Genomic DNA, 72,089 nt, shown 5'->3' on the forward strand with positions numbered 1-72,089 from the left:
TCCCCCCGCCCCCTTTTTCTTCCTTATCAGAGCTTATTTCTGGTTAAATTGCAGCAGGGTTTGTGTTCACTAGCTTTCCAGGACTGTATTGCCTACAATGTCTCCATTTAAATGTAGATTTTGACTTTACACTGGAAAGGAAAGTGAGAGCCTTTCTGCCTTAGAATTAACACCAAGGTGAAAATATGAGCTTGAAGTTAGATGCCTTGTTTCCCAAAGCAGGGCTGTGTGAGCCCTGTTTGAATATTCTGAGCCATTTATTTACAAGTCACCTTGTTCCTCATGGAGGGATAATGTTGCCCAATTTAGAGCTATACTCGTATTGAGACCACGACACCAAACTTTAGGTCAAGGAAACCAAAATACTGAAAGGTAGCATAGAGACTGGTACACATACTGACTGGATGCCATGGGGGCTCTTCCTGAGACTCTTTGAAATTAATGATAAATAGGATTAAAAGGGCGTGTTTAAAAAGTAGTGACATCTCTTTTCATTGTTCAGGAGCTATGTCTACTATGAAGAAGTGGAATAAAAATATATACGCTATAAATAAAGCTTAATCATGTATAGAATGTAAAGCACTTTGAATCAGATCCCCCACTTCACATACACTTTGTTTCAACTGGACTGTGGTAGGTATCTATGAAGTGCATTTTTTAAAAAGATGTATTTATTCATTTTGGAGAGAGAGAGAGAGAGAGAGAGAGAGCAGGGGGAATGGGAAAGAATCCCAAGCAGACTCCCCACTGAGCACAGAGCCTCCATCTTATGATCCTGAGATCGTGACCAGAGCCAAAATCAAGAGCTGGACACTCAACCAACTAAGCCACCCAGGCACCCCGCTATGAAGTGCACTTTGGAGGAAATTAATGAAATTCATGATTTGCCTTCTCTTTCTCTCTCTGCCTCATTTTGTTGATATGCTGTTAGAAAGGGGGCAAAATTAAGTTGCTATACTCACATCTAAGTAACTGAACACAGGCTTTTTTTCTCAGTTATTCATGAGACAATTCTACTCCCAACTGATACTGACCTGGACACTCCAGCACCTTTCAAATGATTCAGCGAAGAAAATACATAATTTTGTCAAGAGCTCTTCAAATACCTTATCCCAGTGGGCTCATAAAAATATTTGTTCTCGTAAAATCATGTATCTTGTTTGGCTTACCAAAAACATGATACTGCACTTCTCCTAATGCCCCAAATAGAACCCAGATCCTAGCAGAGGGAAATGGTTCTAAGCTTTCATTATATATGGTTCTTCATCTGCCACCACATCCAAACTGCATGATTTTGTTCAAGCTACTTAACCTCTCTGTGCCCAAGTTTGCCCCTCTGTAGGTTGGGAATAATAATAGCATTTGCACCATGAGTTAATTTGGAGGACTAATTCATCATATGCATGGTGCAAAGCAAATGTTCAGAATTCACACTCACACCTTCCCCCTCCACCACATGTTGATATAGAATTCTTTTCTGGAGATTTGAGCCAGAGAGGAGAGAGAAAGGAATAGCTGTTGGCTAAAGTCAAGTATCATCTACTTTTTCTGGAGACCTTGATATAGGGAGAAAAAAGAAAGTACTTCCAGTGATACGAAAACAGTAAAGGAGTCAAGTGAAAACCAGCAGATCCTGACAGAAATGAGAGAGGAGGAAAAATACAAAGGTGGGTATTTCAATGAAGACCCCCAGATGTCCAACTCAGTTCAAAAGCCCAGGGTCTCTCAGGGCTAAAAAAAATTAAAATTCCCTTCCCACTTTGACAGTCAGATCCAGAAAACCATCATTTGCACCTCATCTGGTCTAAATATTCCGTTTACAAATGGATGTTGTTCAGCATCGTGTGTTATGGATGCTTTATGTTTATTTAAGAACTCAGTTTCAAGGAATGTTTTCCAGACGTGTGGTTCACCGCAATAGACAGCTGTTGATACTCAGATCCCATGAGCATTATAATATGTTCAAAAATTGCGACACTTTTAAAACCAGATGTTTTACATAAACTGCACACAGGGGAGAAAAGAGAGAGAGAGAGAGAGAGAGAGAGAGAAAGGAAGAAAGAAGGAGAAAGAAAGGGAAGGAAAGGAGGAAGGAAAGAAGGAAGGACACAGGAGAAGAGGATTGCCATTTGGTATAACAATAGAGCCCTTCGTGCTCATGGAAAATTCACAACAGATTGAAATGAACCCCATAAAGCTTGTTCTGGGTTTTCTTCTACAGGAAAGGTGAAAGGAAAATCATTTTAACAGAAAGGAAAGTTCTGTCCTCAGTAAAGACAAGCAAGAGAGCTGTAGCTAAAGTCTGAAGGTCAACCACTGGCACTACTGTGGTTCAAGGTTTTTTACCACAGCTATTTTCTGGGATACACTGAGCATGCGTGTACTTAACTGGCTTCCAGCTCTTCTGAGGTTCTGTGTGTATCGATCAATTTTACAAACAACCTCCACTTCCCTCCTAACAGTTCCTTTGGGTGGAAGTGGGCCTTGTGTGATGTGTTAAAGTATGTATGTATATGTGCAATAGAGTCTCATGGTTACAGGTGGAGCTTCTGGGGTCAGACTTCCAGGGTCCAAATCCTACCTCCACCATTACTGAGCACACATGGGCAAAATACTTTATCTAAGGATACTTTGCTCCCTCAATAGAAAGGAGACCATAATGGCATCCACCTAATAAGGGAGCTAAAGCATTTAGCCCACTGCTTGGCACATAATAGATACCCAATACACTTTAGGTAATTTATGTGTAAGACTTTCTTCCTTCCAGTTCAAACCATTTAAGACTAACTTGCTTTGAAAGAAAGTTTGGCAACTATACATCATTCCCTGGTATAATTGGATAATTTAGGGTGTCCTCACGTCAGTCTTGAAAATCACTGGTCCACACAATTGGAAATGATCAGTTTGGGGAGAAATGGAGCAGTAGCATGGTGTAATGGAAAGGTGGCATAATCATACACCCCTGGGTCAATGCCTGGGTTCTGCACCTCACAAGCTGTATGGCTGTGCAGACAGCCTCTTCCCCTGGGGCCTCAGTTGCATCCTTGACAATACCCCCTCTTCTCAGAGGGGGCATGATATTAAAAGGAGCCAATTTAGGTGAAGTGCCTTGCATACAGTAGGCACTCAGTGTGTATTTATTTTATTCTATTGTTTATATGGTTCCTGAAAAACATGTTTTTATGTATTTATCAAATGACCTCTGCCCAAGTGCAGAATTTATTAAACTATATTCTTCATATCTATCTCTGCTAAAAAAAAAACAACCAACCAACAAAACAAACAAATGAAACAAAAATAATAAACAAAAATATCGGAGCAAAATAAAGCAAAATGTTTAATGGCTACCCATTGACCCTTATATAAATAAGTCTATGACCTGACCCCTACTTACCTCTCTGATCCCATCTCTCACCATTTCACCCCATCCCATCCTCTCACACAGCCACTTGAAGTGAGTCTCTTCTTACACATCTCCATCTCCTTCACTTCTGGCCTTTGTACTTCATGACACATTTCTGTCCCATGCTGTCTTCAGGCTTCATGTCTTGGCTCAGACCACTTCTAGGAAGCCTTCTTCAAGGTGTGCCCCACTCCTTTGTGCTCTCTTAATATTTACTGCTAACTCCTATGCCAACCCAGAGTTTCTTGTATTATCCTTTCCTATTTGCTTCTCTTATTTGACTGTAAGCTTTTCCAAGGCACAAGTGGTGCCCTATTCACCATATTCCCTCAAAAATTGGCACCTGCTGTCGCTGGTGAACTGAATGAATACTTGGTGAATGCATGAATAAATCACTGCATGGTTGGATGGATGGATGGATGGATGGATGGATGGATAAGTATGTGGATAGATGGATGGGTAGAGATGGATGGATGAATCATCTGAGACTGGAAGGGTGAATCTCTGACCTCAGCTACCTAAAACATTTTTCATAGGTTGGTTGTGAGATCCAGCAGTTGAATGTGTCTCATAAAAACAACAGTGATAATGAATTAATTATGAACCCAGACCTTCTCTAGTTGCTAACTGACTTTGCCTCTGGTAAGTTCTATATACTCCTCAGTGTTGCCCTCTCGGCTGTGCCAGATTGGCTCTGCCTATTTCTCCAGTCTCATCTCTCACCACTGGCTGTCTTTTTATCTTGCTTTAGACTCACCAGCATTAATCCTTGCTCCTCTCCATCTTCAAAGTCTCCTTGCCTACAGTGTCTTGGGCATATTATTCTTCCATGTTCTCCTGCATGTTTCATCCTTTTGGGATGAGCTTCACTGTGGCTTTTTTAAACTGAGTTTTTCATAATGTGCTGCATCTTTACCCACCCAAGCTGGGTAAGGCCCCTCTGCTATATGTGTTTATGGCCTTTTCTTCTGCCCAACATAGCACTTACCACAATTCTAATTAGTTAGGAATTGATGTGATTATGGGCTTAACATCTCTTCCTCAGCCATGGTGTAAGCTTGAGGGACCAAGCATGGTGTATTCACTGCTGTAACTCCAGGGCACTGCTGTGGCTCAACACAGAGTATGTACATAAGACATAATGTACATCATTGAAATTAATACATGGGGAGGAGAGTTCCATGGACACCATTACATTGTTTGCAAAGCACAGGATTGTTATTCAGTTGGCATGAACTAATATCATTGTTCCGATTGCTTATAGCACATGTCCATTCTGTTTAGTCGGATCTGATTGGTTAGTTATACACCTGGTCAGGATCTTGGGTTTTATATCACATTTTTAAGTGGGGTTTATCATAGACCCCTATCCCCCCAAATGAAGTCAAGTTTCCCTCCTCCAGCATCTGAAAAAAAGCTCATATCATGGAAAGTTCTGAAAAGCCATCAGGGCTTCTGCCCACAGTCCTGGGCAATGAGTCAGTCTGTGTTTTCCATCTGTGCCTGCCTTGTATGTGTTCCTGACACATGGTCCTTACCAGCTGTATGTTACACATGAAGGATATTCTGGGGCACTTGAAGTCATCGATGATTCATCTCTAGAGAATGAGTGGCTCACCAAGAAAGACATACATGGAACAGAACAACATACACAGCAGTTTCTCTCCTTTGAGGAAAAAAATATTCAAAAATGTCTGGGGAGAAACAGACCTCAGTGGTGCAAATGGCATGTGTGAGCATCTACCTCTGTTGTTACCAGGGTTGAGGAGGAAGAAGAGGAAGAAAAGGACAAGTCAAACAGCTATCTCTACCTAAAATGAGAATGCACAGCCCTGCCCAGATGCTCCATCACAAATGGCAAATGGGTCAATAATAAGAAGGCAACACATACTGTTTACTGTGATCCAGGTACCGTACTGAGGGCCTGCTAGCATTCTTTATTAATTTATGAGCTTGGTACTGTTGTTATCTCATTTGTGTATGATCAAAACCAGTCTTGAGAAGGTTAAGTAACTTTCCTAAGGTCATTTATCTCACAAGGGGAAGTGGGATTCACCCTGGGATCTGAGTCCAGGTTGGTCCCTAACCTACTACATACTGTGTCAAGGAATCAAGTGCTCTTCTTTTGGACAACGGAGACAGCAATGCTGGCATACCTAGGTAATCACTGAACAAGTATTTATTGTACACATTCTATTTACCTAGTGCTGTTCAAGGTTCTGGGCATAGAGTGGTGGTCAGGTCACATTAGTTCCTTGACACCTGGAACGTGGTCTGGGGGAAATTAACTTTAAGCAATTAATTACATTGGGAGAGTCTTTATAAAGGAACATAGAAGTGGTGGAAACCCAGAAGCTAGCCAAGGGTATTGGATGTTCAGTCAGTAAAAATGTACACCCTAGTATTATTGATCTTTACAACAGAAAAAAAAAAAAGAAAAAGGCAGCCCATGAAATCATGATCAATGAAGGTTGGAGAAGGGTCTTCCACTAACTGAGCTGGCTGTGTAAGCTCCATAAGAGCAAGAATGGTATTGGATCCATTTATTTCTTCATCTCTGATACATAGCACAGGGCCTGGCATATAAAAGATCCTCTCTCAATATTTGTGGATGAATGGATGGAAGAATTAATAAAGGTCATTGATGCCCAGCAGAAGTACGGTATGAACCTAGAAAGTTCCTATCACAAGAAAAAATGATTAAGTTGGAGAAAGAGTGGAGGAAAAAAACGAGTAGCCATGGCACCAGGGCAATGTGCCACCAAATCAGAGGTCTTCTAAGATGTTGGTACCAGTGCTTTTTCAATCAAGAGCCCAAAGGAGAGGAAGGGCTTGAGTGAGAGACCATTAGTTACAACATAGATGGGAGAGGACATTGTGGAAACTCATCATGGCTTACCAGCGTCCTCAAAGTCAAGATCCACATGGAAAATTAAGTGAGAAGGCCCGGTTGAAAATCCTTACCTTGCTCATAATTAAATAAAAAGCTTCCATGGCCTGATGGGTGGATGAGTCCATTTACCATTTGGTGTTGAGCATCGGGTAGTAGATTAGAATTGCTATCACATTTACAATGTCCTGTTAAAAACAAGAGTTGCTACATTCTTACACAGGATATGGAACTAACTGTGTAAATGAGATTATGTAACTGATGTTAAGTAGGTAATTCAAAGGACAACACCTTTAAAAGGAGGAATTTCTTGTGAAGTTTCATGACCCGAAAAGTTTAACAGAAACAACAGGACTAGAAAGTATCAGTAGTAGTAGCTGTAGTTGTTGCAGAAGTAGTAGCAGTGATAACAACAGCAGTAGAAATAAAATAGTCACTGCTATTATTTCAACCTCCAGTAAGGAACAGGCCTAAGATATATGATACATGATATATATATATATATGCGGATGTGCGTGTGTGTGCGTTTCTAGAGAGACAGAAGGGGGGATCTTAATTTTAACAAAATCTATGATATACTTTTTTAAATTTTTATTTATTTATGATAGCCACACACACAGAGAGAGAGAGAGGCAGAGACATAGGCAGAGGGAGAAGCAGGCTCCATGCACCGGGAGCCTGATGTGGGATTCAATCCCGGGTCTCCAGGATCGCGCCCTGGGCCAAAGGCAGGCGCCAAACCGCTGCGCCACCCAGGGATCCCAAATCTATGATATTATATGTAGTTTCAGCAACTATTATTTCCCACCGTTTTTTATAATGGGGAAATGGAAGCATGAGTTGAGATTAAGAGTCTTGACAAAGGTGATATAGCTAGTAAGCAGCAAGACAGAGTCTGAACCACTGTCTGTGCAATACCAACAATCATCTTTCCACTGGATGCTATTGTTTGGACACATGTTGGAGGTTTTGAAACTCAGAGAAAAGGGAAAGCTTGCTGGCAACTCAGTAAAGGCAATCATGAACAAACCAACACCATACTTGGTAAATACATATGTTTGGTTAGAGGGGACTGTGAAGGTTGGGGACAAAAGTACAGCTGGGTAGGAAAGGTTGACTGGGTTGTGGATGATCTGTTACCAGAGGATGGGGTCTAGACCCTATCTTCTTGGCAGCATAGAGCCTCTGACCCATTCTGAGTAGCAGCATAATTTTTTAAGAACTATTTGTTGGATTGAAGTGTTGGGAAAGGATGGAGGCAGGGAGGCCAGCCAGAAGGCTGTTGCAATAACTTACTGAACAGTCCTAGACTCATCTTGTCATCCCATTATGAAGAAACGTCTGTATTTGCCCGGGTCACTGACGTCAACTTCTCAACAAGACATTAAAGACCAGGTATGGTCTGATTCCATTTCTCTCTTTAGCATCCTCTAGTGCCTTCCACACATCCTTGCTCATGACAGTTTCAACCTCTGATCTTTTAGTTATTCAAGTTTTCTAAACTCCCGCCCAACTCACATATGCTACCTTTGTTCCTGAAAAATACTCTTCTGTGTTCTTCAGAAGATGAACTCCTATCCATCTCACACAACCTTCCGGTCTCAACATCAGCCCACTTCCTCCTGGGGAATTTTCCTAACCCTTCTGAATGCTTGGATAGAGTCCTCACGCATTCACATAACCCCATGGCTTTTGCATTCACCTCACTTATCATCACAGCTTTCCTGAGTTTGGTCATATCATTTCTCATTTGCTTTTGTTGTTTTGTCATTTATTCCTTGAGCACTTACAGATCTGCTTTGAGTCCTCACTTCACAGAGGTCATGCTTTAATCTCTTGGAACAGTTGTCCAAGTGTATGTAATGCCATTGCCAGTTTCCCAAAGATAATCTCACTGGATCACACTGTTTAAGCACATTTTAGCACAGGACACAATTGTCCCAATTTAACACTCAGGGGATGAAGAGTTTGTAGGATTTGGAGGGAAGCAATTTGCTCAATGGCAGAGTCAGCCTGTTAGTTGGTCTGTTCAAAACATCATATGTGCTAGAACCTTACTCAGGGCATGGACCAGCAGTATCAAAGACACCTGAGAGTTGCTAGAAATGCATAGTATCAGCTCCCCCCTCCCAGACTTACTGAATCCAAATATGCACTTTGACAAAATCCCAGGTGACTGACATGCAGATAATTTATTATAGACAGTCTTCTACTGTCATAGAAGACCACAGGGCAATGCCTATTGCCGTGAAGTTTATCCACTCCTATACTGGTGTCTTCAAATGTTGGGTTTTACTTATACTCTATGAAGAATGTCTTAGGGAAGATAGCCCACAGCTCGAGAGAGAAAGCCTTTGACTATATTTGAAGCTTCAGAGTTTGTTAATATTTTTCAAAATGTGAGTCTATGTCAGCTGAGATTTACTGCCTATTTGATGGGGAGAATGGCTGCCTGAGCAAACATACTGATCAATAATTCAAATTAAGAAATCCCATTTTTAACACTTACCCCAGACCAAAACGATGGCAGGGCCCAAGTTGTAATTATTACAAACTTCAGCTATTAGAGATTCCACTCTGATTCCTGTAGCCAGGAAAAGAGAAAGATGAGAAAAACCACTCTGCTTCTCTTAAGAGATTGTGCTTCTTGAAGACATGACCAATGGTTTGCATTATCCCTGTGGGAATCTTTCATTGTGGGCTGTATCATATTCTGAAAGAGTATGCACTGGGTCTCCGTTAATGAAGATGGAGACACTGGGTTGAGTGGAGAATATGAAGCTTGCAAGCACAACAGATTGTTTCCCAAAGATCCAGATATATCTAACGTCCTAAATGTGATTTTGAGGCACTCAACACTCTTGGGCTGCAATTTGTTTTCTGAGAGGACAGTTTAAGAGAACATGGTCTTCCCGGGCACCATGAGAAATGTGAGTTACATAGAAGGAAGAGTTTCCTCACAGCACAAGGCAGAAATCAATGAAGAGATTGTCTACGAGTGTCTCAGTTTTGGGAATGGCTTTATACACATAATGGATGGCTGCATGCTACAGAAGGATATTCTCTCTGGAGGCTGAGGGATGAAGCTGATGACCTTCAGCGGCATTTACCAATTTTTCTGGGTTGTAGCTACGTGACCAAGCCAAACTGTTTTTGGAAATAAAAATAAAAAGTATAAATCTGGGGTTTGATGTTTGTGGCACAAAATAGAGTGCCAATTCTACTAACTTCAGTACTCTTTTCACTGGAAACGGAGAAGTCCCGCATGAACGTAGAGTGCCCAGAGGAAACGTATACATTCACTACTTCCAGAGCTTCCGTGCAGCTTCACTCTCTTGATTTATACTCTACGAGGGGACAACTACACTATTTTCCCATCTTTGTAGAAAATGTATGTGCTACTTGGATCAATGTATTTAATCCTTTGAACAAACTCGGAAGCAGATGATCTCTGTTTTACAGATGAGAGTCATAGGGCTCCGAGAAGCTATGTTCTTCAGGTCACCTGCCTCAGCTTCTGTGAGTCTGAATGGGAACCCAAGAAGTTTTACTCCAGGTTCAGTATTCTTAGCCACTAACTAGAGGAAACAGCATTGAGAGCCAGGCGCTGTCCTAAGTTTTCAGGTTGATAAGAATAGAATACACAGAACACCTAAGCGCTAAGGAGATATGGAGGAGCTGGGTGGTCTTGGAGGTAACCTTTGAAGAGAGGTCCTGTCCCAGATAGGCCATGGGTAGAATGCCCCATTATGTAATACTCTGTCACGGAAATAGTTAAATAGTGCATATTACCATCTAGATGTATATAAAATGAGGAACGCTTTTGTTTGAAAGTAACAGAAAACCTGACTCCAGAGGCTTAAATAAGTGAGGACTTACTTAGTTTTCTCTTATTGCATGAAATCTGGTGGTAGGAAGTTTCTGGAATTAGTTTAATATAGTGGTTCTCAACTAGGGATGATTTTTCACATCCCCCCCCCCCAACACATGCGCACACACACTCCCCACAGGAACATTTGGCAATGTCTGGATATATTCTGGGTTGTAACAACTGGGAAACCTGTTTTTCATTGTCACTAAGTGCTGCTGGCATCTAGTGGGTAAAGGTCAGTGATGCTGCTTAGCATTCCATAGTGAACAGGTCAGCTTCCACAACAAAGAATTATCTGGCCCCAAACGTCAATAGTTCCGAGAATGAAAACTCTGGATGTAGTAGTAAATAATAGCAAGGCCCATCTCTGCATTTCTCTGGACCTTCACTTCATGGTCTCAAATTAGCTGCTGAGCCGTACCTTCGTTTGAACCAGGGTGATGAGGCATGGGAGAAAAGGTAGCTGCCGTAGATGTGTCCTTTCTGTTTGTTGGGAAAAGAAATGCCTTCCCAGAACCCTGAGAAGACTGCCACTTCCATATGACTGGCCAGAACTGTGACCCCATAAGGGATCTGGGATAGATAACCTCTTGCACGGGACTGGGCTCACTGCTGCCCCAAATAATCTCAGGGTTGGTTGGCAAGGAAGGAAAGGATGGGGTGGGTCACAGCTAGCGTGTGCCGTGTCAGGCTGATGCATTGAACTGATATTCCTCACAAATGCAGTAGTTCTTTCCAATCAGTCCTATAGAAGCCATAAAAAGTATAGTGACCACACCCTTTTTAATGGTGTTAAACTGAGTGGCCTCTTTAGTCTTCCAGTATCTCTATTTAAAGGGCTAGCCCCATCTCCCAAAAGCAAGTGTTTTTAAAGCCTCTTTTCCCATTGATAAATTGTCTCAGCAGAGACAGATTGAATTATTTATCTAGACTCTAAAAATCAGTATGGGCTATTCTCAACACGGTTGTGGTCCAATTTTAGAAAATGTATTTGTGGTGCAATAAATAACAATATTAATCCCAGACTCCTTTTATTGCTGTTTGATTCATTCATTCAACAGATATATAGAGGGCTCCGATTCTGACTGCTTGGCTTAAGTATCAAATCACGAACATGGTAAAATTTCCAGAGTGTAAACTCCTTGAAGGAAGGGATCACGTATTCTTGACCGTCTGGATATCCAGGGAGCCTGGCTCACTGAATGGCTCATGAAAGCATCCAGTCTTGCTTCATGGGGACTGTGTTCCAATTGGGGATGCCAGTGAATATGGAAGGTATCATGATACTTCTCGGAAGCGTCAGGTCCCCATCCAGCTTTGAGGGAATCGGGGAAGATTTCCAGAAGGAAAGACTACCTAATGTGAAACCTGAAAGAAAAGGAGTCAAGATGAGTGTATCTGTGTTGTACCCCCTTCTCACCCACTCACCCAGAGCACCTCTACCCTTATGCATATTATATTTAATATATATTTATCATAAAATTGTATCTATAATTTTATTTAGGGAGGTAGACAACTCAATATAAGACTTTAAAATGTCCTCTAAGTTCCAACAATTTGTGGGTCTATGATTTCGGTTCAATATTTCTGGCTGGAATAGCATCAAGAGAGCCTTCTTTCTTGAAGACAGAGACAGAGGAGAAGAGAAAGGAAAAGCTAGACACTCAGATTCCCTCTGAGTTTTTGCATAGGCTGTCTCTGTAGGTAGATCAGAGGGGTTGCTGACTGCCAGCAAATGTGTTTCCACTTTGTTCACCCCCTTTGCCCCCTCACCCTTCTCAGCCCCTACATTCTGGCATCCGATTGTCCAAGAAACAGCAACCTTTTCCTTGCTGACAGCCCAGCCTTCCAATACAGAGCCCCCTCTTGGGGACACTTTCATGACATTTTTGGTTGGAGCAGCTTCTGATGCTTCCATGTAGGAGGGAGTGAAAATTCTCTCCAGATTATTCCATTTGCCATGTGTGAGGAAGACTCCATTGCCAGAAACGGATTCACCAAGCAAATGACCCATGACTCAGTTCTAGAGTGGTCTCAGTCACAAAGTCTTTGTTGACCTTTTGGCCTAAAGAAGATTTGATTGCACCCACCATGTCCGTTGTATATCTATCAGTGTGCTTACTAATAGTGTTTACTCTATCACACTTACTTTTAACCTATCCAATCTATGGCATTCGGGTATTTGATGAGCTCTATTATTCCTGCAGTCATTGAACTAATATTTATTGAACACCTACTGTGTGCTCAATGAGCACAATGGTCAATGGAACGGACACAGTAGTCTCTGTCCTAATGAATATTACATGCAGGAAGGGAAGACATTCAATTAGATACTTGATTGTAAAAAAGTGCCATGAGAAACAGAGAAGGGTGCTTGGATGATCATGTGCCATGGGGACCGCTAGCAAGGGCCCTGGCATATGTAGCAAGTCAGGGCGGGCCCCACAAGTAGTGCTATGTAAGCTGAGGGCAATAAAATAAGGACAATAAAATAAGACATCTGTCTTGTGTCTCTAGGGCCTGGTATGCCTGGCACACAAAAGTTTGTGTGAACCAGAATAAATGAAGAAGTCTGCTACTGAAGTATCTTCCTGCTCCTCTACCTCTCCCCATTGGTTCACTGGTTGCCTACAAGTCCTCACCATCCCTCTCTATTCTACGGCAGCCTCCCAGCTGGCTCTGTCACCTCTGCTGCTGGACCCTCCCTCCAGCCTCCGCCACAATGAGAGCCTTAAATCACAAAATGGATTATGTCATTCTTTTGCACAAATCCTCTCATGGCTCTCAGGGTAGACCCTACATTCTCTATCCTGCCTCATTGAGGCCTCTGTTTCCATAGTATAGATCTTCACGCAGATTCCTCAATTTGTCACACTCTTTCTCTCTGTTGTACCTTTGCACCTGCTGTTCTCTTTGCCCCAGTGACATTTCTGTTTTCCCTCATGTGGTGAACACACTAGCTTGCTTGCAGAGCCCACATGTGGAATGCTATGTTGGTTATGTTTTCTCCACTTCACCCTGTCATAGGTAGGCTCTCGTCATGATTGTGTCATGATTGTTGATGAGCCTTGCATCCCCCAGTAGTCTGTGGGAGCCTTCTTCAAGATGGGAATGTTTTTATTAACCTTTTTTTCCCTGGCATTTTTATCTCAAGTGCAATAGGGAGCCTATAGTGTTTCTGAAAGGAAAGGGCATTTTCACTGCCTTCTAGAATATTCACTAGATGACACAAATTAATAGCCTTTTGTTTTCTAAAAGTGATAGCTAGTGCTATAGGCAAATCTTATAGTTGTTTATTAAGTACTGAAAAAAAAATTATGAGCAGCAGCAGAATGACTACATTTGGCTTTAGTTTATACTGTACATACTTACTTCAAAATGAAGTGAATATCTTAGCAATATCTGTGCCAGGGTCTCTTGCCTAGAGAAGATCTTCCAAGGAACTCTGAGGAACACCAAGACAAATGGACACATTTCAAGAGCATCTTACAGGCCTTCTTTTCCAGAAAAGCATCTGAAATAGATGGCTCTTGCCAAAGGCTTTATTTTCCAATAATTTGCTGGAAAACTGAAATAGGAACAAATCAGATTTTCTCCTTGAGAAGAGGACTCTGAGTCAATGGAAATAAGCAAGGCTTGCTGGGTGAGTATGACACAGCCCAAGAGTGAAGATCACCTGCAAACCCTCCAATTAATTGGGGTATTTTCTTAATTGGTCATCAAGAAATGAAAGTATATATAGTACTCTCTCCTTAGTATCACTGTGATCACTTTACAAGGTCGATTTATCATTGCCACTTGTACCTTCTGTGGAAGAATGCTTTACTGCTGAGCCTAGAGCTCTAATGAACTTGAACTTCACAATAGCTACAGGAAATTAAGCAGTGTCATCTCAGAAGACACCAGCCCATTCATCAAGTTAATACTAGGCTTCCATGAACAGGATGTTCTGGGGTTAGTGAATCTTTTGAAGCATGTGGTGACTCAACAAAAATATCTGATAATTTATATAATTGACCATGCATGATACCTGTTTTCCCAAAGATCCCAACAAGACAGCTAAGAAGTTGTTGTTTTGTTTCTGATTTCAAATCCCATCTGGCTGCATCAAAGTGTTATTTGTAAAGAGAATTGCTGCCTATTTCAAACGGTGATTCAAAAGGGTTTTCAAAATAAAATTGGAAAGGAATAAGGCTTATTTGATGTTAAAGAGCCAAATTTTACCTTATCATATTGTCTCTCCTTATAGAGATTCAAACACTTAAACACTTAGAATCTTGAATACTGGAGTGATCATTTCCATCAAATTCCAAGAATTTTACCCAGTCCAATTCTGCTAGTGATAATGTTAATAATATATTTTTTAAAAGTTCCAAGCATGAATTATTTGCAGCACAAGTTTGATGGTAATAGCATGCATCATACATTAGTTCTTGAATCTGAATAATGCACGGCTTGTGCAATATGGGTCGATAGAATTTGGATTTCTCCAAATCATTTCCCTCTGCTCTCTCATAGGGAAGACACTCCTTCTGTGAGGTTAGTCCTGCTGTGATAGCAGGCAAGCTCAGTTACCTTGCTTGATGTCAAAGGAAGAGCAATGCCTCATTTCAGGATTATGCACTCTGTGTCCAAGATACCACCTCAGTGCTCCAGAAAACAGTTATTAATTAATTGATGAGGATTTGTTTTCAAGACACATTGCTAGAACATGTGCTCCAATTGCTGCATGAGCAGGGCAAGTTCAAGTGGAAAGAGGACATAAGATAGCAGCATATTCTTTGACCAAACAAAAGCAAATCAAAAGTGCACCAGGATAGTAAAGCTGAGAAGGTTGCCCTTGTAAAACACATCTGTAGTTCCCCCAGATGGTCAGGTCTTTTCTGCCCCTTACTTTCCACCTCTTCTGTGTCCACTTCCTGATTCATCTCTGCATCATCTTTCTCTTGATCTACATTCAAAAACTGTTCTCCCAGGTTCTCATCAGATTTTTCCATTGCTAAATGCCCAGTGCCTACAATATTGCCTGATACATATTAGATATTCAGTAATTGTTGAATGACCTGAATGTATACTTAGGATTGGATAAAAGGCCCTACAGAATGATAATATGTATCTCCCTTCTGCATGTGTTGATTCTGATGACATGCATTTTCCCAAAGAGGGTTGGGCTGGTTCAGTTAGGCACTGCTGCCTTATCTGCACAGATCTCTCACATCAGGCTACTCCACAGATCCCCTAGTGTCATCCATCGCTTGTCCATCTTTGGATGTGAGACTCTTGTCTAATCATCTATGGCTTGATGAGTGAGGCACAAGGCATCAAATGACAGCCTCTGCCTTAGGACCAATCTTGTGTCTTGTGTGGTTATTTTTTTTTTAATTTATTCATTAGAGACACACAGAGAAATTGAGAGAGAGAGAGAGAGAGAGAGAGAGGCAGAAACATAGGCAGAGGGAGAAGCAGGCTCCATGCAGGGAGCCTGACGTGGGACTCGATCTTGGGTCTCCAGGATCACACCCTGGGCCGAAGGCAGGTGCTAAACCGCTGAGCCACCCAGGGATCCCCTTGTGTGGTTCTTTATAGGCATAGCAAACATTCAGGCGTTCTGGACACCTCTTTGGTACATCAAAAAATATGTATAATCATCTGTTTTGTGCTCAACTTTGTGCTAGTTTCTATAGACATCAACAGAATAGAATGAATGGTTAAAGATGTCTCCTAGGCAAGAAGGAAGGATTAGAGTGGGGCCCATGGAAACCTCTAGGAGTGATGGGTATGCTCATTATCTTGATTGTGGTCATGACTTGATAGGTGTATACAAATGTCAAGGCATTAAACTATATTATTTAAATGTATACAGTTTATTGCATATCAATTATATCTCAATAAAGCTGTTAAAAATGAAGTAAAATCCTCCAGAATGGTGAGACAATTGTTTCTAAGGTGTGGCCATTCCGCAGAATCCCTGGTGGTGGTGGGGATATTCTTACAACCTCCCAATCCACAGTGTTTGTCTGAAAGTTAGATGAAAAAGATACTGATCTGAAGTAATTATAACTGAGTCATAAGGACAGGCCAAATTAAACACATGCTATTTAATGTGAAACTTCTTCTTTGTGACTGGAAAGCTCATGGCACATGTATGCGATTATAGACAAATGACTTCACAGGACAGTACATAGCCAAGAAGGAGGACATTTCACTGACAGTAAATTCAACAGTGCACTGTGATTGTCAAAAAGGAACGATCAAAAAGTATGATTTTAGGGTGTGTTATCTAGAAGTAGGAAGGAGATAGTTTTGTTCTCCTTCTGTGTTCTCTACACTGCTGGAATATTTTTGTTTTTGGTGGACCACATATTGATAGGGATATTTGGGTGGGATTTTTAGAGGACACAAGTCAGGATGATGAAAAGAGTAAAGGTAGTATAGCACAATGAAGAGTAGAAGGAGCTAAAATGTCTAGCCTAGAGAGCACCTTCAGTTATTTGCCAACTACTGGGGGAATGAAATTTGGTAGTTGCTGGGCATTATCCAAACATGGAGCAAAAGCCTTGAATCTGTGAGTCTGCAGAGCAAGCCGGTGAGGAGACATGGGCTCACTACATTCACCAATTTTTTTCTGGCTCTCCACCTTGGAGAGACATGGAAGGATTGCACTTCAAAATCAGGCATAGCCATGTAACTTTCTCTGGCCACTGATGTGTGAATGCATATGATTTCTGGGTGGAAGCATATACCAGCTGGGTCAGACCCATCAGATCCATGAGCTGGGTTGCTGAATGAAGACAGGATAGGTCAAACCCTATCCCTAGCTAGACAGCAGGCCATATTTCACACATGCCCACACAGCCACAGGAAAAATGAAACCTTAGTTATCTAAAGTTACTGAGATTTGGGAGCTGTTTGTTACTGTAGCAAGACAAAGCTCACCCTGACTAATTACAGATAGTAATTTGTATCTTGGTATTTCCAATGAGGAATAATCCTATCTTCAGTCAGTGGTGGATCTGTGATGAGAATTCTAATAAGGCTGGCTCCAATTCACACGCACTTCATGGCACACAGAGGGGTTAAATCTAAAGTGCAACCTTTGGGCAGAAGAAGGAACAAAACTAGGAGGTAAAATTTTAGCTCAACATAAAGACATCACAGCCCCAGTCAGTTGACAATAGAAGAGACTGCAGGGAGGTTTCTGCTCCCCATCTCCAAAAGTGTGGAGGCAGAAGCTTATCAACTGCTTTTCTAGGATGTGGCAGGAGCCCTGGAAAGATGTTTGGGCTGGAAGACTTGTTAGTTTCCTTCTAGTCCAGGTGTCCTAGGAGTCTGCACCTTTTAAGCAGTAGATATGCCTGGAGGGTGCTTCATAAACACTAGCTGACTGCATAAAGCATTCTCCACCAGGGAGGGGACAGACACAGCTCCTTCTCAGCAGCTAGGTAACTGGTAAATTAAATCAATCAACCCCACCTAAGTTTGGCAGAGCCTCTTCGAGTCCTCACATATTAATTGCAGAAAATGATTTGTCTGCTCCAGGTAGTAATACTGCCTACAGCTGCAGGTCAATCTTTATTCTCTAAGATCTCCCGAAAGCAAAATACACTTTTATATTTCTATTTCATCCATGACTCCCCCACCCCCATCCACCATCTCCACCCCAGCCCAGGTTAATAAACACCAGTGTTTTGTTGTGACCAGCAATTCTTTCTGCATTTTCAATTCCATTTTCCTTTGGTGGGATACTGAGACCCGCGCTCCCCGAGCCTGAAACTCGAAGCCACATAAATCATAGAGCAAGGAGATTTTTATGCAAAATAAAGCACTTTCCATGCTTTTTCCCTTGCAATGATTACATGATTTTCCCCTGAAACTGAACAATATATGTTTCATAAATAGATCCCTCTCTCTGTAAGCAAACCTTGGAAATGGATTATTTGTTTGGTTTGCATTTTGCCTTTCGGGGTTGCAGCTACGAGAAGCCAGTTCTCATAGGCTCACCACAAAGAGGAGGGATTGAGAGGGCTGAGAGTCATCATGGAGACTGTCCTATGCACTGGGGCTTGCTCACTCCAAGCGGCACATTGCCTGTTAGAACCCAGATCATGAGATACTCAGAAAGCCTTAAAAAGAGTCCATTTCTAATCTCAGAGGGGGTGGTTCTCAAATTATCAGTGAGGGGGAGAAAAAAAAAAAGAACGGTAAAAAAAAAAAAAAAGATGTATTTTAACATCTGAAAGTTTGTAGTCTTTCCAAGCAGATGTTTATTTTTAGTAACCCCATGTCACTTCTGAAAAAGAAAGTTCAGTATTTGAGAGAAGTTATCATTCCCTGCTAAAGGTACCAAACTGTAGAAGTCCACAGCATTCTTTACAGGGTGACACATGTTAGGTACACAGTCAGCTGAAAAAAAAAAAAAAAAAGACGACAGTGATCACTTTGAGAGAAAGGGCACATTTAATACCAGGATTGTGAGTGCTCAGTTTTGAGATACCCTGAAAAGAGTTACCCCTCATTTCACAGAGAACGCCCCTAGGACAGGATGCCAGCTGCCGTAGAAGTGGGGATGGTGTTGGGGTCTCCTGGATCTCTGATTTAACATGTCCAGAGGCCACGTGAGAACCAGGGCTCCCTGCCCAGCTTGTCTAAAGAGACCAAGTCATTTGATTCCCAGGACAAAGGGGCCTCATCAGAGTGGACACGGCCCAGCAGGGAAATCCTGACATCACACAAAATAGAGACAACCTCATTATTCTGGAATGTGAGGGGTTTAAGGGAGAGCAGAGTTGAAAAGTGCCTTTGTACCTTACCTAAATCTGAACGAAGCCCATGAGTTTTCAAGTATCATTGAGGATACGGTAAATAATTTCATCACCTACAGCGCACGAAACATTTGATGCGGATTGTGGATTTGTCCGGCTCAAATTAGCCTTCTGTCTCTTAAGGCCACAATACAGCCTAGTGGCTTCGGAACAGGCCCCTGGTGTCAGACTGCCTGTTCAGATATTACTACTAGTCACCCAGAGATGGCTTTGCACAAGAACTTTTCTGAACGCCCTTCACTCATCTGCAAAATGGGATGCAAATGAATTATTGTCAGGGTTTGTGCAATTCCTGGCATAGACTAAGCGATGTTATAATCATTATGATCACACCACCGTCATCATTATGAGGAAAGATTTCCTAAATATCTTGACTGGCTACCCTGTTGCTGCTATACTGATCCTGATATGAAAATCCATACGCATTTAAAAATACAAAGATCCTAGACATTGTGATAAAAAATGCCAGGGTGTTGAAAGTCTAAGTTCTTTACATTCAAATGCATCAGTGCATGTGCTAAAACTGAACTGAATCTCGGTTTCTACATTAATAAATAATTAGAATGCCTGGTATCAGGTAAGCTGTAAAATAAGCGGGGCCATATATGTAAACGGCCAATCCAATCGCTGGCACACAGCATGGCCAGCATGGTCCTGCTTCCCTGCCCAGTCTTTTCATGAACTCATATTCAGGATCTGTCACTTGACAGCATTTGATAGTGTGGGGAGGGGGTCCAGGAGCAACACACCCTACCCAGCTGTTCCTGAGAAGGGCGCCCCTGGAGTCGGGGCCTAACGCTGATATCTCTACTCTCAAAAGCTTCACACCATGCTGCGGCTGCCTCTGAACACAGCACTGAGGCCTCTTTCCCTTCATCTTTTGGAGTAAAGGCTTTTAGGAGCAGCTAAAGGGCTTACGCCTTTCTCTCACCCCCATCATACAAAACCAAGCAATGTGTACACATGCACGGGAAACTTTCATTAGGTGCTTATTGGAGGAGTGAATAATAGAACACTGCCTTCCCCTGTTGTTGAACATAGCAAGCTATATTATACTTACTGATTTAATGTCATGTCTTTCCAGGCAGCACCTATATGCTGATTTTACTTGGTGTCATATCCCCAGGCTAACCACAGGGTCTGGCACTCCCCGGGTGCTTAAGAAATGTTTGTTTTGTGAATGAATGAAGGAATGAATAAATGAGTAAACCATGGAGTGGCTCAATGAATATTTAATATTTAGGCTAAATAAAACATTTGCCATCTGATGACTTGGGTAAGTTGGGATATATTTATCAGCTCATTAAGTATATGGCAAAGAATCAGTCATTGAACTTGTCTCTTTGTAAAATATGATTTGGGGGCTGTAATAAACCCAGAATTATGCATGCATGAAATAAAACTTTGGTTGTAGGCTTTCCATAACGAATCTGTTCATCTATGTTCCATCCTGATTTGAAGATCTTTTTCTTTAAAGTCTGTTGTCTTTCCTATCTTCTCATCTCACCCCTCTTCAGGAACAGGCCTGTAAATACCAGCAGACTTTGTTGTCGATGTGTTCTGGGGTTTAAAAAAAAAAAAAGGTATTAAATGCATGTGATTTATTTCATAGACAATTCAGGCTTTCTTTTATAGCGTGGAAAAAAGCATAAGAGACACATCAGAAATAAATGTCTGAACACTACTAAGTACTGGCAAGGATGTGAAAGGAGCTCTCACACACTGATGGTGAGGATATGTGATAGCAAAGCTACTTTGGAAATCTGTTTGCAGTTTCTACTAAAACTAAAAGCATATACCTACCCTGTAATCCAGGAACTATATTCCTAGGACTATTACCCACTAAAAATGGAAGCATATGTCCAAAACAGACATACACAGGATGTTTCTAGTTGTACTTCCCTTAGTGAGAAGATAAATAGATGTGTTTTCTCCATTTGACGGAATACTATATAGCAGTTAAAAAGAACATATTGTTGTACAACAGTACCATCCATTTCAAATTAGTCTGAAAGATTCTCATCGATAATTTTGTGCATGAGACGAAGCAGACACACAAGAGTACATACTGTATAATTCCAGTTACAGAAAGATGAAAAATAGGCAAAACTAATCAATGATGGTACAAGTGTGAAGAATGGATGGAGGAAGACTATACTGAGGAGAGACATGGGGGAGCCTTCTGGAGATGTGGAGATGCTTCCTGCCTGGTTCCCAGTGGTGATTGCATGAGGAGTACATGTCTTCAAGCTGTGGACATAAGATTAGTGCCCTTTACATACTTTGCTGTATGTATATTATTCTTCATTTAAAAAATTTAAGTGGCAACAAATGTCAGGATTCTCTAACTATATACTTATTTACTCTTTTTTAAAAAAATTTATCCCTCTTTATTCATTGGCACCATCTTCTTATTTCTTTAAAATATCATAAATATCTTTGGGTGGGTTTTCAAGGTATTATATTAGTAAAGTCAACTACTCTGATGTTTGTCACGTGGACCTCTCAGCTATTAGAACAGTTGCTACAGAGCAGTATGAGCTTGAACTCAGGAGCCGTGAGAACTGGCTTTGCTGTGTACTAGCTGTGTGACATTGTTGGACACATATCTTAACCTCTTTGAGTTTTAATCTATTTACCCAGGAAGCAGGAATAATATTGGGGTGACCTCATAGGGATCGAATGAGAAAATATACGTGGGTAGCTCAGTGCTTGGCACAGCATAAAGGGTGACTAGTCATCACATTAGTAGTATTAGAAATAGTGGTTGTAACAGTATGAAGAGCAATCACAAAGGTAGTAATAGTATAACTAGAGTCACATTGGCCTTTCCAAACCAGAGCTTAGATTGCTGGGTTTTGAGGGGAAGGCATCAAGGAGGGGGAGGGAGGGGGGAAATCTGAGTGCTGTGAGTAGTAATGATACTGTGGCCATATCCACATCAGAATGGAAACCTCTGAGCTTGGCTTGGAAAATGGAGAACACAGCCTGCAAGACATTTGTTCCTGGATCTGGAATACCCCATACTTAAGGCAGGACATTTATCCATGTTCCTGGTGTCACCAGAGCCCAAAGTAAAGCCAGATGTGCCATGCCCCAGTCTGAACCCCAGTCTGTGGTTCAGTGGGCAGATGGATCACATAATTCTCTGTAATGATTCTCCCTCAGCGGGCTGCCACAGGACAGTGCGTGATTACTGTGTAAAAAAGGAAACCAGGGGTTAAACCTTGGTGGAATCCGTGTCTGGTTAGATCATTTACATTCATAATTGCTTTCCGTCACCACAGTGGAGTGTGTCTGGTTGTTCATAATGGGAAAAGTGATTTGCTGTGGTGTGCACATGGAGAAGGCCGTGTGACTCAGAGGTCCAGGCCCGGCTCCGGGAACCAGTGTGGCTGAGCCCCTGCTTGGACTGATTTAGTCTGAGATGTTACCACTCTTCCTGGCAAAGCCTTTAACATTCAGAGACGAGAAGGGCCGTGAATTCAATCAGAACATAAAAGATAGGTTGATAATTCTCACAGCAAGTCTTGCCATTGTCAACAGTAATGGAAGCTGTCAAATGTTTAGCCTCCACTATGAGCTAAGCACTTTATGACCTCACACCTAGTCTGACTGTCTAGACATGATCATCCCCATTTTAGAGAGGAAGAAAAGAAGGCTTATAGGATTGAAGTCAACCTTCTAAGTGACAGAGCCCCAAATCCCATTCTTTCATGCCTGACTCCCAAGTCAGGGCTTCCCCAGTGGAACCTGGTAGAGTATTTTAGAGTCTGACTTTTGGTTGGCTAGGACTGGGCTCTACACTCAGGCTCTCCTCAAGAATGATCTGATTGCTCTCCTCAGAGGGCTGTGTCTGGATCAAACCAGGGATTCTCCTTGCCAGTTCCCAATCCCCAGCCCAAATATTATATCCATTTGAGAAGGGTTTTAAGTCCATAGTGGCCCTTCTTTGTCCAAGGAAGCTGACTGCATGAGGAGTAATCTGCAGGAAAACTTGGAGTCAGAATAATTCCATTTTCTCAAGTTGAGTCTCACATATACTTTCAGATTCCTGGAAGACCCTACGATGAAAAGAAAAGATGTGAAATCTCATGTTGTCTCCACCAAAATGTGGATACACATTCCAGTTCACTGGGGTGCCATATTGGTTGTAGCTTGATGACAAAGGCCAATAAATGAGAGTAGCTACTATTGGCTCTCATGCTTAACATACAGGGCATATTCAATGAACTACAGTAGTTGTTTTTATTCTCATTCTGTAAAAGATGAGCATTAGTGTTCATGTCTGATAGATGAACTGAGAGACTTCTTATAAGGATTCAGCTTCCAAACAATACTATAACCCCCAAAGGAGTCTCACATGCCGTTGCTTTGCACGAAGAGGCAATTAGTACCATTGCCTCTTCAATGTTGTCTTAGACCAAGTAGAAGCCCAATTTTCCCATGGAGTCTTGGCGGGGTGGGGGTGGGGGGCAATGTGTCTTCTGCCCAGAGGATGGAATGAAGCTCTTAATAATAGAATAGAAAACTGGAAAAAAAAAAAAAAAGAGATCAGGGCATATGCTTTTTCTTATGAGAAGCTAACACCTCTCCTGCAGTGGAATTGATTTTTGCCTGCCCGCTCTGAGGCTGCCAGGAGCCATTGTGCCTGCCTGATGCCAGGGTGTTCTCCGCCAAACCATCTCCAGGTGAATCAGAAGTGCACTTACACAATAGATTGTTTGTATGGGGTGCTGTGGTTGCCTGGAGTTGTGGCAACCGTGCATTGGGAGACACTTGAGGCAGAACGAATGGCAAGCATGGGTGTGTTGCAGTCACATCTCCCCGATTTACATCTGCTTAGAATATTTTTAACTCAACACATTTCTCGTTACTGAAACTGAGCCGGAGCTGTCACTTACAATTCCAGATAGAGCCAGGCCTGACTCTGTTTCCTATTTTCCAGCAGCCAAAGGCCCACACTTCAGGACTCATTTGAGTGATTATGGAAAAGATGAAGTCGTTGTAGATTTCATCACCGGCAAGGCCTGCCATGTCTTGTAAGTGACTTGATATTTACACAGATCAGGCTTTGAAAATAATGAACTCCCAGGAAATATATAGTGGACACACTTCACTAAGTCACAAAGAAGGAAATGCTTGATATAAGGGATGAGGCTAAGGTAGTCTTTCCCAAACTGTGCTGTGAAACCTTCCATGAATATTATCTGTTACCAAATAGTGGATGCATATTATTGCCCCATCTTAGAGGCTCCTAAAGTACATCAGCAAACAAAAGCTTCTAAAGTTGCAAAGCCTTCATCTCAGGGTTTTCTGGAAGTCTTTGCTCATGGAAACTTTTTTTTTTTTTTCCCACAAGGGGCACCTATTACCTAGAATGCCTTCTAGGAAATAACCAGCCAACAAAACAGCATCCACTGTTGCAGAGGCCCGGGAGCACTTTTCCTCTTGATCTGCAAGTCCTCAGAGATGTCTCCCAAACAGAAGTCCTGCTAAGTCGATTTAGCTGGCCATAATTATTTCACGCTACTCAGATTTTCAGAGAAGGAGCTGAGAGGCTGGAGTAAAATCACCCTCAAAAATACAAAAGAAGTTTTGGACGTTTTTGTCATGGTTCTCTGTCTTGGTCTATTTGAGCTGCTAAAACAGAATACCATGGACCAGGTGGCTTAACCAACAAACATTTATTTCTACAGTTCTGGAGTCTGGGAAGTCCAAGATCAAAGTCCCAGCAGATTTGGTGTCTGGTGTGAGGGGTGCCCACTTGTTGGTTCATATGGCCATCTGCTTGCTGTGTCGTCACATGGCAAATGGGCTGCGGGAGCTCTCCGAGGTGTCGTCTTCCAGGGCACTGATCCTATTCCTGAGGTCTGCTCCCTCATGCCTGATTGCCTCCCAGAGGCCCCACCACCGAATACCATCTCCTGGGGGATTAGGTTTCACATATGAATTTTAGGGGAACACACACATTCAGTCCATAACACTATCTAAGTTAATATCTCAGAAACTAAGTCAAAAGTCCAGGAGGAAGACCAATCATGACCTTGATACAGTTGTAGGCAGGACCTTGGTCCCTGACCTGAGTCATTAGAATAAAGTCTAAATCCCTCTTTCTTATTAGCAATGGTGTGATGCTAGGCAACTCTCTTTGCTTCCTACAGCCTCACAATCTTGATCTTCTTTAAAGTGAGGACAACATAATAATAACAATAGTATCAGCCTGTGTGATAAATGAGATAAAGGATAAATTTATCATGAGGATAAATGAGACTAGAAGTGTAAACCTGTTAGAAGTGTAAACCTGGACCTGTTAGAAGCCTTCGATAAATGTTGGCCATTAGAACTATTTGCTATTTTTCTGATTCTCTTGCTTTCTCATGGCAATGAACACCGAAGCCCTTAGACAGTGAAATTATTTTATTCCAAGGCAATGAATATAGAGGCCTCCTGACTGAGGGGAATAGGGACCCTGAGATGTGGAGTCTGTGGTGGCTGCCCTGGAGAGGAGAGAAAGTAGGCCAAGGGGCTGGGACTTGTGCCAGACAGAGAAAGAAGAGCATAGAAGCAGCCCTGAGGCCTAACAGTCACATACAAAAGGAAGGGACCTGATGGCCGCCAAAACAAACTTGTAAAACATTGCGGCAAAATGCCACTGAGCTACCTACAAAATGCTGGCCATACCTTCAGGGAAAAGTAGAAACAGCTATGCAATTTGGTTGCTTCATTTTTCTCTTGCATGTCTAGTTTAGTTGTGTGAGTTTTTTTTTTTCTTTTAACAGAACTTTGCTATTATCTGGGCCTTCAAGTTTTTCAAGGATAGGCAGGCCTCTCTACATTACTTAATGTTACACAAGGCATGGCATACAGGTCTGAAAAAAATGGGTACTCGCCACCTATCAGGAGCCTGCAAGAGTGTCTATGGGGCAGTGGGTGACAAAGTCAGGGCTGGACTCATACATTAGCTTCCCATGGCTGCCATGACAAATTACCACCAAGAGGGGGCCTTCCTACAAGAGCTGGAATTAAAGTGTCAGCTGGCAGTGCTGCCTTGGAAGGCTCTAGGGGAGGGTCCTTCCTTGCTCCTTCCAGCTTCTGGTGCTGCTGGCATCTTTTGGCTTGTGGCCTCATATAACTTCAATCTCCACCCCCATCGTTACATGACCTCCTCCCCGTGTGTGTCCTCTGTGTCCTCTCTTCTAAGGACACTTCCGTTGGATATACTGCCCATTCGTAGAGAGTAGGATTTCATCTCAAGACCCTAAATGAGTTACATCTGCAAAGACCCCGTTTTCAAATAAGGCCATAGTCTGGGGTTCCAAGTGGACATGAATTTGGGGGGCGGGGAATCCATATTCAGCACACTCCCACTTAGGAGCATGAGGCAGAAGTAATGAGGGGTGTGGTAACGGGCCAAGGGAGGACTGGTCACTCAGTAGGAAAAGGACTATTGAATTAGTAAGTGGAGTACTTTATGCTCACAGTGTCCATGTGTCCTCTCACTGGATGCTCATGATAATCACGTTGGGTGAGTGCCACTGCTACACCTGCTCTGTGGGGGAGAGGGAATGAGGGCTCGGCCATGCTGTGGGACTTCCCCGGGCTCACACATCTAATTAGTGGCAGTCAGCTCTTGAGCACAGGTCCGCGTGCCTTTGACACCCATGCTCTGAGACTTTGTGGAAGATAAAAGCCATACACCACAGTTCTTTGGGGCCTGTTACACCTCGCACAGAAGACCGATGCTAAATATTTGACCAACTTTTGGTTGACTGTAAGACTGTGTAATGCTTACCTACAAAGCATTTTCTTTACACTGCTCAAGAGCTCATGCTCCCCCTTCCCCTTTCACCCTGCACTATCTCCAGCAAACATTTCCTCTACATTCCCCGTAGGCCTGACATTAGATTTATCATTTCCAGATCATTCTCTAATTGGAGATGAGCCCCTGAAAGTCTATGTGAGTAGCACCAAGGCCAAAAAACAAAAAGGCAAGCAAACAAACAAAGAAGTGAATATGCTGTTTGGGGACAGGCCATCTGGGTGCCAGGCTTGGGGCTGTCACTGAAGTGTCATGTAAATTCTTTCAGGTTTCCGGGCCTCCATGTCCTCAGGTGAAAAACAGGGGCTTAGAGGAGAGTTTTCCTGAGGTCTGGCCCAGCTTCAACCTGCTTCTGCTCCCCACTCTCCCACAGCTGTGGTATCTGACAGGAAGCAGTCTGGTGTCTCAGAATGAAAACTGGCTCCCATTTCTGTCTGGCCCTTCTGGCCACAGGCCTTTCTTCTTTGCTTTTTCTCATCCCTGAAGACATCTCAGTATCCAAAGAAATTCATGATCACTTTGATGGGGAACTTTGCTTTTCAGTAGGATATTGACTTTCTCTATATTCTAGGTGATTCTGTATTATGATGTAAGCATCCCCACTGTTCCACCCTTCACCTGCCTGGCCTTACCCAGACCTCAACCAGAGGCAGGAGCCAGAGATGGAATAGACTACCAGGAACAGTCTCAGCCTTGGTCAGGATAATTTAGTGCACAATTAATTCTATTCCAGATATCATACTAAGACTTTAATCTACTTGCGGCTCCCAAACCTGAGCTCATGTGCAGGTCTCTGAGCTGCTGTGAAGGAACAATATCACGTGTGTTCTTGGACCAACCTCAGTGTCCCCTGATGGCTGACAAGTGATTCTTCTGGCAACCACCACACGCTGCCTCATCTCTGCGTTGGACTTTCTGTTTTATTTTTAGTTGAAAAATGAATTGTTACACTCATCCTCTCACCATCTCCCGAGGATTTGCTGCTCCTCGATCATTAGGAGTTGGTAGATTGTCCACTCTGTACACAGAATTGTCCTGGGCACTCTAGAGTAAGCAGAGTGAGTTAGTGGAAAAGAGAGAGGGACTCTGTGAAGGCAAAGGTAAAGGTGAAAGGCAGTCACTATAGTTGCTCTTGCCGTGCACTTCACCACCCTCCTAGTGAGTCTTAGTGGGAAGGTAGGGGCTGGGTGAGTAAGCCTGGGAAAAGTTTCTTGGATGCCTAATCCCAATCATCTCTTGATATTTGCTTAAAAACAAAATGGGGGAAAGGAAGCAGGTAAAAGTAGCTTAGCCTTTTTGATGACCCTTTGGCCTGAGTATTCTCTGCCATTTTGTGAACCGAAGCATGAGGGGCCAGGTGTGACTAGAACTCTCCTTGACCTAAAGAAGAATGCATTGAAAGAAGACAGTTTGTCCTGCCAATGACAGAGTCATAACTATCCACTGATGTACTGATCCGTCTATCCAAAATACCTATTGAGCCTCTACTATATGGTATGTCATATACTAGACTCTGAGGCCATTATATGGGTCAATAATCCACAAATATTTTCTGTAAAAGCCTGGAAAATGAGTATTTTAGATTGTGGGCCACAAGATCTCTGTCACAACTACTCAACTTTGTCATTGTAGTGCAAAAGATGCCACAGATGAAGGTGACTGTGCCAGTAAAACTTTATAAATACATATAGCAAACTGCGTTTGTCCATGGACTATAATTTGTAACCCCTGATGTACTTGAGTAAAGTAGAGCCCATATTAATTGGGGGAAGACATCATATTTTCTTGTCATCATTTGTTTTATGCCTAGCTAGATAGAAAACATAGGGAGTTGAGCAGCAGGAAGAGCTGAGATAATTTCTCAAAAGAGGAGATACTTTAGCTGGGTTTTGAAGAATGAATAATAAATCACCGGGCTAGGGAAATGATACATTTCAGATACAAACAATGAACGGCATTATGTGAGGTTCTAGATGTGGGAAAGAGCATGACCTCTTCTAGAAGCCAGAAGAAGCTCTTGGTGCACTTGGGAAAATGGCAGAAAGGAAAGAGGTATTTCTGTAGCAAGTGCGTTTCTGTAATGAGGCTGATGAAGTCTTGTTTTAGTCTGTTGTGTCAAAAAGGATAGAACCATCCTAAGACCAGGGGCAGGAAGCCCATGACTCCAGCTACCACGGCAACAGTCTCAGCCTTGATCGTGATAATTTGATGCACAGTTAATTCTACTGCTGATATCATTTAAGACTTTAATCCATTTTTAACATTCAGTCCCTTTAAGAACACTATAAAGATAGCATTATCAGACCCATTTTACAAGTAAGGAAACCTAAGCCCATATTGATTATATAATTCATGAAAATTCACATAGGTCTTCAGTGGTAGGAGTTTGGATTGAAGTCTGAGTGACTTCAAAGTCTATGCCCTTATGCACTAGTTCAGCTATTTTCAAACTTAAATATGCATAATAAAAACTTGGGGGGGGGGTCTATTAAATGCAAATTCTTAGACCTGCTCCCAGAAGGTTTGGAATCACTGGTGTGGAGCAGGGCCTGGGACTTTGCTAAAATGCACACTAAAAGCAAACACTTCAGGTGACCTCCGTGTAAGTGGTTCTTGGGAACTGCACTCCATACAACAAGTTACTCTATACCCTAAGCTCATATGCAAAATAGGGTGGCCAACTGTCTAGGTTTGCACATAGAGAGTCCCTCACCCCAGGAACTAGGGTCAGCTGATGAGCCTACAGGCCTCACTCAATCCACACCTATCATTCTGAGCTCGATGCCTGGCACGTGGCTGATCCTTGAAAAATATTTGTGGAGTGAATGAATGAATACAGCTTACAGAGGAAGCCCAGGGTTGATTGGCAAGGCTTTCCTGCAGCAGGGAATGTGAGGGAATCGTCAAGAGCTAACTCAGAGGGACAGCTTCTTCTGCTCCCCTGAGGAGTTAGTCACAGCCCCGGAAAAAGTGATGCCTCATCATGTTCCCATTTGTGCTTACGTGTTCAGGCGACGCTTGTCCTTAATGCAAGAAGAAAGGAGAAGGCAGGAATAAATCTTTTCTGTCATGGCTACTCTTTCTGCCTTTCTATTGCCCTCCCCCAGACTCACAACCGTCCCCTTCCCCTTCTGCAGCAAGACCTATCCACTGGGCAGCAGGGACTGTAGGAGGGACCCTGATGGTGAAAGACCACATCCTGTTATCTTGTCCAAGGCCTGCCTCCCTTCTGTTGATGATACTCCTTGGCAAGTCAATGACACTCTTAGGACTTGAGAAATAGCATGTAAAGTAGGGGGCCAATGACTCCCTTTCCTGGTTATCTCACCGGGTTGGCATGAGGTGCTTGCATGTGGACAGGGCTATGTGGACAGCAGAGCCAGCAAGGCTCAGATAATAAAATATATTTTTATCGTAAATATCTGTTTATTCATCACCTACCTACTCAATGGGTGTATTTTTTTTTAAAGATTTTATTTATTTATTCATGAGAGACACAGAGAAAGAGAAGCAGAGACACAGGCAGAGGGAAAAGCAGGCTCCCTGTAGGGAGCCTGATGCAGAACTCGATTCCAGGACCCCTGGGATCATGACCTGAGTCAAAGGCAGGCAGTCAACCACTGAGCCACCCGGGGCCCTCAGTGGGTGTTTTGATGCTCCTGTTCAGAGGTAAGGATGGCCACAGGCTTTGGGGATCTCACTAGTTTAGAACTTCAGGTGTGTAGGGGAGTCAGGCATGTAATGAATAATCACATTCACAAGATATATGTACAATCATCATAGTCATATGAGACCTTACAAAGAAAAGAAGAGGGCTTTGTCAGACCCCATAACATGGGGACCTGGCCCAGTCTTGGGGTTCATGAAAGGTTCTCCTGAAGAAATAGCACTTAGGGTGAGGTCCAAGGGTTGAGTCGGGGTTAGCCAGATGAAAAAAGGGAAGAATGGCATTCTAAAAGAAAGGGACAGCGTGTGCAAATACATGTTTATGAAGGGCAGCAAAACTTTCTACCATAACCTTTCTTTGCTTCCTTTTCTTACTTTCCTCCCTTCTTCCCCCTCTTTCTGTCCTTTTCCCCTTCTCCTTCGAATACTGTTCTTGTTTTCCTTCTGATGTGGTTACTGTGTATCAATCTATGCCCTGTCCTTATTAACTAGATATCATTCCCCAGGCTACAAATGGGCTCCCAAATCATTAAATGCTGTATGCTTTCCTTCCAAACCTCCATCTCTGTATGCCCGGACATGAATGTGGGGGTTCATTGGTGCAAAAAGAAAATATAAAGCCCTGAGGAGCTCCTCACTATGTTGCAGATGTCTCTCTCAAGAACAGGATTTCTGGCCCTGCCCTTGCACCAGGTCCCAAGCCCTCTCTGGGCTCCTGGTGGGCCCTGGGGTCTTGAGGAGGGCAATGCAGCCACCATGCAACTGGCTCAGCTTGCACATTTGGCAATGAGTTTGGAAGACATATCTCTGGGAGGAGAAACAAGTGGCATCTTCGGGGAGAAACAGAACTCTCTTTTCACATAGTTCGCTCTGATTTGTGCTACATTAAAATAAACCTTCCGAGTCAGCTTCTGGTGCGAGCCCTAGGACTCTTCTAAATGTATTGTTTTCACAAAGACGTTTTCATTGTTAATCAACGGGCGCCATGGATTTGACGCTCTGGTATTGGAGTACAGGTTTTGCAGCTATTTATTTACTGAGAGGGAAACAGAACAGTGGTTCCATTTGCCACTCCTGAATTTATTGTCAGTCCTTCTGTGTGGTGTAAAATTTGTCCTCGTCTTCAACAGCCCTCAGAAATAAGCATTCCAAATATATTCTCCTACTGTACAAAGATGTGCTGATGCCTCTCCTTGCAATTTTGCAAGAGAGGATGGGAAATACTAGATCTAAGTGGTAGGAAATGATTCTTGGGAAGAATACAAAAAAAAAAAAAAAAAACACCCTGGGGCCTTTGTAAAACCTGGGAAATGCCAGGAATCACAAAGGTGCCACTGGCGTGGGCCGCTCCCCAGGGCCTGGGTTAATCACTGCAGACATCAGGGAGCCCGGAGGGAGGGCTTCCCAAGACTACGACAGCAGTGAACAGTAATAGGACACACATCTCTACAGGATAATCACAACTAATGGTCAACCTGTAGGCCCACCACATTGTCTATTCACACCTACCACCTGGCAGCTCATGCCCTTCTCTCTCCTCTGCCAAAGTAAAGGGAAATGTTTGGATGTCGACTAGAGAATTAGGATTATTTAAAATCAAGCAATCTGGAAGTCCCCAAACCTTCCTGCCCAGTTGCAAGAAGCTTCCTGAAAACAAACAGGAAATGAGACGGGTTTCCCACCATTTACCCCCCAGCCAAAGGTACACTAGTGGAGGGCCTAGCTCCCTGGAGCTGACTGAGCACATCTCTTCCCAAATCAGTGTGAAATCAGCCAGGGTGGGAACATTTTCACCAGGAAAACTGTTAATTGCTACAAATCAGAACTTCATTTTTTTTTCTCAATTTGTCAGCATATTCATGCCGAATACCACACTGCTATCCATTCTCTCTCCCCAGATTGCACACCCATTTATTTATTTATTCATCCAAGCCATATTTATTGAGCTCTTATTATGTGCCAACACTCTGATGTAGGAAATCCAGTTTCCATTTTAGCTGCGTGAAAACTGAAGGTCAGAGAAGTGAGCTGGTTTATGCACCCAGTCCCAGCCCCCTGCCCAGCACTAGGGTTAAGAGAGCAATAGACAGCCAAGTCTCTGCTCTCATGGAGTTTACATCCCTTCCACTTTTAAATCTGCATGTGTTGTATAATTATTCATTTTCCACTTTTATGAAAAATTTAAAGGCACGTGAAACTGTATATCAGGGCTTCAGATAAGATGAAAGAAGCAATATGGTTACAATGAACGAGTGCCTTCTCTCCAAAAGCAAAGCATTCTATGTGACATTGGGAAGAGGAAGGGTCTTCTTGTATGTTTGGTTTCCATTCATAGAACTGATTATCAGAAAGCTTCATAAGTAGACGCCCCGAGTAGGAGCTCTAGTACCCCCTTTATGCGTGAGAAATCTGTAGAGGTGGACAAGCAGAGGCAAGGTTATATCTTTAGAAAGTGGGGTAAGAGTAGAGATTGATGCCGGTGACCCCAAACGGGACTATGTAATCCCAGGGGCTTTGTAAATAGGAAAGTGTTTTATAAAAGCCGGCCTTAATTGCCATGATTGTTAGTCTTCAGTGTTACTATTACTACTACATTTTAAAATAAAAGCATATGACCTTATGATACCAAACACAATCCTGTAATTCCCTTTTCTGGAAGAAAGAGCTCCTGTAACTTTTCAGGTGTCCAGTTCCCAGATCAGCCCTCAGCACAGTCTCCTAGGGCATTGGGGTGGGGTGGGGATTTCCTACTCCATGAGCTGGAAGGCCAGGGTTTGCAGTGAGTGCCAGTGCTCTGCAGTGGCTGGGATGATAAGCAGAAGATTTCATTGGCTTCCCCCAATCCAGCCATTGGGATTTGGCCAAATCAGAGCCATCACGGGACCCTGAACAAGAGATGAGCAACATCTGCTAGAAATCGAGCCTTCTCCCCCCATCCACACAGTAAACCACTCTTCCTAGCAAAACAAAATGTTCCCGTTTATAATTTTTTTTAAAAAGAAAGTCATGCGAGGCACCAATGTGGTGCTGAAGCTGGTTGTGTTCAAAAACTCCAAAAATGATAACAAATGTTTTTATTTTATTTCATTTTATTTTCCAAACCATATAGACTTGCCAGCTCAATGCATCACTGCTTGTTTATTCTAGAGCAGCTGTCGGCACCCTGATAATGCTATAGTATCGTTCAAGTGCAGACTGCCAAACCACAGTATATGGAAATCATCTCACAAATTGAAAGAAAAAAAATAATAAAACCCCACTTCAGATTCCATCGGTGAACTTCTGCAAGGAAGAGGGTCGGATAGGGGGTGTGGAATCCTATAAATAGTCTTAAACTTCAGTATTGTTTTAACCAGGATAAAGTGTGACTCGTCTGGTTAATCACAACTAGTATTTGACCTTTACAAAGGTACAATTTATGTTTCATTGCCGAGTACAACTTGGCGTTTTCTTCTTTTAATTACTAAACTGTGATTCAGAAGTCAGCCACAAGAAAACAGTTTAGAAACTTGATTCCCTATAGGTTTTAGGCACTTTTTATGTATTTATTTGTTTTGACCATGAAAAAATAACCACTCATGACAGAAGTAGCCAGCCAAAGACACATATCTTGGCCTTGTGTCCTAGGATCACCCGAAACTTTTATTAGAATCAGTTGACCAAGTCTTGCCCCTGTGTCCTGCATAGAGAAGAGTAAGTTTAGCAGATAATCTAACCACAAAGAAAAATCCCCCAGTTGGGAGGAAGTGGCTCTGCCGTAATGGATAGAGTGTTGTGCCTCTATTTGCCCTATGGACCAAAATTCTACCTACTACAACTTCTTTTATTGTCCATATATGATTCCTTTCTAGTCCAGAGGAAGACAGACATAGCTAAGCCGTCCTGTGTACAGGGCACTAAGCTTTATCTCATTTAATCCCCACCAGGCCTCAGTGAGGTGGGCAAGATTATCCCCCTTTGACAGATGGGGAAACTAAGCCTCTGAGCAGGGGAGTAATTAGTCCAAGGCTGTTGTGGGTTGAATTGTGTCTCCAAAAGGAATGCAGAAGTCCTAATGCTGGCAGATGTGACCTTATTTGGAAAAGGTTCTTTGCAGATAGAATTGAGATGCGAGTTATGATGAAGTCACACTGGAGTAGAGGTGCCCCTTAACCTAATATGACTGTGTCCTCCCAAGATAAAGGAGGAGAGGGGTGCATGGGGGACTCAGTTGGTGAAGTGTCTGCCTTTGGCTCAGGTCATGATCCCAGGCCTGGGATGGAGCGCCACATGGGGCTCCCTGTTCAGTGGGGAGCCTGCTTCTCCCTCTGCTCCTCCCCCTGCTCGTGCTCTCTCTCGCTCTCGCTCTCTCTCTCTCAAATAAAATCTTAAAAAAACACAAAAAAAACCAAAAAAACGAAGAAGAAACACTGAGACAGACACACAAACAAATGCCTCGTGAAGACACAGACACTCTTAGAGGGAGATGATGTGAAGACACACAGGAAGAATGCCATGTGACCTCGGAGGCAGAAATTACAAGGAAAACCAAGGAATGCCTTACCAGCAACAGTAGAAGCTAAGAAAAAGGCGTCGGACAGATCCTCCCATCCAGGCTTCAGAGAGAGCTGGGCCCTGCCAACATGTTGATTTGGGATTGCCAGCCCTCAGAACTGTGAGAGAGTAAGTTTCTGTTGTTCTAAACCACTTTGTGGGAATTTGTTATGGCAGCCTTGGGGCTAATACAAAGGGTTAATATGCTTTGGACACCTTCCCAAAGGTGGGTATCCTTTGGCTGGGTATCCTTTCCCTAAGGTGATAAAGAGGGCTACTTTCTGTGCAGCAATCCCAACACATTTCAAAGAATTCAGAAGATAAATGGGAAACATGCAACGGGGATGGGAGAAGCGGGGACTCCCTCCATGCGGCCAGTTGCTCCTTATGGACCGAATGTTTTCTGCACAACACACACCTTACCAGGTGCCAGGGATTCCGAGATGAGTCAGCCCCGGTCCCTGCCCTGGGGAGCAACGATCCAATGACACTGGCATTATTATCCACAATATATGGATAGGTCCCTAAGAATGGAGATGGAATCGTTAAGGAAATCAATGGAGCTTGGATGCCGAACATCTTCTTAGAATAAGAGATGTTTAAAGCAGTGTGTGATGGCTATGTGGGATTATATCAGGGAAAAGAAGAGGTGGCAACTGAGGACCAACTCCAGATAAGGATCTCTGGCAGTGATGTCCACACTGGGGAGGTCAGAGGGCACTGAAGAGAAAGGCTAGCTGGTGCACAAGCGATGCATTGGCAAGACAGCAAAGCCGTGAGCCTCCGCAGGAAGGGCTTGAATGACAGGGTGAGGAGTTTTGTGGGGTTCTGGTAGCCCACCACAGGTTTTGCAGAAAGGATAGACAGGCAGGGTGCCCAAGCTGGTTCTGAATGACTAATCCAGAAGGAGAGGAGCTTGAGCAGCCAGCAGCTGGGCCCAGACTCACATTAGGGTAGTGGCTTTCTCAGATTAGTTAATTCCTCTGGAACCAGTCTAGCCAGACTGGGTGCTGGGGATCCGCTGTCACGTAGCCAAACCTGTGGGCCCCCAAGTCTTGATATATCTATCCACCCTTCTCTCAAGGGACATGACACCACCTAAGCACCAACACAGGTCATTTTGATAATGTGCTCATTATCATCTCATTTGTCAAGAAAAACCCTACCAATGAGAAACCACACCCCAGTCTGGGGGCCTCTGGGTAGTGGGTTTCGGGAATGAAGAATCATTGTGCTCACACAAAAAATTATTTGGGGTTCTCCAAAGTCTTTAATATTCACTTAGCAAATAAAGTGCATTCCTCATTGCATGTTGCAATTCTGATTTCTTCTGGATTTAAGACTTACACCAATTGTGTAAATAGTTAAGTCTCCCATGTTTTCCAGCATGTTTATTAAATGTCTGGTTTGTGTCATTTTATGAAGTATTTATTTTGTCGGGCATTGTGTTAGACTTTCACATCATTTTGAAGCTTTGTGTTTCTTATCTCATTTAATCCTAACAGCATCGAGTATCATAGTCTCTCATTTGCAGATAAGGAAACTAAGGCCCAGTGAAGGTAAAGGACTCCTGCAAGGTCAACTAGATGGTTCAGTGGAGCACAGGCCTCCAATGCTGGTCTCTTGATTCCAACCTCTGTGTTTTGACTTATTATGCTACTTTACCCAAAAACCAAAAGGTGAATGATTCCAGGACCATAAAAGAACATTTATGATCATTTATTGGCTTAGAGAGGGAGAAACCCCTCTTAAAATATCCCGATCCTCTGACCCCTACCTATTGCCTAACACACAACACACGTAGCTGAGCCCATGACAACATCCTCACCCTTGAAAAGGGCCCCAGGAACAGCTTGAAATGAAGATTGCCAATCTTTTAATGCTTTTATCTAAGAAAATATGGGGAGTAGAATCTTTGCAAGGCATTCTAGGTAGTGACACTATAGGTATCTCTCACTCTATGTAGTAATTGCTTCGCTGAAAAGTTTCATGTAATTGACTACTGTTAAATCCCATATGATTTAAAATTCATTAGCGGAACTTCTATTGAAAGTAGTTCTGGGGACACCTTGGTAGCTCAGTCAGTTAAGTATCTGCCTTCAGCTCAAGTCATGATCTCAGGGTCCTGGGATGGAACCCCACGTCAGGCTCCCTGCTCAGCAGGGAGTCTGTTTCTCCCTCTCCCTCTTCTGCCCCCAACTCCCAGCTCATGCTCTATCTCTTTTGCTCTCTAACACTCTCTCTCAAGTAAAGTAAAATCTTTAAAATATATGTAAAAAAAATTTTTTTTAATTACCTCCCGTTAGGTCTGCGCATTCTGAATATTTGGGTCTCAGTTTTCTCATCTAAACACACTGAACTAAATGTCCTATGCATTAGTTTCTGCTTCTGAAACTCAAACACTCTCCTATCCCCCAGAGTTTGTAGATATGTGGAAGTCTAGCATTAAGCTAGAAATGACGAAGAGAGTCCCTCTTTCCAAACACACAAAAACAATTCTAGCCAAGAAAGAGAAGAGAAAATAAACAGATTTCTGAAGACATTATAAAATGTTTATTACACAGACCAGTATGTCAAGCTGTATGCATGTCGGTCATTGGAGTCCTCACTGAGGACGTCAGCTATACTCAGAGAGGAACAAAGAAGCTAGGCAAATAATTCAGCCATTAGAAAATAATTCCCTTTCTATACTCGACCTGACTCCAAGTGAGGTGGTGAACCGCTTGGAGAAGTTGCTTCTGGGGGAGGAAAGAGTGGTCTTCCCAAAGACAGACCAGACCACACCCAGTAGAGTGTTGGCTTACAGGCTGGCTCCACCCTGACAGCTGACTTCCCAGATGCTGGTAACTTGCCACCAGGACCCAAACACTGAGCAAAACACATGAAGTCTCAGGCTTGGTTAGGATTGCTGGATGGGACTCTAAATACTGATCAGCTCCACCAAAGACTGACCCACAGTAGTGAAGGCTTGAATTTTATTTAGTTTATCTCTGCCCAATTCTTCTGTCTCTATCTTCTCTGACATAGTTAAAATTACTGGGATAAGGATAACTCTATACTTTAGTAACTGTTTCCTTCAGAAAATTTCTAGAATTCTCTAAACCTCCCTTTTCTCATCTTTAAAGAAAGCAAATGGTTGCTATGAGGATCAGATAAGTACACACCAAGCACTACCTCTGGTCCACAGAAAGCACACCATAATTTGGATACCTTTGTGGTTTCTGTTGGAGTAGCAGTGAAGGTGGTGCTAATAGTGGTGGTGGTAGTGATGATGATGATGATGATGATGATGGTAGTAATGATAATGGTCATAGTGGTGGTGGTGGAAGTTGTTAACTGTGACAGTCTTGGAGCTAAGACATATGCTCGTTGGCTATCCACATCCACTCTCCCATCAGTCTCTAGATCTACCCTATCTCTAACCATCATTCTTCTCTTGGTGTCTACATATCTCTACTCACCTAATATGTTTATCTTGCCATCTCCCTTTCTGCTCAGTCCTCTTCCCAAATTGAGTCCTCCAACCCCGGATGCATTCCACATGCCCCACTAAACCCAGACAGTATACTAGTGGCTCTGTTTCCCTGCCATATGTCACCACTTTTCTACTCCTTTTCCTCATTTAGAGCCACTACGGCTCTTTTCATTTCTAAGCAAATCATGCCACTGATCCCTAGGAGATGGCTGGTGTGAGAGAGGCAGGTCCAGCTATGCCCTTGTGGTTTCTCACAATATGCCATAAACTACTTCTTACTGGTATGGCCTATCTGCATGATGACCCCCCAGTGTCCAACATCAGCATTTTATATTTGTATGGGGTCTCTAGCCCAACTAGCATAGTGACAATTCCTCTTTCCTGGTGGCAGTCATCTCATTTTGATTCCTATCACATTGATAAGCAACCCATGAACCTGGAACCCCTGGCTGAGAGCAGCCAATGGTATTTAGAACAATACGTTTTTTGAGAGTACAAGCTTTGAAGTCAGGCCAAGAGTTATATTCTGATCCTGACACTATTGGATGACCTTGACCTTGACTAGTTATTAAACTCCAAATAACAGTTGCCTCATCTATACGGTAGAGATACCAGAACCTACTTCTCAGGGTCAGTTGAAAATTAAATGAGACAATATATTTAAAATGCTGAGGTCAGCACCTAGCATATAACAAATGTTCAGTAAATATTGCCCACAGTTATTTCTCCTTGGCTTAAAAATTGAAAGTATAATCCAGCAATACCTCATTAAAGGTCATTCCTCTTGTCTAACTTCACAAAGATGCTGAAGGCCAAGGTGACTTCAGATGACAGTCCCAGCAGTGGAGGCCACAAATGTAGATCCCGAGACCTCTCTGATAAGCAGAGGCAGGGAACGGTACAGTACATGGAGATGAGATCTAGAAAAATAAGAAAATTAGGCCCCGTTTAAATTACCTTTACCCAGCATTAATCACAATGAATGCATCATCTGGTCTATTTTTATACCAACATTAGAGGTCGAAGCCAGTGGAGATTTTGAATTTTTTTTTCTCCTTCTCAAATTACTCAGGACTCAAAGTGGAAAAGATGACCTGTTGGTTTGCTGACTGGATATTTTAGGCAAAGTCACAAGGCACTTTCTCTCCCCAGGACAGAGTAAGGTGATGCTTTGTCAACCACCTGGCTAATTTCATTGCTGTTGACAGGTGATCCTAATAATGTGGTCAGCAGAGTAGGCTGGGGGCTCCTATATGATCTACTCTGCCTCCTGGATTTCCCATACAGGCTGTCTCCATTGATCAGATATAATCGAATAATGGCTGAAATTCTGCTTCTCGATGGGCCCTATAGGCCATTTCTTTATGACATGACCAAATTGGCCATAGCGCATTCAATTTGTTTTAATGGCCAACCCAGAGGCAATTAAGCGGATTGACCGCGCAGCGATCCAAATTGTCCATTAAGAAGGTGGCCAGAACAACTGGACCAAAGATATGTACGCACCATCCACTTATTTGGGGATGTCTAGACTTGGCTGCGCCTTTAATTTTCTTAAAACCCCTGTTGACTAGTTCTGTTAAATGTTGACACTACAGTTCTTTAGAATGAAGCAAAGCAGTTTTGGAAAATAAAGAGGGATTTCTTAGGATGATCCTGAGCCTTCTGATCTGAGAGAGGTAATAGGAAGTAAGCACCTCTTTCGAGCTCTGAAGATTTACAAGGCTATGTGAAATTAAATGCATTGGTGCAGATTGCTACTAATACTCATTTTATGAGGAGGGATTTATCTTTCCACATTAGCAGCCCCCAAGGTTGTGATCTGTCTCTATAATATGGACCTGCATTTGAACAACTGACAATTGACTTCATCTGTTCCTACTTTGCTAATTCACCCTGCAAAGGAAAACTACTATTGCAGGAATTTTAAAGATGAAAAACACACATATTATATTATTGAGTACAATTGATCTTTGAGTACATGTGCATTTAGATATATGCATTTGATTCTTTTGTATAAATATCAGAGACCCCCCCATGCAGAAAGTCTTGTTTATTGGCAGGGGTAGAATGTGTCTGCTAAGATGTCTTCGCCGAGAAGCTTAGCTGTAGAGGACTAGTTTAATTGCCAGCTGAAACAGGCAAAGATACGTGGGATCATTCAGAACAATCCTTGACTTTCATATTGAGCCTGTCAAAAGTTCCTATTTTCCATTTCAGTTGGCACTTTTCCTTTATATATTTGTCATCAGTAGTCACTGGGCAAAATCAAAAGAGAGAGTGTCAAAGTTAGAGTAACTAGTGAATAAAGAAATATATTTCAATTTCATTCCAAACAATAAATTTCTCCCACTGTTTGTTAAAATTAAGAGTTTCATAAATGGATGTTTTGTGTTTTGGCTTTCAAAACACATTTTCATTACAGTTTCATTTTATTCTCCAAGGCTCCTCCTGAGTCAAGTGTGGCTCTCTCCCCATTTGACTGACAGTGTTTTACTAAGTAGCATGGTTATTAGTGGCAAACAGAGGAACCAAGGCTCAGAGCCTGGGATTTACCTGGGTACTCTGGCTTGGTAGCTGTATCTGAAATGTTAAGAAATTACCTGTAGTCACACTGACCATCTATGCCAAGTACACACAGTCTTGGAGAAGGATAACTCATCTTAGCGACCACATCCCCCATGTCTCAATTCACCTGAGTCCACACAATTTTCTTGAGGCAATATGGTATCAAGGTTAAAAGTGAAAAATATCTGAATTTGAATCCAGTCTTTGCTGATCATGAGCCACATCTCAGTTCCTCCTTTCCCTTAGCTATAAACTAAAGATAACAACAGTATCTTCTTCGTGGTTGTTGTGTGCTATCTCCCGACTGGGTTTTTGATGTCTCTCCTGTTTAACAGTATATACTGATTGAACCACTGTGAATACCTGGCACTTAGTATATGTTTGTTGAATGGATGAATGAGGCAGAAACAAGATAAAAATGTCAAGTGCCTGGCATATGGTCACAAATACTCAATATACAATCATTATTAGTAACAAGACTGATAGATCATATCAGAGAGAGAGAGAGAGCGAGAGAGAGACCTAGCGTCTGCATCTCTAAAATGGTCTAAATTGATACTGCTCTCTTAGAGTTGACGGGGATATTGTAGAAAAATCTGTGCAGGATTCCTGGCATGGTGTTTAGTCTAGAGTTTCTCTAGGCTATGATTATGATTATTATTTAGATGTTCTGGGATCCCTCTGAGACTTTGCATACAGGCAGAAAAATGGAAGAAGTTGTTAGCATTCCTAGATGCTCACCATATGCTAGAAGTTTAACCTACAACACAAAAACTAGCCTATATAAAGAGTATTTGCATTCCCATTTGCCAGTCATTGAAACTGAGTCTTAGACCTCTAAAAGGTCACGAATGATGTGACTGGGGTGCCAGTCTGCTTTTCTCTAAAGTTGTTGCTTTTTTCAGACCGCATGTCAATTCAGCTAGTCACTTCTGTTCCTCACCACTTTGGTGCATCTTCTTCTCTAGAATGGAAGCGAGAGAGAATTCTAAGGATGAAGGCCCATGTAAGGACTACTCTAGTTGCTTCTCCGTCGGTTTGAGGAAATGGCAGGAACTAGTATCCTACACCAGCATAGAGCAGGGACTCACTAAATGTCTCTTGAATGGGTGGATAGTTCCCTTCTCAGAGACAGTATCAGGACAGACTCTTAAGTCCTGGTCATATTCTCCCGTCCCCACACAAAACTCCCAGAGGCCCCATAAGAAACCAGCACAGTGGATCTTTGTCGTGATATCACTACCATAAATACTTTTCAGGAGGTATCTCATATTTCTTCTCAATTTAAACAGAAAAATTGGTTCTGTGGCCATAAGTTAACATGTCTCGGTCCATTTGACAGTCCCCCAGTTAGTCCCCATTTATAGTCTACGGCAAATTTAACAAGACCTATGAAACATGAACCACCTTATCAGCCCCTCTCTTTTCTATGGTGGCACAATTAGCCAGATGATAAAGCTCTTTAAAATGAAAGAAAACACTAAAAAATATTGATTTTCTACAGAGCCATAATATTAAATGTATCATTCCAAACTGAAGTGGGCACTGATTTAGAAGGGACACATAAATCTAAAACTCTCTTGGTGCAGTGACATTTTTTAAGAAGCGTAACAAAAAAATTATATATATGGAAGCTTGTCTATCATTAAATTACTCAGTTTGGATTTACACTAATAAAATATAAGGACTTGTTACTATATTAGGCAAGTCACTCCCATTATTAATTTGTTAGATAAATGGCTTCTATATCTTGGAACTTTAAATGAAATGGAATTCACTAATCCTAATTGCTTTGCCTTCTACCAGAGTTTTTTCCCATTAGTTCAGCATGGTTGTGTTCTCTCTCTCTCTCTCTCTCTCTCTCTCTCTCTCTTTCTCCCCGCCCCCTCTTTTCCACTTGAAGGGAGGAGCCTTCTTCAACTTAAAGCCTTAGGGTATAACTCCATGGGTTTATTAATTATCAGGTATTCATTCAGGGGGGTTAATTAAGCAGTAACTCTCTGTTGACTGTAGTATACAACAGACAAAAGGCTTGGCTTTGCCTGTTGATGAAGCTCCAATTGTCTGTGCCTTCATTTCCCTGCCTGTGGTTGCGCAGAATGCAGATCTATGACCAGTTCTGGTCTTGGGTTGCCAGGCTTCTCAGGAAGCCAGTTAAAGCCAGTTTATATTGACAGTTCAAGCCACCTTGACATCATTCCAAAAGGAGTCAGCCCTCCTACTCTTTGGGGGTTTTGAGGCAAAATTTTGTTCTCAGAGTCTTCTGCAATAATCACTCTTCTTTCTGTTCAGCCCTAAAGTTAAACATTTGCATTTTCCCTCCTTTCAGCTTTCCTTTTTCTCTAGCTTCAAACAATCTGTGACATACTTTTGAGTAGCAGAAGGTAAAGAGTGACTTTATTCCCCCTCTCTAGGGATTTTGGTGGAATCAAAATAACTCAACATGATAACTCCACAAAGTAGGCATTGGTGGTGGTAGTTTGGAATTTTTATTGATAATTTTAATTTCAGAGTACATCTACTGAGGTTTATGCTCAGTGGTTGCAGTTCCCAAAAGCAAAGCAGTGAAAGAATCACACTACAAGGGCAGGGATGGTAGGCTCCTTGTAGGTTGACCAGCAGCTCATCAAGCAAAAAAAGAAGGAGATGAGTATCCTCTAACATAGCTCCATTCATCCAGCCTTTAGTAGGGAAGAAAATGAAGCACCTTCATTGCCAGGGTCTTGGAATGCTTTATAGTGTTCTTTTGGGAAGGATGGGACAAAAAATGTGTGAAAAATCTATTCAGCAGAGGCTTCTAATGCTCTAACAAACCCTACCTGCAAATTAGCCACAGGAGAAGATGGGAAGCTGCACCTCTGGCTGGTCATCCCATCATTTCCTCCTCCCCCATCTTCCAGAGTGATTTGAACCAGATGACACCTTATCTGGAAAGACATATAGCATATAGTTTAGTGGTCACAAACATGAATTTGGCACGATTTGCACATGGATTCATGCCATGGCTCTGCCATTTATTAGCTGAGTAACTGTGGGCAAGTCATGAAGCTCGTAGAGACCCACACACATATGATCTCATTTTTTCCACTATTTGATGACATAGGTATTTCTCCATACAATAGATGAGGAAAAGAAGGCACACAGAGGTTAAGTAAATTATCCAAGGCAACATGGCTCTATCAAAGGTTGATTTGAAAGCAAATAAAATGTTGGTAAAACCCTTGGTATGGGACTGGTCCTCCTGAATACACTGATCCTACATGTATCAAGTGATACATGCCAGTGGGCATTGTCATTGTTATATGACACATGCCAATTTAGCCACCTAAATACTCTTTCTAAAGTGAAGGAGGAGGAGGAGGAGGAGGAAGAGGAAGAGAAGAAGAAGAAGAAGAAGAAGAAGAAGAAGAAGAAGAAGAAGAAGAAGGAGGAGGAGGAGGAGGTGGAGGAGGAGGAGGAGGAAGAGGAGGAGGAGAAAAGAAAGAAAGAAAGAAAAAGAAAGAAAGAAAGAGGCCTGTATATGGTGAATTTACCCTTTTTATGTTACAGAAATAAACCTATTAAGTTTTCCTTGCATGAAATTCTGACCTCCCAACACACACGCTTCAAAATCCTTCTCATAAAGTTCTCTATGTTTTACAAAATTTACAGAGTATCAAAGTAGTTATATAGGGAATATTTTCTCTGTGTGTGGAGACGTACACACCTAGGACCACAAAAGTATTGCTGCTGTACACACCCTCGAGAAAGGACTTCACCACACTCACGTTGGAGAACAAGAATACGATGGCAGAGGGACTGTCTTCCAAGGAGTACAGTACGGAAAATAGGGCACAAGTAAACCACCAGGGGAACGGAGCAGTGCAGAAACCTGACAAACACAACTTCAGCCAGGACATCACAGGCAACAGAAGCAGTGATAAGTCACATGCCTCTGGTGTGATATGATGCTCTGAAAATGGCACTTTACCTCTTGGGTCTGCCTCCCCCAAATCCATAACCCCAGTGGAATCACGGAAAAAGAAATCAGACTAGTCCCAACTGAGGGAATTCTACAAAATACCCGGCCAGTAGTTCTTAAAACTGTTCAGGTCATCAAAAGCGAAGAAAAGTCTGAGAAACGGTCACAGCCAACAAGAGCCCAAGGAGAATGATACCTACTTATAAGGTAGAAACCTGAAACAGAAAAAGATTAGGTAAAACCCAAGGAATCATTAATAAATGACAGGCTTTACTTAGTAATAATGCACAGATATCAGTTCACTGATTGTAACACGTGTATTATTCTGATGTACAAGGTTAATAATAAGGAACCTGCATGCAGGAGGCATGAGAAAAGTCATTTGGAAACTCTCTACTATCTGCTCAACTGTTCTGTATTTCTAAAATGGTTCTTAAAGTCTATTAGTAAAGATTTATAAAAACAAATTTAAAATCACTGTTTAAAATGCATATAAGAGATACAGGCCCACCTTGCTGACCGTGTGACAAGCTCTCATTACCATGCCCAGACCCAGGCGGACCACAGTCACACAAACACAGGAAGATGAGCATTCAGGCTGATGGTCCTCGGCATGTTTACTCTCCTGGTCTGTCCACATCCTACCTCCTGGAGCCCATTTGGGCAGTGGGAACATCTGTAGCTTTAGGGTCCCCAGAGCAAATCTAGGCTCTTTTGGAAGAAAAAGAACCAACCCTCTCTCCAAATGTATGTCCTTCTGCTATGCCTCTCGACACCAGCACTCGGTTAAGAGGCTGAGGAAAGAGGCCATTCTCATCTATGAAGTATTTTAACAATAGTTATTAAGTAGTTATTCTGTGCCAGGCTCTATGTTTAGAGAAAGTGGTGACTTCAGGAAGCTTCCAGTCTCCTGGAAGAGACAGGGAGGCTGTCCCATGACTAGGTAACACCAAAGTCTTGATCTTCATATAAGGGACTAAGCAGAGAAGGGCAGGAGGGAAACATAAATCCCCACAAGGATCAAGGGGAAGGGTCTAGAAGGGCTGTGTTCCCATTTGGGGCCCTTCCCAGGAGCCCACAGCCCTTCTTCAGATGCCTCATCCCAGGCAGATGGGGAAACAGCAAGCCTCAGTTCAGCATTTGGGAGAACAAAGGAGAAGCAGTGGTGACCCAGAGACTACAAATGTTTTTGTTAAGCAACCACAAGGGACAACCTCTTTGGTGAGTGCACTTACCAGATGGCTGGGGCTTGTCAGCTGCTTCCAATCAAATCTTGCACCACTGAGTTGGTGTATCCCACATACTCAGCAAGATTCTGCTGAGTGGAGGAATTAAAAAAAATTATAAAAATTATTTTGCTTCATACCTAGAAAGTGTGCTCTTGGGGTTTTGGGGGGACAGAATCCAAAGCCAACAAGAAAGTATCAGAAGAGAGCAACAGGAACTGAAGACAGCACCCTGACCTGGGCCATGTGTTTTGTTTTAAGTTTACGGTGTTGGAGTAAAGGCAAGGAGAGAAATTGGCTCTTCGAGCCCAAGTTGGTGTGGGCAGAGTGAGGCAGGAAAGGGCTGGAACAGACCATGGGGGCGCTGCTTGGGGAGCCACAAAGGAGGAAGAGAGGGAAGGAGGGGAGGGGACCATGTAAGACATTCACAAGGATCACAAGGCGCAAAGCTTCAGTTTCTTATTATTAATATTATTTTGCAAATAATAACTCCTCTTGCCTAATTCCAGGTATGAAGAAAAAAGCAAAGACTGAATTCCTTCAATCATACACACACACACACACACACACACACACACTGACATATGTATGTGTATATACATATGAATGTTGTCATATATATGGATATATATCCATATATGTGTGTGAACACACATAAATATAAATATATAAAAAATATATAAATATACATCTATAAAATCAGCACTCGAGAGGAATTTTAGAATACACACGTTAGTGGAAATTTTATAAATCATACATATGCTACCTCCCTAAAAAGAAGATGGTTTCCTTTTAAAGAAAGTGCTGGAACAACTGTTTTTCTGAGAAGGGGAGGAGGGACTGTGAGGAATGAGACAATTTCTTGTGATATGTTTGAATATGGTGCTGTTGGGTTTTCACACCTCCCTGTCCCCACACACACGCAATAAAACACCACTCCTGGGGTTAAAATGCTCCCTCCAACAAAGATAGTAGCAACCCTCTCCCTCTGCGTCTGAATGACCTGTTTTAGTTTCTTCCTAGAAACAGAACATCCTTTTGGGAACCGGGACAAAGCTTGCTGAGTGAGACACCCCCAAACAGTGCACAGGCCCCTGTGAACAGGGTATTGCAAAAATGCCCAAGTTTGCTGGGGATGATCAGCATCCTCCAGCTCTGCACAACTAGCCATGTCCTGCAGCCGTCAGTCTTGTCACACTTGGGTCTCCTTCCAAGACACAGAGCAGGAGTATCTGTCCCTACGAGATACTTAGGAAAAAGGAAAGGTGAAGCTCTGCTGTGAAACAAGCCTTTCATGTGCCCCACGCCAGGCCATTCCAGACAGCAGAGGTGGAAGGGGTCTGATGGCAGCTTTGGTTTGGTTTGTACCCTCCCCACCAAGACACACACACGTGAAGGGGAAGCCCCAACAATCCTCTTATGAACACCAGCAAAACTGCTTACTTAGGCTAGAGGCCTCCTGTCATCCAAGGCTCCTCCCCGAACCCTGAGATTAGAATTCCTGAGGATTCCATTTCAGCATCTATACAATGGGGCAGGATAGCCGCTCACTGGGCAGTAGGAGGTTGAAAGAGAGGAGGGAAACCTGGCAGGACGCCTGGAGCTCAAGCCAGCCCAGTGTGAGCCTCCCCAGTGCTCTGGATGCTGCACAGCCCCGGGCCGGCAACGCGCCTCTGGTGGAACAGAGTTTAGCGGCCTGTGAAATTGTTAAGGTCTGGACTTGGGTGACGTCAAGGGAGAAAATTAAATCGCATGCATCTGAGTTGAAACCAAGAGCTCAGGAATTATCTGGCAAAGAATATCTTGATTTGGAAAAGTGCTTCTTAGATTTTATATTTGCCGTCAGAAAGGATCAGAAACTGGACACGCTGAGGTTGAACATGACCGTGTGCTTCAGGAAGCTTCCAGTCTCCCGAAGAAGAAGACAGGAAGGCTGCCCCACTGGGTTACACAAGTCTCCATAAGGACCAAGGAGAAGGGTCTAGAAGGACTAGGAGGGTGGAGGAGCGGGGTATGAATGCTGCACCTTCCGTGGACAGAGGAAGGTGGGGCTGAAGGGAGGAAGGAAAGCAAGAGGAAGGAGCCGCTCTTCCCTGCAGCTGGGATGGAACACCCAATCCAGCAAACTTCTCCTTCCCAGAGGTGACTTTGGAACGTGCGTGTTCCTGCAGCCAATGGACAGTTAGAAATCCATCCATACAATTTGGTCAGAAAGCTATAATTTTCCCTCGGGGAAGATTGCCCCATTGTGCCGAGATTTTGCTTGTTTGTTTGTTTGTTTTAATTCTTGTAGGATGCTAAAAATAGCATGCAGTTGGTTGACAAGTGTAGCGAAACGTTTCTAAATCAGGATTTCAGTGAATGTTGCTACCATTATATGTGAGCCTTCTCTTGAGAAAGAATAAGTAAGATGAAAAGGGCCAGGATGCAAATATACTATGTTGTTTATTTTATTTCAGTTCAGTCCAGATTCCCTCCCCCCGCCCCCAGTCATTTAAGCTTGCCAAAGGCATTTTAAATATTACAAGATCCCAGTGTGTCTATATTATTATTCATCCTGGGGTTCCCAGTCTCTTTACTAATGTGGCTCCTGCCATGTAATAGATGACCAGTAAGTGTGCAAAAGGATAAAGGAACGATTGTATAAGGGAATGATAGAATTAGCGGCCAGTGGTTCCAAGCTTCTGGGTTCCAGCTATTTCTTTCTCTCTTCATCCCTCCACTCAGAATTCCATTTCCTAGAAAATACCCAAATGACACAGGTGAGCCTGGTTTTAGGCAACCTCTAGGCTAACACTGGCGTCTTTCCACATCCTCTTCTTAAAGAACCTGTCAGAGTGCTGGCTCCCTTACCCCTACAGTTTTGAGACTCCTCTGAGCATAAGAATCACCTGGGATGCTTACTAAGCACACAGCCTCCCGGGTCCTTCCTGTGGAGCTCAACCTCGGTTGCACATTAGATTCAGCTGGGGAGCTCTTAAAACTGCTGATGACCAAGCTGTCTCCAGACCAATTCTATCAGAAGCTTGGGGTATGGGATCCAGGCATCAGTTGCTTTAAAGCTCCCTGGGTGATTCCTGTGTGCAGTCAGGTTTGAGTACCGCTGTCGAGATTGTAATTCAGCAGGTCTGCTTTGGGGCCTTGGGGAATGGATGCAAGTGCTCTAGGTGATCTTCGCCATCACAGAGAGATTTTGGAAGTAAGGGGCTATAGTCTAGGGGCTGGATCAAGCACTGTTTCTGAAAGGCAGGTCAATTTCTTGTAAGACCAGTCAGTTGAAACTCACTCGCCTGTGCACAGTGGCAGACACCTAATCTCACCAGACCAGTCACATTCTCCCACCTGGGATGTTGGAAGGGGAGTCACTTGGTAGCAGGTGGTATCCTTTGTAAGAACACGTAAAGTAGATTTGGGATTGCCTATGTTTATCCCAGTGCATGGTGATGCCGGGAGAAGAAGGGAAGAAAACCTGGTGCAGACCTACTGAGGAAAGAGAAGATGCCATCAGAAGAAATAGGGAAGGGGAAGGTGAGAGGGGAGGGGGAGAGAGAGAGGGAGGGAGGGAGGGAGAGAGAGAGAGAGAGAGAGAGAGAGAGAGATCTCCTTAGATCCTGAAAGCTTTCTTTCCATTACTGGTTCCTGATCCTCATGAGGCCCAGGCACCTGCTCCACTCATAGGTTCATGAAATGCTCCTCAATTTTTTTTTGAATGTTCTGTGTGTCTTCATATATTTCTTTATATTTTCTAGATAAGGTGGATTTTTCTTTCTGCAACCAAAAGATGCCTAAGACACCAATTGCATGATAAGTGAGATCCACCCGTAGCAGAGTCTAATTTGAAAATGCAGGAAGAAGTGCATGTTCCAGAAATCCCCTGTACTCACCTGAGCCACTCTCAGTCCTATTTAATCATCCACGAAGCTCAGATATTGGAAACAGACAACCCATTAGCTGTGTAGACTTGAACACATTGCTTAGTGTCTCCAAGTCTCAATTTCTTCTTCTAAAAATAGTTGTGTCCTCCCCATCTCATTATGGAAAAGAGGGAATAGGATAATAAATAGAAAGTAGCTAAAGCAGGCCTGAGTTTGCTGCAGATGCTCCAGAGATGCTACTCTATTTCCTACTACAAGTGAGACATAAGCAGTTTCCCCAGAGGTTAACGATGCAGTGTAATAGATTTTATGTAACAAAGTCAAATAAGTGAGAGGAACAATAGATTAAAGGAAGCAGAAGCAGAGTCCTTCCCTGCAGTCCTTTTCAGAGCATTCAGATGCTGGTGTGCATCGTGGATCTCCAAGCCAGGGATATGATGCAGGTAGAGTTGCCATGTGTTGGTTAGCACTGCAGAGCCCTCTCATCCGTGTAGCACTCTGAGGGCCTGGTATCCTGCAGACCATACTTTGGGAGAGTCCCAGCTAGGCCTGGCACTTTCACACTGTGCTCTGTGGAGCTTTGTGGTCCCAAGGAATAACTTACAGGGCTTATTTAAGGAGGATGTGGATGGTAGTGATGATCATGTTGAATAAAGCTCTCATGCCTGCACTTCCACTGGGAAATATTCCCACCCTACATCAGGAACCTAGGATCTGAGTCTCAAAAACTTTGAGGGAAAATGTATGCACATGTCTAAAAATCAGTGACCTTCACCAGAGCTCACCAATTCAGAAATAATTGCGATGAGACACATTCACCTCTCTTCCCAGAGCCAGATAAACAGTGTTTCCTTGTATATCTCAAGCTCCTTTTTTCTCATCATCACTAAGGGTTTTTTTTTCTAGTCTGGTTTATTGAGCTATAATTTATAAACAATAAAGTTAACCTTTTGTGTTCCTTATATGAATTCAAATAAATATGTACAGTCATGCAGCTACTATTATACTCAAAATAGAGGCTATTTCCATCCCTCAGAACAGTTCTCTTATGCTTTCTTCCTATCCTTAGCTTTTGGTATACAATGATACGTTTTTCTGTTCCTATAGTTGCTTTATTATTATTTTTCCTTTCCAGAATATCATATAATTGGAATCATACAGTATCTTCACCGTTGAGTCTAGCTTCTTCCACTTAACAATGCAGTTGAGATTCATTCATATCAGTGCACGTGTCACAAGTGCATTTCTTTCTGCTGCTGAGTTGTATTTTGTCATTATGGATGTACCACAATTTGTTTACTCTTCCAGCAGTTGAATGACATTTGTGTGTTGTTTTTTGGCGATTATGAGTAAATCCACTATAAACATTTGTATTCAGGCTCTTGTATAAATACGTTCATTCCTCTTGGGTAAATACTGAGGGATGGAATTACTGGGTCATATGTAAGTATATGTTTAAACTTATAAGAAAATGCCAACTCCTTTCCAAAGTGGCTGCATCATTTTGCATTCCCACTAGCAACGTATGAAGGTTTCTGTTGTTCCCAGTCTTGGCAGCACTTGGTATTGCCAATTTGATTTTTAAAAATTAATTCCATCCATTCTAATAGTTAGGCAGTGGTGTCTCATCACGGTTGTAACTTGGATTGTCCTAATGACTAATGATGTTAAGCATCTTTTCATGTACTTATTTATCATCTCTGTCTTTCCTGGTGGAGTGCCTATTCAAATATTTTGCCCATTTTTAAAATAAGGTTGTTTTCTTATTATTGAGTTTTGAGGGTTCTTTATAGATTCTCGATAGAAATCCTTCCTCAGATATTTATTTTGCAAATATTTCTCACACCTTGTGGCTGGCTGGTGCATTTTAACAGCATCTTCTGAGGCGAAGAAATTTCTAATTTTGATGAGGTCCAATTTATAAAATGGATTGTACTTGTGTTGTATCAAAGAAATCTCTGCCTAACCCATCTTTTCTTCATATGGTTAACATTGAGGTCCGTAATCCATTTTGAGTTAATTTCTGTATGTGCTGTAAGGTATGGACAAATGTTCATTTATTTAACATAGGGATGCCCAATTATTTTCCAGCATCATTTGTTGAAAAGACTGTCCTCACTATTAACTCCTTATTTATATCCATTTCTTTAGCTATTTTTCGTAGCCACCCTTGGGGTTACTACTTGCATCTTTAAATTTTTACAGTCAACCTACAAATCACATTTTCACCCTACATTGTGGAGTAAAAGAACCTTATAAAAATAAACTTCCATTTTTTTTCTAAGGTAAGCCTGTGTGCCTGGGCCTCAAGAGTGGGTTTCCTGGATGTCCCCACTTCCCTTAGCCATGACAGCCAAACTCTGCCTTGTGTGTGTGGTGGGCAGCAAACTTTCCTCCCCCAGCAGTAGAGCACTATTATGCCCTGTTGGTATAGGGTGTGGATGCCAGCACTCTTTCACTGCTCAGATATAGAGGGATTATTATCTTTACCTTTCCCCAGCCTTAATGGGTCTTCACCTGTGCTCTGGATGCTACGGATACCTTCTCCAAGCAGCTTAAGGATGCAGCTTCACTGTCCTGAGGGGCTTCCTGCCTTCCCCCCCACCCCCACCCCATCCAGGCCTGCACCACTGAGGGAGGCCCACTCTGGTCTAGTGTTTTGCCCTCAGTCTTACCTGTGAGCATCTGGTGGATGTCTATATTGAAAATGCTGCAAGTATATGAGAGTTCCCATTAGGTCTGCTGCCCCTCTGTCTATGGTCCCACACCCTCATGCTAGCCTACACATAATCTTCAGTGAGCCATCGAACACTTTATGATGCCCTTCCTATTGCTTCTTCCCATGGCCTGTCATGTGGAAAACTTGTGCTTCTATCCCAACGTGGCTTGGAGAGGCCTATCTTTACTTGGAAATTGCCCTGTAACCTCAACTCTCTCATGGATTCAAGGAAAGTCTCTTCTTTTGGATTTTTTGTCTTGTTAGAGTAGGAGCGAGGCTCTAGCTTTCTATGCCCAAAGGGGAAATGGGACCCCTCCCTCTTTACACAAATATTTTAAGCTTCCAGCTAATACCCTCTTCTCTCCTAGACACATGCAGGATATAGACCAGATCAACAAGTTGCTTCAGTATCCCGTCAGCCATTCAAAAGCTGATCAAAGTAAGTGGAGTCTTTCTGAGTTATATACACAGGTATTGATTGATAGACCTCATCAGCTATTTGTTGACATACAGACATACAAATCTCATTTTTGATATTCTAATACGTTTCTAGACAGATAATTTCAGCTTGGAATTCTTCTAAAGCTCTTTTAATGCTTGTGTTCCTTTACTTTTTAAAGTATGGTAAAATAATACAGTACTTGCATTAGCTTTTTAGGGCCAGGATAGATTGCCACAAACTAGTTGGCCTCAAACAGCAGAAATTTATTCTTTCACATTTCTGGAGAAAAGCAACCCCAAACTGAGGTGTGAGCAGGGTTGGTTACTTTCAGAGGATCTGGAGGGAGCTTCAACTCCATGCCTCTCTCCTAGCATCTGATGTAGGCAACAGTCCTTGGTGTTCCTTGGCTTGTGGATACACCACCAGTCTATGCCTCTATCTTCACACCACCTGCTTCACTCTGTCTCCGCATCCTCTCTTCTAATAAGGATACCCGTCATTGGACTTAGGGGCCACCCTAAATCCAGGATCATCTCATCTTGAGGTCTTTAACTCATTTACATCAGCAAAGACCCTTTTTCCAGATAAAGTCCCCTTCACAGGTTCTGGGGGGTAGGATTTAGACATATCTTTTGGGGGGCCCTACAGTACTACCAGTTTGCACATGTGTTGTTTTTATAGTTGTACATTTTGCATCCCACTGAGTCACTTTTGCTTGGTGAGCAGAAGCCTAGAGGAAGTATTGGTCATTATCATGGCTGTCCAATATTTGCTGGTTTCACCTAGAACCAAATGCTTGAATCAGTGAGAGTCCATGTGCTAATAAATTTGTTCTCTGAAACACCAAACAAATCATTAGACTTGTGTTTTGGCTGGACTGAGATTTTTTCAGGCATCATCAAACGAGATTCAGGTTGGTCTGTAGCTTCAAAGTGGGGTGGCACATCATCACCAGAAAGCTCACTAAAAATTGAGACAAAACTGAATTAAGAATAATTAATAATCCAAAGTAGTTGAATAATGACCACAACAGACAACTTCTGTTTGGAAGGTATAGACTCATTTCTTTGGTTCATACTGTCATTAAAATGAGCCACCATCGGACCATAATGATTTGAATTATTTAATTCTTCTATTCAGGGATTAAGAAGAACTGAATTCATATCTTGGCTAATCCATTTACGAGCTGGGGGACCCTCGGCAAGTTATACCGAGGGGTATAACTGGGTCTCATTCTGGGTCTCACTTTTCCCATCTGTTAAATGAAAATAACATTCCCTGTATTCTTTCACTGTTGTCCTGAAGATTACATTAGATGAGACCCTATAGGCAAAGCTGGGGCTAATGCTTGGTATTTGTTAGTGACCGCTTGGGCCCTATATAGCTATTCATTAAATCAACAACCTCTCCCCACGTAAACTGATTATATAATGCTTCATACAAAAATGAAAGCAAGAAAGAGGCCTGGAATGGAAGCCAGGAGAAGTAGATTCTAACCCAAATATCACTGCCACCCAGCTGCTTAACCTAAAGAAAACTGTCTTGGTTCTCTTGGGCCTCAGTTTCCTTAAAAACAAAGTACTCCAGGTTACCGGCTGTCTCAGAACTCCTTACATCCCCTACAGCGCATGATTTACATTTTGGTTGGCAAGCTAAGTGTCAGGGACACATGCAGACTTTCTTCTCATTTATTCCAGACTTTCACACCATTGGTGATTCATGGATAATCTCTTAACTCTGAGAGTAAAATCAGCACAATCCAGAGAATGAAAACCAGGCCTCTCTTTGACAGGAAAGAAGACTCTGATTTGGGGGTGAAACAGATGCAAGAGTATACGGTTTTTGTGTCAGGCCCAGTGGAGAGTGTATTCAAAGCTTGTCCCCTCCCAGAGGACCTGGCATCACACCAACCTCACTCTCACACAGACCAGCGTTTACGGCCACTCGAAAACCTCCCAAGTATGTATTTCATAAAAGCAGAGCCTGGTTCAAATCCCCTGTAATGTCTCCAAAGGGAAAGAATAGAGTCAATAATCAGGGCTGTGTCTGTGTGTCGTAAATTCCCCAATCCCCTACTCCCTGGCCCGGCCAGCACGCGCAGGCGCACGCACACACATAAACACAGCCATAAATATATACACTCCCATTTAATAGACCAGGGATTCAAATTACAGTTACAGTGTAATAAAACTGACTAATCCGCAGGGTGTGTGCAGAAGTCTAAGTGTGTGTGTGTGTGTGTGTGTGTATGTGTGTGTGTGTGTGTGTGTGTATGTGTGTGGGGGGGGGGAGAGGGAGAGGGAGACTTACAAGCTTCTTCCTATACTTGAAGTCTAAATCCCCCTAATGTGCCATTCGTCTGGGACATTTAAATAAGCTGCCTTCACAGAATTGCCCAGAAGCCTCTTAGACCTGGATTCAGGGCTGGCTACGTAATTTGCAGGCCCAGTGCAAAAATGAATGAAAACAAGATTCTTTTTTCAAAACTTATTAAGAATATCAAAACAGCCACAGGAGAGCATGAAACCGGGTGCGAGAACTTCTAAGTGCAAGGCGCCTTGCAACTGTGTAGGTCACACCCCTGTCAAGCTGGCCCTGGCTCGGTCACAAACAGTGAGTCTGGATCAGCCCCTTGGAACCTGCTCCGTTTCTGTAGGATCCGTCACAGCGAAATGTGCGTGGGGAGGCGTGTGATAGCCTGGAAGCGGGGTGCTCTTTGGAACCAGACCAGCCTGGATTTGAATCTTCTAGACCACGTACTGAGAGTCTCCAGGGACCCTTCCGTTTGTCATGTTGAACCTCAACTTCTCTAGTAAAAAGGTAAAAAGAAAAAGGGAGACCCATTTCCGGGAACTGCAAGGAGGACTGACTGCATCAGGCCAGTCCCCCCTCTCCCCAAGGGTAAAACCCTGGCACAGCACAGGCGTTCCAACCGCCCCTCCTTGGGCACACATCTTGCAGATCTGTCCCCGTGAAACACGCTGTCTGCTAGGAGCCGAGCTGCTGTGCTTAAGGTTTGCAAGGGGTCGCGGGAGATGCGGGCCGAATGGGACCTGGAGTCTGTGCTCTTTTCCCTCTAAGGAGGGTCCCTCCGTACGTAGGAGGAGCCGGAGCCGGCCTTCGGGAGAGGGGGCTGAGGCCAGCGTCTGCGGGGAGAAGCTGCCCCGGGGGGAGGGGGGCGGAGAGAAAGAATGCGGAGCCCGCGCTCAAGTTTGCAGAGTCCCCGGCTCCGTTCCCTTGGCAGGCGCAGGCCACTTTTTGGCAGCCGAGCGGCGGGAGCGGGGCGGGGCTGCGCGGCCCCTATTGGTCCGCCCGCGGCTGTTGCTACGCGGATGGACCAATGGCGCGCGAGGAGCGGGGGGGGGGCTCCTCCGCGGGACGCGCTCCTCCCCCTCTGCCCCGCCGGGGCTCCTTTTTCTTTTTTTTCTTTTTCTTTTTTCTTTTTCTTTTTCTTTTTCTTTTTCTTTTTCTTTTTCTTTTTCTTTTTCTTTTTCTTTTTCTTCTTCTTCTTTTTCTTTTTCTTCTTCTTCTTCTTTCTTTTTCTTTTTCTTCTTTTTTCTTCTTCTTTTTCTTTTTTCTTTCTTTTTCTTTTTTTCTTTGTCTTTTTCTTTTCCTTTTCCTTTTTTCTTTTCCTTTTTTTCTTTTTTCTTTCTTCTTTTTCTTCCTTCTACTTTCTTTTTTCTTCTTCTTTATTCCCTTTCCTTTCCTTTTTTTTTTTTTTTTTTTTTTAAGGAGGGTCGGGGACGAGGTGGGGCGCAGCCGGGGCGGGGCGGACGCCTCCCTGCGCCTCGCCCGGGGAGGTTGGGGCTCTGGGGTGGCTCACCTGTCAGACTCGTTCCTCCTCTCCGGGATTCCTCGCCCTCCTGGCTTTGCACAGCCTGGAGCTAAAGGGCTGGACGCGCGGGTTGTTTGATTTTATGCATTTTTTTTTCCGGCCTGGTGTACGTGTGTGTTTTATGTTTTAATAACTTTATCAACTCGGTGAACTTGCGCGAGTGCTGCTGCTGCTTCTCTTGCCTCCCTCCTTCCCCGTGTCTAACTGGCTCTTTCCGGGGCACCTCCCGAAGTTGAATCCCCCTCCCCTGCATACACACTCGCTCGGGACCTGGAGCCTTTGGCCTTGAAGAGTTCCCCTGCTGCAAAGCTGGGCCTCCAGTGGGAACATGAAAATTCTCCAGGAGGAAAAGAGAACTGAGATGTAGGCAGCTCTGGGTGCTTTGGATTCATAATAATGTCCTTAATAAAATAATAATGAACTATCATTTGCTGTACCAGAGGCTGTGCTGAGCAATTACCATGCTTCATCGTATTTAAAGCTTGGTAAGACCGGTAAACTGAGGCAAGACGGGTGAAACACTGCTCCGGGTTGCCAGGCAGAAGCAGAATTGTCTCTGACTCCAGAAACCTAGGTCCCACCTACTTCCTGGTGTTGGTGCACAGCTCTAGGACAGCCCATGTGGAGGTGCTTAGGTCCCCCCGCTGGGCATGTGTCTCAGTAGAGTCCCATGGACAGCTAGCAGGGCTCCCAGTGAGCAGGTCCTCAACCTAGGCCTGGCCCTGATTTTAGTACTTGTGTGCTATATGGATCTTCCTCAAGAATTCACGAATCCAGTAGAGAAGACATTTGTCCTCTCTCTTTTAGAGAATGTCTTATCTTCATGCTGCAATTCACATTCACCTAGGCAGCTTTTCTTTCAGTGGTTTAGGAACTTCAGCTCAGAGAGAGGAAAACTGACTTGATCAAGGCTACACAGCTTATAACTGTGGCCGGCCCGTCACACATCAAAGCCAGTTGTCTGCCCAGGAAAGCAAGCCTGTAAAAGCACTGCTCTGAGAAAGGGCTGCAGACCTACATAAACTCAAGTGCATGCTGAGCACCACTATTTTCAAATTTCGTGGACAACTATCTAGTTGAGTATATGTAAAAAATGTGTTTATTTTTCCTACAAACTTTTTTTTTTTTATTTCAAGGCACTTTCAATTCATCTTGCTATGGCTTCACCTTTGTGGTGATCAGTATCGCATGCAAAATTACCTCTATTTACAGATGAGGACATTGAGACCCAGAGAAGCAGTGCATCTGCCCAAGGGCACATAGTAATGCAGTAGCAGACCCAAGACTGAACGAAGATTTCCCCTCTTCCCCCTTGCTTTGAAGCTAGCTTCTCTGCTTTCCAAGAATGACTGTGATTAAGTTATGAATTTAAAACAACAACAAAAATGAGGTGCCTGGGTGGCTCAGTTGGGTGAGCATCAGACTCTTGATTTCTTCTCATGTCATGATCTCAGAGTCGTGGAATTGAGCCCTACATAGGGCTCCACTCTGGGTGGGAAATCTGCTTGGGATTCTTTCCCCCTGCCCCTAACCCAGCTCATATGTTCTCTCTCTCTCTCTCTCTCTCTCTCTCTCTCTCTCTCTGTAAATTAAATAAGTAAATCTCTAAAAAAGTAAAAAATAAAACAACAAATTGTAAAGGTCAGGAATTTTAAAAGGAAGGAAGGAAAAAGAGAGGAAGAAAGAAAGAAAGAAAGAAAAAAGAAAGAAAGAAAGAAAAGAAAACAGAAAGAAGTGAAATGAAATCTCTTCTACTTTTCTGTTGGAAACTGCCTGGAAGTGGCCCCCCAGCTAGGAGCAGGATTGACCGGTGGAGGAGCGTCTGCTGGCAAGTCTGGTTTCTACCTGGCAGACGGCTACCTACCACCCTAGCCCTTGTTCTGCGTCTGGCACCAGAGGGAAGCATGTCTGTACTCAGTCTGCTGTTGCCTAATAGACTCAGCAGAAAGGCCCCAACTAGCCTTCCCTCTTCCCTTTCCAGAGGGAGAGGGACCTGGGCATGCTTACCTCTTTCCCTAACACAGAAGGAGCCTAAGGGGTGTTTCTTTTCTGATGACTGAAAGGAGATGTGTTTGAACTTCTATACCCAGTATTACCCAGCTGGTGGGAGCCTTTCCAGCTCCACCCATCCCCAGAGACTCTCTTGGTCCCAGAAAGATAGCACTGTCTCCTTCCTTAAATCCCCCTAGCTTAAAAAGCCTAGCCAAAACCCTCCTCATAATCTTTTGCCATAAAGTTTATCTGCTAAACCTTTTCTTTAAAACCTATGGAAAATAAAAATTGGGATTGGAGTGGAGCAGATTATTGTGTTTGCAGAGGCTGATATAATTGCTGGCTGTTTTCCATGGTACCCACTGTAACGCTTTAGGCAGCCCTGAATTTAAGAGAATGTTTACAAAGCAGCTTTCTTCCTGAGCACTAACCTAAATCCCTCCTGTTGCAACCTCTACTCCTTAAGTTTTGCCCAGAACAGCCAGCCACCTCCCTGCCCGGTGCTTTGTCTCTCCTGCTCCTGTAACCTCTTAGCCAAGAGCCACGCAAACTGTCCTTTATTTCTTGCACAATATTTCCTTGGACTGTGCTCTGCCTCTGTGCTAGGCACTGGGGACTCCCACCCCCATGCTTATGGTCAAGTGGGAGAAACACTATTACTCAAACCCCACCACAAAGCCAGATTTACACCATCAGCTGTGTCACAGAGGGGACATATGCACATGATGCAATCACAAGGAATGATAAAGGAACTGAGAGGTGTTTGGAGCACTAATGGACAACTGTCCTCTCCTGGGTTCTGGCATCTGTGTATCCGCTGAGAACAGTTAGCTGAGCCTGTAACAATCCAATCCACTTTCCATGGATGGGACATTACTTTTTATTGAAACTGGTAAAAATTAACTTCTCTAACAACATTGGTCTTCCCCCTAAGACAAGAAATTGGGACCATATGTTTAGGCCTGGTTTTGTTAGGTGGGCGTACAGCTCACCAAAGGGATAAAATCAACACATTTTTCACTGCTTCCATAATCAGGGAGTGGGAACATTCAAGTCCTACTGATTTCTGCCTGGGCCCAGTGTAGCTTATACTAAGAAGTGTTTAAACTTTCAGTGCCCCTGAACTGAAAGGGTTCAGATTCAAATGGCACCAAGATTTATTAAGTACTAAGTAGGAGCCTGGTTCCTACTAAGTATGACCCCCTTGGAAGACTTAACAACAGCAACACTGGCAGATAGAACTTTTCAGCCCCCTTTCGCAGATAAGACAAAACAAGGCCCAGAAAACCCTGGGGTGTGGACTCCAAATGTGTGTCATGGACATGGAATAGGATAAAGTATTTCTTGATGGCACATAGATGAACATTTCACATCACAGCCTCGTGGAAGATCAGGTTTGGACAGTGCTTCAGAGCAACTGTTTCTGTTTTGTTTTCTTTTTTCAATCATGACCCAGAGCTGTATATATACAATAACTCCCCTGACATGTCAGCTTCCCTTTGTTTCTTTCCTCTAATGTGGACTTCACTGCCTTTTTTTGATGAAGCCTGGTTGACTTTCAGATCTTTGATTCTTCAAAAAAGCATCCAGCCTCAAGACTTCCAATTGGGCCACACAGAAAATATTACCTTTTTCAGAAAGGTGTTGATTGAGTGTTTACGTGAAGTCAATGGGCATAAACAGAATCAGGTGTACTAACTGCAAAGCTCCTTACTTGGAGATGACATCAACCCTGCAAATAAGGGAAGAAGTCAGAATACCTTTGTAGAGATCATAGTCGAGGTGTCTGAGAGTCCTTGGGGGCCACTCCATTGCTCTTTCCCACCTCTACAGATGTCCTGTACTCCTTGTTGCCTCTCCATTTGGGTGCTTCCCTGTTGGGTACCAACTAGCTTGTACTTCTCCTAAGTGTCCATCACAGCTGCCTCCTCCATGAGAGCCTCTCTTAATTCATCCAGCCAGCCAACAAGCCACCCCAGAATATTTACTGAGTTCCTCCTATGTGTGACACAGGGAGGATGAAGTCAGCAAAGCAATCCTTTCCTTGCTTTCATGGCATTTACAGTCTAGTGGGAGGGAAAAAGATAATGTCTAAAGGACCAGTAATGAAATGTGAAATCCCAGTGATTCCACATGTTCATATTTCCCCCTCAAAAAAAAAATCCCTGTGGCTCCTGTGCATGGAAGAGGAGATAAGAGAGAGAACCTTGCCTCAGCCAGTTGCTGACACTGTTAACATTTAATCACCTTCCCTGGTTCTTTGCTGCAAGAACCGCTCATGCCCTGAAATTATGTTCCCTTCTGTGCCAGCTGACAATCTGCCATTACTCCACTAGAATGGAAGCCCCATGAAGGGAGGAACTTTCTCTGGCTTGCTCACCTTTGAACCCCCAGCACCTAGCAGAGTTCCTGAAACTAAGTGGGAGCCTGTCATATTTTTTGAGCCTGTGAATGACTTTTTCCTCAAGCCTAACTGAGGCAGGAGTGCTAGAAGCACCTGACAGAGAAGATGAGAAGGCTCTTTGGGAGGCAGTCAGGCCCACCCACACCTATTGGGAATGTCCTGCTGTTTTATGCTATTGTCACTCAAAGAGGCTCCAGTCTGCTCCCCTAGGAATCCTGTGGGGATTTGGAAAGAAGACTCTTCTTTGTTTTAATAATTTAATTACTGGTTAACAATTAAATCCAAGTTCAAAGATAACTTCTTGAGTTTGCAACTGAAGAACTTTTTTCTCTCTTCTCCCCCCCTATCTCCTAGCCCTCTCTCTTCCCAGAAATAGGTGCCTAGCATAAAACCCAGGTACTTAGCAGTTGGCTATGGAAGCACATGAGTAATCTCTCACCTTGATCGAGGAAGAGAGGAATGGAAAACCTGATCCCCAGGTGGCTTCATAAGAAATAGAAAGAAAAAAAAAATGGAGATGCTGGCATTGTCCAATGCTTACAATATTTTCCTTTTTTAAAACAATCATTATTTTTGTGCTTGCACCATGCTTTGTAATCACTTCTGACCATCATTCTCTACATCAGCACAACATTTTCCATTTTGAGGAAGCTGCCTTGGAGGTCGAGAGGGGAGGGCCTCAGCACAGATAGCTCAAACCCTAGAATGATTTGACAGAAGTCCCTTGCTAACATTTCCTCTGAAGGTTAAATCTCCCATTTGATGAACTGCAAAATGGAATATCCACCATGACCATGGGTTTTACCCACAAAGAAAGAAGCAACATCTCAGGGAAATGTTGTTAGGGCTAGAAGGGAAGGCAGTACTCAGACCAGCAGCATCCCCCCCGCCCCCTCGTCTCTGTGGCATGGCACTAGCAATTAAGGATGTCGTCTCTCATCCCCAAATCGCAGACAAGGAGGGGCATGGTTGGATGTCACTGGAGGAGTCAGAAGACGGATAGCCTTGGGAGGTTCTCTGTCCTATTGATGCAGACACACCCGTCTCTCTGACTTACTGCTTAAATCACCTGCAATTTGGCCAGATGGACATCATGGGGAGAAATTTCGTCTGGACCAGGAATCTTAAAACACTAGCAAAAAGAGCAGGCTCTTGGGAGACATGAGAATGGGGCCATTAGAAGTTGGGAGTTGGGGCCATTAGGAAGCAGCCAGGCTGTGTGGATGCACAGGGGGATTTCTGCTCGATAATGGGAAATGTGAACACAGGTTAGTGCTATGATTACAGCATCCTGGAGGGGCCCCTGAGAGGCCAGAAATAGATTAAGACTCACTCAAGCAAAGGTTGGGGGAAGGGACGAAGGTCATCCCTTCAGGTTCTGGGGAAGGCGCTGAGGTGGTCAGAGACCTTCTACTCCACCATGCAGACAGGAAGGATCCTATTGGCATGTCACACAGGGGAGTGTCACATACATGTCCCTAGACCCAGGAGAACTGGACCCTTGAGATTAGGCCAAATTGAACCCAAAGCCAGCACAGAATTCTTGAGAAAGTTTGGTAAAGGATTTGCTACACCTGGCGTGGCTAGATGGCTGAGTCTCCATCCTGCTTCTGGGAGGCAATTTGGCAACATCCATCAAGAACCTCAGAAAACAGGAAGGTTGGAAGGCTCAGTCAGTTAAGCATGTGATTTCGGTTCAGGTCATGGTCTCGGGGGTCTTGAGATGGAACCCCACTTCAGGCTCTGTGCTCAGCAGGGAGCCTGCTTGGGATTCTCTCTCTCTCTCTCTCCCTCTGCCCCTCCCCTCCCACTCTCTGTCTCTAAAATAATAAATAAATAAATCTTTTTTTAAAAAAGAACCTCAGAGAAGAGCCTCAAAAACACACAAATTTATTCTGAAAAAATTATTTAGATGTCCAGACAAAGATTTACAGAAAAGAAAGAGCATTAGTGTGACATTTTTGCTGGTGAAAAATGGAAAGTGATCTAAAGAACTAATGACAGAGGAAATCATTAAATCAATCATAGTGCATTCCTACAATGGCACTTAGCAAACCTTTAAATATAAAATCATGCTAATGACATGGGAGAATGATTATGGTATATTCAGTTTAAAAAATGCAAGTTGCATTACAAGAATAGGTAGGGTGGGATCCCAATTTAATATGGAGGAAAAGGTGCAAAAGAAAATAGGCCTAAGAGTTAATACTGCTTATCTCCTTGTGGTAGGATTATGGGTGATAATTTATATTCTTCTTAATAGTGAAAAATGTTTGCAAAAGTATCTACACACTAATATCTAAATGCATATGTATGACTAACATATAGATGAGTTACTCCAGGCTCCCTGTCTTCCTTGCCCTACTTTCTTCTTCTCCACACCAGTGTTCACTGTCTGATGTCCTATGTACCCAGCTATTTATTTGCTATCTGTCACTGTGGCTCTGGCCTCTAGAATATAAGCTCCCTGAGGACTGGGCCTTAGTCTTGTTCAGTGCCAAGCCCCACTCCCCTCTGCTACCTGGCACATAGCCTCAGACAGAGATCAACAAATATTCACTGAATGGAGTGATGTTCTCTTTTTATCACCATAAAAAGAGAATATGATTACAAATATAAAACATAAAAATTGTAATTGTGCAGAAGGTTCTACTCTCCTTTATTTTCATGACCATGACAAAATCATGACTGGGGATATGGGATGTGTCAAGCTTCTCTGTCATGGCAGCTGATCAATGGGCGCCATCGATTGAGTCCCAAATCGGGAAGGGGAGTAAGAGGTAATCCCAGCAGTAGAAAGATTGCATCAATGACACCAGGGTACCTGAGGCTCCAGTAAGAAAAGACTCCATTCTCAGAGCTGAGACTTCCCAAGTAAGAGCAGTATGCACCAAAGCCTGGCTTTGGTGATATAAATTTGAACAATCCATCCATAAAGTCTAGCTTTCCCCCCAACTGACCATTACTCCAATCACAGTAGACCCATATAATACATTAAGACAAAGGCTTTCAAGTTGCTGGGCATAATGAAAGGAGGAAATACAGACTTATTTAGAATCCTGACTCTTAACATTTTTTAGAAGTATGACCCCATTCAATATATTTAAACCTTCCTAATCCTTGGTTCCCTTACCTGCAAAAGAACACCAGTCTCACAAAATTATCTTAAGTATGAAATGAGACTATATACAAAAGGTCTCACATGGTACTAAGCATGGGACTACCACCATGAAGTCTGGTTTTCTGAGAAGAAGACTAATCAATAATACCTACATACAACATACATTTATAAAAATTCAGAGTGTAAGGTCCTCTCATTTGAGCTGTGAATTTCACTCTCCCGGTGTGGTCTGCAGACCACTGACATCCTGATCAGGGGAAGTGCTTATTAAAATAGGACACAGGTTAATAATGCAGATTCCCTAGCCCCACTGGACCTCTGAGTGTCAATGTCTGGGAATGAATCTGAGAATCTACAGTCTCAAAGGGTCCCCAAGTGATTTACTCACATCCAAATTTGAGTTCCACTGAAGCAGCATTTCTAAGAACAAATAGAGGGGTTTTGGTTAACCACACAATAACCTGAACACCCAGTTCTCAACATGGACTTATACAGTCTTCGTTTTGCCTTTTTAATTTGCACAAATGATCTAAAAATTTAAATTAAAGAAAGAAAAGATCTGTCCTTAGTTTCACACCTCCCCACAAATTAATCTTTCTTTCTCCATTCCTCCATATTTCTCCCTTCCAATCTTTTAATGCTTAAGTCTTACAAATTCATAATCATTACATTGATATGCTTCCAAGATACAGTTCTTTTAATTTCATGATCGATATCTTTCCCACTTTCCTTTTTCTGCTCTTCCTCCCACACTATAGAATTTCTTTCTTTGTAATAATTAATTCTTAACCTTTATGTGAGGCTGTGCAGCTCTCAAAAGCATTTTCATGCCCATTATCTTATTAACAGAACCAGATTCATTTATTTAAATGATAGCTTTGTTCTTTCTTATGAAAAGTATCTCAGCAGAGACTCATCCAGCAGAATGCTTAGAAGCATGGGAGAGACCCAAGTTCAAGTCCTGACACTTGAGAACAGTGAATTCAGACAAGTAATGTCACCTCCCACCACCCATTTCTCTTGTCTCTTCAATGTGAGTATTCACAGTGCCCAGTCCATAGAGTAGCCACGAGGAGAAAATGACATAATCACTTATAAAATGCTCAGTGTGGTGCCAAGATAGAGTAAGGGTTCCATTAATGGTCAGTTTCTATTGTCATTATCATTTTTATTAAATATATTAGATAAAGGCTTTTAATGACTGTAGGAAGTGAGAGGAGGCCAACTCAATTTGACCTGACCTGACCCCCAAATCTAACTCAATCCGAGTTACAGTTTTCTAACCCAGAATGGGAAAGAGAGGACCATATTCTGTGCTCTGCCTTTCACTGATTTTCTGTTTGAGAGAACATGACTCCATATTATGGGACGACTTCACCTGAGACAGAAAGATAATTTTTGAGATCTCATCCTCCCCTCCCCACAAAAAAGCAGATATTTGGGCATGTCTGGTTAAAATGAAATCTAAACTTCACATAGTTTGGAAATGTTTGGAAACTACTTTTCATAGTCCTCAGATGGGATCCTTTCAGCCTGGAGTGGGGATGGCGGGGGGGGGGGGTTCTTATTGCAAAACTTCTCCTGGGGATGCATGTTCTTGCAGGTCTCAGCAAACTCAGTTGGTTCCAAGAGTTCAGGCTCAGGTAAGCTTTGGACAAACACCTAAGGCTCTGAGAGGCTTAATTGAAATGAGCCCAAACTTAAGTGTTTTATGAGGTACGCCCATCGCTAATTTTCTTGGCCAAGTTTGAGTCTGTCTCATTGTGAACACACTTCTGTTAGCACCTGAGAAATACGTCTTCCCTATGGAGCCCTCAGTTTGGTTTGACTTCACCACATCTCCGAGAGCTGTAGACCATCTGTGCGTGCCACTGTGCAAGGCAGGATCACATCGGGATCCAACATTTCAGCCTGGGGGCCATTTCTCCCTCGGTACAGCTTGTCTTGAAGTTCCAGAAAAGCCAGGCCTTACCTCCTTCTCAGCCAAGTCCCCAGGCAGGGACCAAATTCTCCCTCGAACATAACAAATCTCATGAACCAAGGGAACACCTAATCCAAGCATCTTGCCAAGCTCCCGTGTGAATTGCAAGTGAAACCGAACCTGTCTTGGGAAAGGAGATGTAAATAGCCTGATGGGGCCATCTGAGAGAGAAGCCAACTATTCTACCAAGATTGGCCATCTTTTAAAATTTGAACAGGCTCCTCTCCACCCAAGTTCAGAATGATCTTGGAAACTTGTCCTCAGCTACCCCCAACGTCCAGGCTAGAAATCCCTCTGGATCTTATTTTTGTTGTTGTTCATACAGAGAATCATTATACGCATATACTAAAAATATTATTAGAAAACTCCTACCCTGAAAGTTCGTATAGAACAATACCCAAGAGTCCATGTAATTTCCATAGCATTCTTTGGGCCAACAGGAAAGGAACTGAAAAGGCACAAGTCAGATAACAGCACATGGAAGTTCCAACCCCACATTGGTGTTATTCTTCAGAATGTTCTGGATCAGCCACACTCTAGACAGAAAGAAGAGTCAAAGCCAAGGAATCCAATGGCAAAAATTGAACACGAGATACCCTATTACAAAGTACAAAGGTGTTGATCGAGGGACGCCTGGGTGGCTCAGCGGTTGAGCATCTGTCTGCCTTTGGCCGAGGGTGTGATCCTGGAGTCCCGGGATCGAGTTCTGCATCAGGCTCCCTGCAGGGAGCTTGCTTCTCCCTCTCCCTGTGTCTCTGCCTCTCTCTCTCTCCCTCTCTCTGTATGTATGCATGTGTGTCTCATGAATAAGTTCATGAAATCTTAAAAACAACAACAACAACAACAACAAAAACCAAAGGTGTTGATCCATGTGAGGAAGCAACCCAGAGATTAGCAGTGGTTGCAACCTACTACCATCCTAAGGGCTGGAGAGACCAAGGAAGGGTTTGGTTTTATCCACACTCCAAGGCCAGAGCTGTGGGACTTCCTGGGTGGAGCTGGACCTGTGGAGGAGAGAAGCTTTGCTGCAGTGCTCATCAACACACCTAGAGAGAGAGACTTCTTAACTCTGCCCCCCTCCCAAACCCCAACCAGTGCCTCCCACCAGTGGAAACTAACCAGAAGCCAGTTCCCAAGGAATCTGGGAAATACCATTCAGGACTCGGTCTCCAGGGAACAGGTCAAAGAGAAAGTCAGTATATAAGCAGTACACACGTATGACTAAGGCTCTGACCTATCATTTTATACATATGCCATCAGAGCAAACTGAAAAGTCACAAAGCCACAATTATTGATAGTGCAAGTGCCTCCATTCTTGCATACATCATCGTGTGTCACCTCTGTCCTGCCGGCTTCATACGTTATTGTAGATGCTGTGTTTTCATACTGCCAGTATCTACTGCATGTAGTCACGTCTCCATACACATTATTTTTTAGAGATTTTACTTACTTATTTGAGAGAGAGAGAGAGACAGAGAGAGAGAGAGAGAGCATTGGGTGGCAGAGGGAGAAGGAGAAACAGACTCCCACTGAGCAGGGAGCCGGATGCAGGACTCGATCCCGACTCCAGGATCACAGCCTGAGCAGAGGCAGACGCTTCACCGACCGAGCCACCCAGGTGCCCCTCCATACATGTTTTTAATTCCAAAAAGAAAGAAGGCTGATTCTATCAAGAGCACAGTTTTAACTAGAAGGACCGGTGGCGGGAGCATGGGTGGCGAGCAGACTCCACTGACGGACACAAGCATTCCCCAAGATGGTAGGCTCCAAGGAGCCTTGTGGGTGCCAGGCTTGAGGCGAACACACACCCATCGTTAGCTCTCTGCGCCACGTGTGCCAGTGCAATGGCTCAACATCTTTTTTCAGGGTGATGTTGACACATGTCAAATACATTAACATTCCTCTTGGAATGACTCATCTGCAGGGAACAGTCAGCTCTGAAAGACAGGAGGAAAGGGGTGCGAGAAGCATTTTACAGTTGTTCAAGACATTGGGACCAGCTCCATTGCTCTTTGGCCTTTGTTTTTTAAAGAGAGCAATCACGGTGTTGCTGCGGTGGTGTCCTTGCTCGACAGTTATCAGAGTGAAAATGTGGACGTTGTGTTTGCTTCACCCATTCAGAAAGGGGTCACCGAACCCTGGGAGTGGACGTGACGAGGCCTCTCCTGCTGGCCTCTGTCCCTGTCGTGTGGCATATCGGGAGCCCAGCCAGCCGAGTCTTCGGCATCCGCTGTGGCCACAGCCTCAGCCTCCTCTCTCGCTTGCTCCTATGCTTTCCCCAGGCCCTGGTCCCTGCCCCTCAGGCCCGTGCTGACACCACACACCACGCTCGAGGTCGAGGGGTGCTTCCTTCCCCTCCGAGTCTTCCCTGCACAAGGTTAGAACTTCACTGCTTGGTTTGGTTCTGAGGAAGATTTGCCTGTGGTTTCAGCTATTAGTGAAACAAGAATCCATCGACTACAACTGTCTGTGACCCTCTTTGGAGCCCCAGGCCCAGACTCTTCCTCATGAGGCCTCCTCCCCAGAGCTGCCTGCTGTGTGCACCTTTCTGTGCAGGGAAAGCAGCTTCTCCCTCTAGGGAACAGCCTCAAGTGTGTCAGCCCCAGTGTCCATACCTAACCAGCCTGGGACCCGAGAGGGAGGAAATTGCATACTGTGCACCCGGGTTTAGACGCCCCCTTCCACCTCTGCTCTCGTGCTGACCTTGTCTCAGGATGATGGACAGTGGAGTTTCCATTCCCTTCATGAGCACACCTCTCTGTCCTCATGCTCTCACTTCCACACACACCCATAATCCCAAATAGGTAATCAGGATGCAGCTGTCCGACGCCCAGACACTTCTCGAAGCCTGAGACACTGCCTGTACAAGGACACTCCCCACAGGTTGTCAGCATGCTGCTGCAGGGCGCTCTGCGCCCAGGGGGGTCTGCTTTCTGCTTTCAGGGCAGCTCTCTCAAAATGAGATCAACATGCATCCAGTAGTCCTCTTCTGTGTCCCACTCTTCAACAGAAATACACTCCTAACAACAAGGACGAGCCACAGCTCATGTGCACAATTCAGACATAACCTCAGTGGAAAAGAGAATATGTCAGCCCCTGCTCCCGACAAAAATACTAAAAATGGAAACAGAGCTATGGTCCACCAAATACCCCACTTTAAGTTACCATACTTTTTCTTCTCAAATATCTGCATTCATCTTCCTGCTTCTTTCCAGGCTTTCCTGGAGAGCACTGGGTGGTACTGGTTTTATATGTGAACCACTAAAGGGCCCCTCCAGGTAATCTTTCTCAGATGAGAGAATATCGTATATGATGTCCCAAAGAGGCAGTCTTCACCAGAAAAAGGCTTGCAGATTTGAAATGATAGATTTTCCATCTTTGACAAAACCTACAAAGGATGCCAAAAGCGGGGCACTTCAGTTACGCCATGTATTTGCACTATTATGGTGCATTTTTGGTGGCTTTTCCAATACGTGCTGACCCTGCTCTGGAGCGAGGTATCATGGCCATACACCTCTCTCCACCACCCCCAGCGCGTACCCCTATGCACACACACCCATCAAGGAAGGCCTCGGCAGGCAAGAATTAATGTAGACCAGCTGCCTTCCCCGTTTTGCTGCAGAGAAACATGCTCCGGCTAATAGCCCATGTGAAAAGCAATTACAAATCAACCTCTCAAGGCTGAAACATTCTTTCTTGTGACGTTTTATATGCCTCCCGTACTTGAAACTATTGTTTTTTTTTTTTGTTTGTTTGTTTGTTTGTTTGTTTTTTGTCGTTGCTGCTTGTTTTGTTCTGTTTACAGCATCATCCACATCCATGGCATCTCTCCTGGCAAGAAGTCACAGACTTTCCCTGGACCTTCAGTTTCAGCTACTTTAGGGGCCACTGTCTACTTCTTGGGATCAACCGCAGCCCCCCCACTGACACTTTTGTGCCTTATCGCTCGTATTCGAAGCCAAGCCATCCCGAGGAAGTCTTGCACGTTTTGTGGTATTGTCAACTGTGTTTACGTGGTGCAGTGCTAGTAAATAGTTCAGTTCGGATATTTTTGTCTTCAGTGGATGTATGGTAGAAAATAAAAGGAGAAGCTATTATTGGAAACTGTAACTCTCCCTCAGAGACTCTTCTTCCAAGCAGTTTACTGTTTGGACATCTCATTTCCTTGGGATTACAGGCAGGCCGATCTGATCTCAGGGCCTCCGCTCTTTCCAAGGCACCACGCTGCCTGCCCTTCAGCTGAGCACTCGTCTTGTCAGCCACCCCGAGTTCTGTGATGTGTCACTCAAAGCAGAGTCTTGAACTCTGCCATCAGTTCATTGGAGAGGACGGCCGAGAACAGACGGAACTAACAGAACTGATTTCCTTCCTCCTCTGTCCCTCCCTTCTCTCCTTCCTGCTTGCTTGCTTGCTTGCTTTCTTCTTTTTTTTTACTTTCCCCCCTTTCTTCTTTCTTTTATCAGTATTGGCAATTTAGCTGAGCATCTCGAATTCCTAAAGAAACTGAATCAACTATCATCTTTTACCTAAAATCACAAAAATTGATCTTTTCACAGGAGGAAGGCACCTACCACTCACTTCCTGAGCTTCTCTTCCAGCTGCTGTCAGCTTTCTCTTACTTTTTCTATGTCCTTTGCAGCCCCAGCCTAGTTTAGGGGAAACTTCTGAAACAGCTCCATGGTACATCCTCTCCGTGGCTCAAGAAAGCTAAGGCCTTTCCAGGTAAAATGGTCTGTTCCCCTGGGTATACTGTTGTCCTTGCGTATCTCAAATGTGCCCTTCATTCTCAGAAGTGTCCTGATCTTCTGATAAATTATGCCATTATTGTGTCCCTCAGGGTTCTTCAACCTCAGTTCAGACCCCAATTTCAGGGTTTGTGGCAGGCAATCTCAATCTCCATCCCTCCCCAAGGTTTTCCAGAAATCTCTGAGTTCCTACAAGTTATTCCCTTGTGCTTCTCTATATCTTCCTGGATTCTGTTTTTCTCAGGCATGTCCCTAGATGTAGAATCCAGCTTTCATTGGTTAACTCAAAATTTCCACTACCATTAATTATAAGAATATTTGATATGCTTTGCTAAAGTTTGGGGAGAGTGCTGGGAGTGGCCATATTGTTTGGTGGCTACTTCCTGCCCCTCCTGCTCCCTTATCTCCCCTCCTCTGTGAAGAGTAACAAACACATTCCTCTCTCTGCCCCCTGCAGAGTCTTGCTGTTCATATAAAGCTCCCTGGAGGCCTCAGCTTGTGTCCCTAGTTCTTGCCAAGGAAATTTTCTAAAGAAATATCTTGTTCTTCACCAAAGAAAATCTGAAGAATACATTTCCCTTCATGTACTTAAATCTAACTGCCTAACTACATTTCTTTTAATTGCCCTTATCTTGATTCTCATGGGCGTGTGGAGAAAAGTAAACTTTGGCAAAAAAAAATTAGAGAAAAGAAGAAGAGATGAAAGCATAAAAGAAATAAAAGTCATGGGACAGGAAG

General features: G+C 43.4%; 1 long non-coding RNA gene across 3 annotated transcripts; it reads right to left on the bottom strand.

Moving 5' to 3' along the window:
* Positions 1-11,190: 11,190 nt before the first annotated feature.
* On the bottom strand, positions 11,191-57,343 carry LOC121499335. 3 transcript variants are annotated; one of them, XR_005990096.1, is made up of 5 exons: positions 57,097-57,343; positions 43,870-43,977; positions 39,247-39,402; positions 13,537-13,732; positions 11,191-11,532 (listed from the first exon to the last, which is right to left on the bottom strand). It is a non-coding gene; the product is annotated as an uncharacterized LOC121499335 (long non-coding RNA). The 3 variants fall into 3 exon arrangements; XR_005990098.1 differs by lacking the exon at positions 57,097-57,343 and adding an exon at positions 46,247-46,330; XR_005990097.1 differs by lacking the exons at positions 11,191-11,532; positions 13,537-13,732 and adding an exon at positions 20,210-20,546.
* Positions 57,344-72,089: the final 14,746 nt, after the last annotated feature.

This window comes from Vulpes lagopus, chromosome 10 (assembly GCF_018345385.1).
Source record: "Vulpes lagopus strain Blue_001 chromosome 10, ASM1834538v1, whole genome shotgun sequence".
NCBI lineage: Eukaryota > Metazoa > Chordata > Mammalia > Carnivora > Canidae > Vulpes > Vulpes lagopus.